General features: G+C 34.1%; 4 protein-coding genes and 1 pseudogene across 5 annotated transcripts; 3 read left to right on the top strand and 2 right to left on the bottom strand.

The window, feature by feature from the left end:
- Positions 1-22,897: 22,897 nt before the first annotated feature.
- LOC143534685 (fumarylacetoacetase-like) lies at positions 22,898-26,899 on the top strand (annotated as a pseudogene). The gene is made up of 14 exons (XR_013135589.1): positions 22,898-23,086; positions 23,179-23,257; positions 23,336-23,420; positions 23,516-23,590; positions 24,473-24,548; positions 24,631-24,730; positions 24,849-24,908; positions 24,985-25,055; positions 25,135-25,197; positions 25,271-25,335; positions 25,468-25,564; positions 26,387-26,512; positions 26,590-26,671; positions 26,760-26,899. The product of XR_013135589.1 is annotated as a fumarylacetoacetase-like (transcript).
- A 6,264-nt stretch (positions 26,900-33,163) lies between these two features.
- On the top strand, positions 33,164-33,706 carry LOC143534677 (uncharacterized). Its single transcript, XM_077029116.1, has one exon. The coding sequence runs from the start codon at positions 33,164-33,166 to the stop codon at positions 33,704-33,706; it is 543 nt and encodes a 180-aa protein (XP_076885231.1).
- Positions 33,707-34,799: 1,093 nt separating this feature from the next.
- LOC143534667 (putative mitochondrial protein AtMg00820) lies at positions 34,800-35,159 on the top strand. The gene has a single exon (XM_077029105.1). The coding sequence runs from the start codon at positions 34,800-34,802 to the stop codon at positions 35,157-35,159; it is 360 nt and encodes a 119-aa protein (XP_076885220.1).
- A 1,294-nt stretch (positions 35,160-36,453) lies between these two features.
- Positions 36,454-38,883, bottom strand: LOC143534169 (GCN5-related N-acetyltransferase 7, chloroplastic-like). The gene is made up of 5 exons (XM_077028734.1): positions 38,618-38,883; positions 37,862-38,014; positions 37,666-37,761; positions 37,478-37,598; positions 36,454-36,707 (listed from the first exon to the last, which is right to left on the bottom strand). Exons 1-5 carry the CDS (start codon positions 38,870-38,872, stop codon positions 36,535-36,537), a joined length of 798 nt encoding a protein of 265 aa, XP_076884849.1. The 5' UTR covers positions 38,873-38,883; the 3' UTR covers positions 36,454-36,534.
- Positions 38,884-42,784: 3,901 nt separating this feature from the next.
- LOC143534158 (E3 ubiquitin-protein ligase XBAT32-like) lies at positions 42,785-46,177 on the bottom strand. The gene is made up of 10 exons (XM_077028731.1): positions 45,896-46,177; positions 45,744-45,803; positions 45,568-45,639; positions 45,314-45,489; positions 45,049-45,212; positions 44,519-44,577; positions 44,338-44,384; positions 44,059-44,199; positions 43,517-43,605; positions 42,785-43,233 (listed from the first exon to the last, which is right to left on the bottom strand). Exons 1-10 carry the CDS (start codon positions 46,088-46,090, stop codon positions 42,785-42,787), a joined length of 1,452 nt encoding a protein of 483 aa, XP_076884846.1. The 5' UTR covers positions 46,091-46,177.
- Positions 46,178-72,089: the final 25,912 nt, after the last annotated feature.

Genomic DNA, 72,089 nt, shown 5'->3' with positions numbered 1-72,089 from the left:
TTGTCAACACAAGGTTGAGTGAGATAATCACAATTTTTTCATGATATAATAATATACGATAAATAAGCAAACAAAATAATGCAAGTAATAATCAATCAAACCATGAGCAAATAATGTGTCTGGTGACAATTGCCATACGAATCGGGTGTTGGCTACTGTGACAGTCGTATGATTATACTATAATGCGATTATGATGGACCTCTCCGAATGCGATAAAATAAACACTTAAACAAGTAGCAATTAGCATTTAATTGCATACACACAATATTTACGTTTGCTAATTTGTGTGTGTGTATATATATATATAATATAAAAATATGAACTAAATACGTATATGCCCACAAAAGTTATTAAAAGTAAGTAAAATAAGAGGGGAATGATATCTCACCTTATTGCATTGGCGAGTGTGCGAAAAATAAGAATAAAAAGATATTAAAATAAGCAAATCATCCTTTAATGCGTCGTATGATAAAAACCGAATAGACCTGAAACTCTGAGATAAATAACTATAGTTAAAACCGAGAATATAGCTACTGGAATCGTTCCAAACAAATGTATAGAAATCGGTTATGAGATATTTAACGATTAAGCGACCAAAATCCGAACAGTGAGTCGGAAGTCGGGTTTTGGTCATTAGCCTTAAAATCTTGATACAAACATAAAAGTCTTCTAGACCGAAAGTCAGTTCCGACCAGAAGTGATAGAAAATGATTGGTCAAAGTTGTTGGCCGATAAGTCCTTAAACGGGTCAGAGTCAAATTGAACATGATTGAACATATTGAATTCCCCATTAAACATCTCTTTTATGCTTTTCCTCATGTCTAAGTTTCCCTCAAACTTCTCAACCAAGGCATCCCAATGTTGCTTGACAGTTGTACATACTCTGATGCTTTGAGTGATCTTGGTGGCTATACACATACTGAGGTAACCATAAGCTTTTTGATCTTCAAGCATCTTTTGGAGATCATCTTGTGTAATAGCTATGATGGGAACATCAACTTCAATACCATTTGTCGCAACTATTCTTTTGTGAGGTCCATTCTCAATATATCTTATAATCCCATAGTCATTTGTTATAGCACAGTTCTTAAACCTCCACCTCCCATCTTCAAAATTTTCAAAACTTAATAGACGCGGTGGTTTGCTAGCACTTCCAGATTCATTTTCAAGCATTATGTAACTATTCAACATCATCTCAGAGTCAGAAGTCATCTTTAAAATATTAAGAAATCGATTTTGAATCAAGTAGAAAATTCTAAGTATGGTGAATCACAATCGTAATGAACAGTGTTGCGATTGCTAGATTAACAGTAATGCGATTCTGAAAGTTTGCAAATCTGACGGTTTTGATTTTGATGGATTGCAATCGCGACTGGGATGCGATTGCAATCTGTGAGCGATTCTGTATGCGATTGCGATCTGGATGCAAATGCGATACCATATGTGAGTGCGATAATGACCCAACTGCGATTGCAATTGTGCCCCAATAGCAATTGCGATTGAGTTGATGATACAGATTCGCAAAGAACGTTGTTTAAACTCGTAATCTTCACAAAAACACCCTTCATACATTAAACGCACTCGTGAACCACTAAAACAAAACCAAAATCCAAGGTCGTCTCCCAAGAAACACAACTCGTTGAGTCGAAGCTATGATACCAATTGTAGGTCCTATATTAACGAATCGCACAACTATTCTTTGATCAATCTGTGTTGTTAGCTAGCGAAATCACTAACAACACAAAGGATCTCGGATCTTGTTTGTGTTTGATTATTTACTATATATGATAAGTAGGAAGAGATAAGGTAGAGAGAGAAAGTAGAGTTGGTATGAAGTTTCAAAAGTTGGTATGTGTATGCCATTCTTCCACTATTTATAGTGCTAGCATGTGCATATGCATTCCATTTATTACAGCTTAATGTGATTTCATACAAAAAGGCCTTGGGCCCAAACAACAACGAACTAAATGGAAACGTAAATATTGCATGAGATAATTAGGCTAATAAATAAAAAAGACTTAACAACAAAAACGCGCTCTACAGTTCCTTTGTTTTAACGTTTTTTTTCGTCCAAAAACCAGCACCCCTACCACCACTAACCACTTGCTGTCGCCTCCATCCACCACCACTACTACCACTCACCACCTGCCTCCTCCTTCTGTAACTCCAATTAAAAACCCTAAATCTACAATAGTCATCATAATTAAAAAATCAACAACCCTAACTGTAGCCCTAATCCATTTCCACCCGGCTCTGTCTTGCCGTTACATATATAGTCGGCCACTATCTAGCCATGACCACCACCACATTGCTGGTAACCATTAATACTATCGCTGGTGATGTAACACCCCAACCTTAGGCGGAAATGTCTGGGTGCGAACCATGGTTCACAGCTTACAAGATACTATCATACAATATAAAATATGGCAATATCTAACTAATTTATTTATTTCAAATTTCAAATAAAGTGCACAAGTTTCAAATATAACAATAATAATCCTAAACTAAATAATAGAGCAAATATTGTTTATTTTATTTTCTAATGTCTTTCTATGCGTTCTTCACCTTAGCTTCGAATCAACTGTTAACCTGCATATTTGTAGAAAATAAAGAGATTTGTCAACAAAACATGTTGAGATGATTACTAGTTTTCATGTATAATAATAATATATATGTAATATATAATAAATGATAAATGCACAAACAAAATAATGTGAGTAGTAGTCAATCAAACCATAATCAAATAATGTGATTGTCGGTTGACCATGGCTCACGAACACGGGCTATGGCTACTATGACGACGTATGATCATACTGACATGCTAGACTTCTGATGGACCTCTCCGAATATGATAGAATATAAACACTTAAACAAGTAGCAATTAGCATTTAATTGAATTACACACAATAATTATGTTTGCGACTTTTTGTATACATATGATGTAAAATATGAAATAGATACGCATATGTCCCCAAAACGTTTAAAAATAGTAAAATAAAAGGGGAATGATATCTTACCTTATTGCTTAGGTGAGTGTGCGAAAAATAGACTGAAAACATAGTTAAACGAACGAACCGTCCTTTAACGTACTAATTGAGATAAACTAAACAGACCTAAAACTTAGTTATAGTAACCTATGATTAAAATCAAGAACATAGCCGCTGGAATCGATCCAAACGGATGTCTAGAACTCCGGTTATGAGAAGTAAACGTTTGAGTAAGCTGGTAGTGATCAGAATCCGAACAGCGGGTCGGAAGTTGGGTTTTTGTTAGTAGCCTTAAAATATCAAGATAAAAATAAAAGTCTTCTGGACCGAAAGTTGGTTGCGACCAGAAGTGTGAGAAATTGATTAGTCAAAGTTTTGACCAATGTGGCTTTAAACGGGTTAGAGTTAAATTGACCCGTCAATACCCATCAATCTCTAAAATTGATTGAGGGTTATTAACAAGTCAGGTATAATGAATAATTCATCAGTTGACAACTTACCCGAATAATGCTTAAGTTGGCGGGAAATCGAGGTCAAATATCAGAAAAGAGTCAAAGTCAAACTGCATTTTCAATTCTTTGAGTAAACAAGCAAAAACGAGAGAGGAAACGTCGGCTTGAGGTAGATGACGGGTGGGAATGCAATGTTTCAGTAGTCTTTAGGGTTTGGAATGATGGTTCGTTTATATAGTTAGTATATCAACTTGTAGGACAAGAAATCGACTCGTTTAGGTAACCAAATAACATAATTATGACGAATCAAGCCTTAAAATCATTGATATATTGATCAAGATACAGAGAATGAACCTAGGCATTATTCCCTAGCAGATGCAATAATTTGTTGCTCAAATTACGTGATTTAAGGTCGTTTTGAGAAAGATTTAGCAGTAAACGAAGATTGAACACAAATTTGGCTGACATGACGCTCCTTCGCGTGGCGCTAAGAAAATCCTTCACGCGGAGCTAAGGACTCCTTTTACCAGAATTTGATATTTTTGGCATTTTTAGTCCTTGAAGTTCCAGAAATACATTTTTAAGCTATTTTAAGCCATTTTAAGAGATTTTAAGTGTTTTTAAGGACTATTTGGCATAAATGAAAGTTATAAAATTATAAACTAAATTAAAAACTTTTAATTACTAATAAATGCATAATTTTATTGATAAAAAAAATCCGAATGGATTCCCAAATCGGGTAAACAAATATGAATACGAAAAATCCAAAATATTACAGTCTCTCCTACTTTAGAGAATTTCATCCCGAAATTAAGGAAAACTAAAACATAATCGTGTTATAATTGATTAAAATTTTAAGGAAACTATTTTGAAGTAAAAATTTAAAAATTTATCGTAACATAGAACTTCTAATAGCCGGAGCAACGCTCCAAATGAAATCCAATTAGGGCGCTTATATATAGGATGTACCAGCGGTGTATCCACCATGTCCTTATCATCTTGTCATTTGTACCGTTACTCAAACTACTTTCAGTTCTAGATTATGAAACACAATTGTATGTATTATGATTTCCATGCGAGGACTTGGCTAATTATGTTCCGGACCATAATTACTTCTATCGTCGGATGGTCCGCATAATTTGTCCCATCGCGTGGGTTACAAAACGTTGCAAAACATAATTTTGAGAGAAAGCAAAATTTTTGATAAATTTAGATATAAAACCAGAAGACAATAAATGTACAAAACATTTCTAGTGAAATTTCTAAAACATCTTTTGTTTATAAAAGTTAAATCTTGAAAATTGAAAGAAAATGAATTTCTTGAAGCAGATATTGGATTGGATCTTGATGAGTGAGAGTAAGAAAATAAGATAGGAGTGTGGAAGCAAAAGCAATTAACCTTGATAAATAAAAGGAACTTGATTTATGAGATAAAATGCGCAAATGATAAATAATCCAAATTGAAATTATCCAAGACCCCAATTAAGTAAAGATTCGGTTTTTATTGGGGTCAGGTTTAGAGTCCTTTCGAGAGAGTGTTCCATCCCTAACATGATCATAAAAAAGTGAAGCAGCAAGAGCAATAGCTTCCTCGATGGAGAGAGGGTCTTGACTTACCACAGCATCACGAAAAATTGTTGGCAATCCACAGATATACTTTTGAATCCCACGAGACATAGGTGTTACGAGGAGGGGTACTATCAGGCTATGTTCCTTGAAACGGTTGGAATAAGTAGAGTTGTTACCACCAATTTGCTTGAGTTCCCAAAACTCAGTCTCGAGCCTTTGTAGTTCATGTTCAGGGCAAAATTCTTTCTTCATAGATTCTTTGAGTTCATCCCAAGGCATATTCATAGCAATCTCGATTACTTGAAGGGCTTTGAAAGTGTTCCACCAAGTGGAGAGCTCGCTCGTCCAAGATGCTCGAGGCAAACTTAGTCCGTTTTTCATCCGGACATTCACAATGGATGAATATATTCTCCATTCTCTCGAACCATCGGAGAAGTTTTGTGGCGTTCTCTTCTCCAAGGTACGGGGGCGGTTTAGCACTAGTAAAGTTCTTGTAGTGAAAGTTTCTCGGGGCAGCTAAAGTAGCAGAATCATTCAAATTGAGACTCTGTATTTGCGTCATAATAGTAGGCATAGCAGCAGCAAACTCCTTGGTGATTTTTAGAAGCAAAGGAACAACGTTGATTACGATGGTGATTTCTTAGGGAAGACATTCTACGAGGACCAAAAATGAAAATTTCTTATGAGATGATGGGTAAGTTGTGGAAATGAGTTGATGTGAGACAATTGGGAAATGTAATAAAATCGTGCTAGTGATTTATCTTGACTTAAAGATAAGTCAAAATTTAAAACAATGTGAATAATTTTGAGATATTTAATTAATTAAACAATGTTTATCTAAAAGTAAAGTCCAAAAATGAAATGTTATTGGGTTGGGCTTTCCATGGACTTTCCATGGTAGCTTGAGAACCCAAATTAAATAACGAAGCATATCAATGAGTTGGCCTCCCACGAGCTTTCCATGGTAATTTGAATGGCCCAACTAAATAGCGCAACATGAGTTCTTTGAATAGGGCCTCCCATTAGCGTTCCATGGCATTTTAGTGGCCCAATTAAAATAACAAGTTACAACGCAATTGAGTTGGTCGACCCATGAACGTTACATGGCATGTTAACCGACCCAACTAAATAACAAATTATCAAATCAATAGAGTTGGTCGGCCCATGAGCGTTACATGGCATTTTAACTAACCCAACTAAATATCAAATTAACGATTCCAAATATGAGTAGTTGGAGTATCTCGTGAATCACCACGGGTGATACTTCCAACCAAATATCAAATTAAAATGGGTTGAGAAATGGATAGTTGGAGTGTCCATGGATTGTCATGGATTTTTCACCCAACTAGGCATTTTAAAATAAATAAAAATAAAATATTGAAAGTTTTCCCGAATTTAGCCACGAATCACCGTGAATTCAGTTTTTTAAAAAGAATGTAACCGTTTAACCGGTCACGTTTGACCACTTAGGGTTCAGGTCGTTTGAGATCTTGTTCCGCTTTGGCCTATAAGATCGAGTACTGTGGTCAGGTTATCCTCCAGGTAAGAAATAGTGTCTTACCTTTGGTTCTCGGAACCGTTTTGCCAGGTCCCTATTCACAATTCTCTCCCCCTTCTAGTTACTTATAGGAACATGTCATACTCCCATTCCCTAAGGTGAGGGTGTAAAAACAAAATACGGGAATTCTTAAGGAATTTTCCAAAATAAAAAAGGCAATCTATTAAAAATAAAATGATTTAAAAATATTTTGAAGGTGAGGCATAGCCCCAGAATTGGTGTGTGTGCACAATAAATAAAAATAAAATAAAATAATTAACTTAAATAAGTTGTGTACGTTTAATAGGCACATAAGGCAGTCAGCTAAGAACGTATGGAGTCCTAAGCATATTTCTAGGACAATTTCTAACGACCTATCTTAAAACTTTTGGCTCTGATACCAATCTTTCACACCCCAACCTAAGGCGAAAATGCTGGGGTGCGAACCGTGGTTCACAGCTCATAAGGTACTATCATACAATATAAAATATGACAATATCTAATTAATTTATTTATTTCAAATTTCAACTAAAGTTCACAAGTTTCAAATATAACAATATTATCGCAAACTAAATATAGAGCAAATATTGTTTATTTTATTTCCTAAGGTCTTTCTATGCGTTCTTCACCTTAGCTTCGAATCAAATGTTAACCTGCAAATGCGTAGAAAATAAAGAGATTTGTCAACAAAACATGTTGAGTGAGATGATTACCAGTTTTCATGTACAATAATAATATACACGTAATATATAATAAATGATAAATGCGCAAACAAAATAATGTGAGTGGTAGTCAATCAAACCATAAACAAATAATGTGATTGTCGGTTGATCATGTCTCACAAACACGGGCTATGGCTACTAAGACGGCGTATGATAATATTAACATGCTAGACTTATGATGGACCTCTCTGAATATGATTGAATATAAACAGTTAAACAAGTAGCAATTAGCATTTAATTGAATTACACACAATAATTATGTTTGAGAGTTTGTGTATACATATGATATAAAATATGAATTAGGTACGCATATACCCCCAAAACGTTTAAAATAGTAAAATAAAAGGGGAATGATACCTCACCTTATTGCTTAGGCGAGCGTGCGAGAAATAGACTAAAAACAAAGTTAAACGAACGAAATGTCCTTTAACATACTGACTGAGATAAACCAAACAGACCTAAAAATTAGAGATAGTAATCTATGATTAAAACTGAGAATATATCCGTTAGAATTGATCCAAATAGATGTCTAGAACTCCGGTTATAAGAAATTAAACGTTTAAGCAATCTGGTACTGACCAGAATCCGAACAGTGATTCGGAAATCAGGTTTTGGTCAGTAGCCTAAAAATCTCGAGATAAAAATAAAAGTCTTCTGGACCGAAAGTTGATTGCGACTAGAAGTGTGAGAAATTGATTAGCCAAAGTTTATGACCAATTTGCCCTTAAACGAGTTTGAATTAAATTGACTCGTCAATACCCATCAATCTCAAAATTGATTGAGGTTTATTGACAAGTGAGGTATAATGAATAATGCATCAGTTGAAAACTTACCTGGATAATGCTTGAGTTGGCGGGAAATCGAGGTCAAAAATCAGGAAAGAGTCAAAGTCAAACTGCAGCTTCAATTCTTTGAGTAAACAAGCAAAAACGAGAGAGGAAACATCGGTTTTAGGTAGATGACGGCTGGGAATGCAATGCTTCAGTAGTCTCTAGGGTTTGGAATGATGGTTCGTTTATATAGTTAGTATATCAACTTGTAGGACAAGAAATCGACACGTTTAGGTAACCGAATAACATAATAATGATGAAATCGAGCCTTAAAATCTTCGATGTATTGATCAAAATACAGAGAATGAACCATTACATGGTGTGCCATTATCCATCATTTCTGATAGAGACAGTTGTTCCACCTCCAACTTTTGGAGAAGTTTTCAAAAGGAAATGGGCACGCGCTTGTACTTGAGTATGGCCTGTCACCCACAAACGGACGGACAAAGTGAAAGGATAATTCAAACACTGGAAGACATGCTTCGTGCTTGTGTCATAGATTTAGATGCTAGGTGGGATACTCACATATCTCTAATAGAATTTTCATACAATAACAGCGATCACACAAGTATTCAAATGGCATCATATGAAGCATTATACGAACGAAAATGTAGGACGCCCATATGTTGGTATGAGATTGGAGATAATCAACTATCAGGACCTGAAATTGTCCAAAGAACAACTGATCAGGTGATTCAAATTAGAGAAAGATTGAAAGCAGCACGAGATAGACAAAAGAGCTATGATGATATACGACGAAAACCGTTGGAATTTCAAGAAGGAGATAAAGTGTTGCTGAAAGTATCACCTTGGAAAGGTGTTGTCCGTTTTGGTAAAAATGGAAAATTAAGTCCACGTTTTGTCGGACCATTCAAAATTCTTGAAAGAATAGGTCCTGTAGCTTATCGGATAGAGCTATCAGAAGAAATGAAAGGAATTCATGACGTGTTTCACGTATCTAATCTACAAAAATGTTTACCCGATGAAACACTCGCAATACCTCTGAAAGACGTGCAAGTGAATGAGAAACTAAAGTTTGTAGAAGAACTAATACAAACCGAGGACAGTCAAACCAAGTTCCTCAAATGTAGAAGATTGAAATTGATGAAAGTTTGATGGAATTCCCGACGTGGTCTAGAATTTAAATGGGAACTAGAATCAAAATTGAAAAAGAAATACCCGCATCTGTTTATATAAATCTCGAGGACGAGATTTTTAAAGGTGGGAGGGATGTAACACCGTGAAAATACCCTATCTATTTTGGGCTAAAAATGACAATTCTGAAAGTTTAAGGGTCAAAAATGAAAATATGATCTTCGCGTGGTGTGAAGCTAAAGACTGAACTACTTCGCACTATGCGAAGTAGCTGGCACTGAAATCAAGGAAAAAGGAGTTTCGCGCTACGCGAAGTACTTGGCGCGACGCGAAACCTCGTTAAGTAATCTGATACACGTGTCCAGCTACGCGTCAACATGTGGCATGCTCTGGTAAGCTACGTGGCCTAACATGTCAGACCACTGCTTAGCGCGACACGAACGACGGAATTTATCCTTCGCGCGACTCAAAGAAGCTCAAAAATGTGTATAAATAGGGCAGCTACGGGTTTAAATCAACTCATTCCAAAACACCTCACATCTCACACACATAACCTAGGAATTCGTGTGTGAAGTTCCCAACGTTCCAACAGCTTGTTCTCGCGAGGTTTACGCAAGAAACAAGGTTCAGAAGCCTTGTTAAGAGTATTGTCGTTAAAATGCAAATGATTTCCAAACAGTGTTTTTACTAAAGTAATGACGTTACTTTCACTAGAAGTAATGTTATCAAACTATATATTTTGGCTGGCATGTACTAACTGGAAGGGGTATATCATTAGTAGACTCTTCTTGCCTAAGGTAACTAATTCGTACAAATCTCAATCAACCTTGAGACTTACCTAGAGAAGTTTGCTAGCGTGATAGAACCTATTAGGCCAAAGCATGCTATACCAAACGTCATATGTAAATACAAGTATATTTTCGTAAAACAACTATAACTCTATCAAGGTTAAAACAGACTTAAAGTCTGCTGAGTTAAATCAGACTTAAGGTCAGCTGAGTAATCAAGAAACACCATCAAGGTATTTATGCAAACCTATTACAAATATAGGTTAACAGCATACTGAAAGGAAAAGGTTCTGAACGACACCGAACTGACAACCACAAATGAATACGTTAAACCTTTTACCAACTGAACTGTTTTTACTCTTATAATAGATAGGTTGTTTATTGCAAAGAGTCTGATAAATGTTTGCATGAGATTACTTGTCTCTAAAATCATTATGATACAAAATAGATAATAAAAAGCAACTCAGACCAAATACACATGTGTCTGGATCCATACATAATTGTCAATTGGCATACAAAACTAAGTCAGTCACAACCGGTTCTCCAACAGGTCACATAGCCTAGGGGAAACATTGTCTCTGAACATGGGCTATGTGACTCGGAGAACCTTTGAATTGTGTGTGTAGGGCAGTGATACAAATCTCGGGAATGACAGGCGTTCATGCTGAGATTGTGAAACAGAAACTATGTTTGTATTTAACGAATATTATAAATTATTTTATCGAGTCAACGTTTCACCAGCACATAGCTGACGTATTCCAACCCTTGCAGGTAATTAAGAGCTGATAACAATAGACAAGGATTAGGAGTCATGAAGATAGAAGATCGATCTAGATGGCTCAATTTTAAATATAATCCTTATAAAGCCGAATACTCGGGTATTTAATTCCCGGGTAAATTTTCAATGTAAATTAATATTTTATAAAAGTCTTCCCCTAAAATAAACCGCTACTCTGATATATTTACAAAACAGGTACCAACTGGGAGTCACACCCTTAGGCCCTGGATCGGGGTGTGACACTAAGGACTCCTTTTACCATAATTTGATATTTTGGCAGTTTTAGCCCCTGAAGTTCTAGAAATGCATTTTTAAGCTATTTTAAGCGATTTTAAGAGTTTCTAAGGACTATTTGGAATAAGTAAACGTTATAAAATTATAAACTAAATTTAAAACATTTAATTACTAATAAATGCATAATTTTATTGATAAGAAAAATCCAAATACGTTCCCGAATCGGGTAAACAAATACGAATACGAATACGAATACGAAAAATCCGAGATGTTACAGGTGACCACCACCAACCCTCTCTTATCTCTCTGTCTACTCAAACCAACTTGGTTTTCATCTCCGGCTAGGGTCTACGCTCCATTTTAATCTTCTCCACCAAATCAATCAAGTTTTAGGTTGATTTAGATATATAGAAAGAAAGATTGACAGAAGGGAACTTCAAACCCCCGATGACTCGGTCCAGATTTAGGATTTAGGGTTTTCTTTAGAGAGAAATACTTGCAATTTGGGGTGTTTTAAGAGTGAGAGGGAGAGAAGCACCTGTGATTTGTGGTGGCAGTTTCCTTTGGAGGTTGGGTTGGAAATACGAGAACGGTGGTGGTGTCGAAGAATATAAAGACAGTGGCAGCGGTGGTACGTTTAGATTGGGGCGTATGTAACACCACGGCTAAAGAGGAAATGCCCGAGTGTGACGTACAGATTGTTCAAAACATATGTGACACTATTAAGTGACAATATTATCATTAATTCATTAATACTTTAAATACACAAGTTTATACAAGAAATACAAGGAAAATATATACAACAAAGCAATTTGTTTGTTTTCTTTGAATAACCTAACTCTAGTGTCTTCCCCGTGTATCACCTAGCAGTACCTGTAGCATATATATAAAATACGGTCAATTAAATGAATAGTTGGTGAGTTCACACAGTTTGATATGAGTACATAAAAATCGTGCAATTCCATGAAACTTGTGAAAATTATAACTACTTCGCATGCAATGTCCTTTCTAGTCAGTAACAACCAACGTACTCGGATCAGGGATCCCTTTTCCACTCATAACAAAATGGTTCTGAGTGCAAAGGGGGGGGGTGTTTGATCATACTTATTGAGGCAACCATGAGCTGAGTAAATAATCACATACGCATGTAAACACATAAGTCCACGATATGAATCGCAGTTTTGTAAGTGACTAGATAAATCATTGAATAGGTAGGATATATATGCTACCCCAAAATGTATAAAAGCATTAAAAATGAGGTGTGAGAAACTCACATTTGCAATCGATGATAAACGGGAAACGAAATCTGAAAATGCGTCAAAGAAAAAGAGAAACAATCCACACGAACTATAAAAATAAATACGAAAATTAAACATTAATTTAACGGGATTATTAAAGTTAATTATTTGGTTAACGGGTATTACATTATATATTTTATGGGATTAAGGCACTTGATATAATATTGGTTTAACGAAATATTTTAATATCATTTGATTAATAATCTATTATGAAGCACGAATTTTATCGAATTTTGTTTTGAAAAAGATTATTAAGTTAACGAAAAGGTAGTTAATGAAAGGTATTTGAATATTTTTAAATTTAACGGAGATCTAATGATTTGAATTATTTAATATTATAACTTTATTGCTATTATGAAATTTACGATAATTTCAAAGTTTGGATTTAAATAGAAATTTTATCTTGCGAAATAATTATGTTAAGGAGATTAAAGTTAATGGATTAAAACTACTTTAACGGTCTAACGATTTGTAAAGTTAAAGAATTAAAGTAACGGAAATATATATATTAATTTTAATGGTTTAATGAAATATGGAAATTGGGTTTTTAGTTGAAAACGATAAATTATACTTTATTGAAATTTTATTTAGTTTAAAAAAATAATTTTAATTAATTTTTTTGATTTTTAAATAATTTATTTGATTTATTATAGTAAAAAAATGGTTTAACAAAAATATAAGATATGATGCGCTGAACCAGGTTCAAACCCGGGTCTTATGAATCAAACCTTAATGTCTTAACCGTTGGCCCAGCCTAGTATTTTAATAGAAAATAAAAACAGAAATATAAATAAATAGGTTCAAGCTCATCTTCTACACAATCAAACCTAGGTTTTCAATTCATCATATCCGTTCCATGTTCGTCCAATTCAATTTAGGGGTTTTAATCATCACAAAAAAAACGTCCAAAACCATATAAGTATTACCTGGAAGGTTATGTTTTTGATGACGAACATGACTCGGCCAGACCCGAGTTTTAACACATTAATTCGTGATTACAGAGTATATAATCGTTTGATTTGAGGACTAGGATACGTTTAGACGAAGGTTAGGATCCTATTTATAGGTCTAATTGCAACGTATTGATTAATTGCTCGTTAAATGATACTCCCTCCGTCCCATTAGAAGTGTCCATATTTCCATTTTCAGTTGTCCCATTACAAATGTCCACTTTCAAAATTTATTAGTCAATATCCAAATTTACCCTTAAATATACATAACTAGCATTAATAATCAATGTTGATGGACCCAATTTTCAAGGGTAATATTGTCATTTTGAAAGTAAAAAAGGTAATCATTTAATCTTCTTTTAACTTTGTGTTTTTCAAACCATGACACTTTTAATGGGACGGAGGGAGTAATTGACATATTTTCCGGCGGTTTCGCGATGTTCATGGATCAAATTAGTTGATTTTAGGATGTTAATATGAAATTAAAGTGTTTATTAAGGATTGACGTTGAATGCTTAAGTCGTTACATAATTTACACGAGTTAAAAAAAATGATATTTTGGGGTGTTCGAGGTTTCGCCGGCGCCGGAATGGTTGTCAGGAAAACGGGCTAAGGGTGTGGGCTGGGTAATTTTTTTTGTATATTACTAGGTTATTGACCTGTGTATTACATGAGCAGAAATATAAAAAACTGTCCAAATAAACGTATATATAATTTCAAACGACAACATTTTTTTAATATGTATTTTGAGATAGTAATATAATTTATAATTGTAAGTCGTATTCAAACGAAAACGTAATATTAAAAGACATGGACTTACAAAAAATGACATTACATAGTAGAATGTTTATAAACAAAATTTTAAACTTTAAAACATAAAGTTCAAAAGCCACAAATTTTTACTTATAAACAATATTTTTTTTGCTTTGTTTGCAACTTTCTCTTGCTTATCTAAAATAAGTATTTATTTTTTGTTCGTCTGTACTCTTCACTCTTGATAAATCTACATAAAGTTGGCCATGTGTAAAATGGGTCTTTTAAGTATGCCAACTCTTACTATAGACTGGCCTAGACTTTTATTGATGATCATTGCAAAACCAAACTATAACTGGAAACTGCCTTCTCTAAAATTTAAATAGAAGCTTTCTTATCTGAAGGTGTCAATTGGATATATATACATATATATATATATGCTTATATATTTGAACAATGTAGATTTTGTATTTATGACAAATAATTTTAAATAAATGTTACATTTGTCCTTAACTCACATATAAATATGCATTTTAATAATCACAAAATTAATAATTCATCTTGGTGAACATAGCACCATCTGCCAAAAAAAACTATATAAAATGGCTCCTTATTTTGTTTCATTCACTTAAACATTTTCAAATTTTCATAAAATAGATTAAATAATCCTATATATTTATTTAATTTTGCGTGATACAACAATATTCATAAATTATATCGTTTTACCTCGAATAATTAATTTGTTGTAAAAACTAATCTTATATACTTTATTTAATTTAGTGTGTCACACAATATGTGTTAAAAATTCATTTTATGGAATTATAAATTTTTTAAACTAATTTCTGTTAAAACCATCATAAATATATTATGCCAAATAAATGTGGCTATTTTATATATTTAATATTAATGTTAGTGTAATTTGGAAGAGATGATGGTTATAGTGGCCCAAACTTTTTTACTAAAAGAAATAGACATATTAGATTTTGACCAACTTAAGAAAATGTAAACAAAAAATGATACACAATAAAATTATCATATATTATTAATAGAACTACGTTTTATATTACAATGCTACTTAAAATTGCATATTACATGGAAAAAGTAATCAACACATTATAAGTAGTAGCATGCACAAAATTGTCACCTCTACGACAAAGGATAACCAACTTGCAGCCATGTTGTCAAATATTATCCCTGAAGATTTATGTATATCCACAAAATCTTGTCGCATTAACTAATCAGAAAAGAAAGATGAAACTACAATATTATTATAATGGCGTACGATTCAAAAAACCCCAATTACAAATAGCTATCTGAAAGGATCAACTTAAAGAAATTATTAATAGTTCAATTGCAATATGTCTTTTCTTGTAATTAAATTCTCAATAGTATTATGAAACAATCACCTAATCCAAATCAGTGGATACAACAACATAGCCAAGCGCATTACTAGTTATCTTTGACACATATGGTGTCTCAAATTCGTAATTTCTAATATGAGCCTTACCTGATAGAAAGCCCGATTGTAAACAACATGTGTTACGACTTCTATACCCTTGGTCTATATTATGTAATTGATAAACACCAAGACCGACCCATCATATCCTACTCATTAACATATTCTGCTTTAATAGTTTTTTAAACAAGTTGTTTCGACCTGAACTCATTATGATCATTATTATCCATTTTGACCAGAATATAATTTGGCCTGTTACACCATCCAACCCAACCCGCTTGTTTAAAATAACATAAAAATTAAGAATGCATCATTAATGAATTTGCCTTTTAAGTTTATACTACAATATAAAACAACTAGTTTTGACCCAAACTCGTTATCTTGGGAATTTCCGTCCATGGGAATTCTTAATTTGCCATTTACTGTATATTCTTTTAATTTTGATCTCCAAATTTTAAATTTGATTTTGCAACATAGGTGTGTGTGTTTAGTGTATGATAAGTTACTAACAAAAGGAGCAAGAATAGAACAATTTATGGGAGCATAAGCGACTCACCAGTGGAGAATAGCAATTTATCATTTCTGCATCTAAAGCTTCAATTGCGAAGCAAAATTAGCAAATGATAAGAAAAGTAGTTCAATTTTAATTTAAAATTCATTTGCAAATGCAGTTAATTCAATATGTGCAGATACCAAACAAAAATGTTATTGACAGAAAAGGTCAAACTTTAGGCAAAATTAATGCAAAAGTATATAGAGAGGAAAGATTATGATAACCTTCGGATAAGAAACAATAACTTCTGCTTATATTAGTCCAACCAGTGATTCCAATTTGTTGGTTCTAAATTCTTCAAAAACGCCAAGAACTTGATAGCATTGTAGACACAAAGCATGTTAAATTGAGGGAAAGATACATATTCAACTAAGATAATTTAAAAATGGTGTGATTCGCAAACAGTGAGTTGGAGAGAAAGGAATGAAAATTAGGGTTATGAAACGTATACGGGTCCATAATTGGTTGTCTAGGAGAAAACGCATTCAATTAAATGATTATTATGATTTTAATTTTGAATTATTTTATTAGTAATAAATTCTATGAGGGCTTATTAGTTTTGGAATATAGTAAAATCAACCAGCCAAAAAGAATGTCTTTAATAATATTTATTATATAGATTAAATGATTATTATGATTTTAATTTTGAATTATTTTATTAGTAGCAAATTTTATGAGCGCTTATTATTTTTGAAATATAGTAAATCAACAAATAAGAATGAGCCAAAATGAATTTTTTTTAATAGTATATATAGATTAATAGAATTTGCATTCAGGTCCTTGAAGTTTAAAAAGGCCTTAAAACAGATTTAATTCAAATGTTACATTAAAGACCTTCAGGTTTCAATTTATATTAAGATCGAAATTGTATTAATATTAAAATAAAATCTACAAATTGAATCCCGGTCTTTTGAAGTTATTTGAAATGAAACAAAAGTTAATTTACTTGGATAATGCTCGAATAATTGATAATTTTGTTTAAATCTTTAAAGCTTTAAACTTTAAATACCAATGTTTCGTTTATTGAATAAAATGAAAAGAAAACAAGCGAACGATAAACGTAAATGATCGTGATAACAATATAATTGATGAATAATGAACAAGAATACATGAAATAAAAATCAGCTACTATAAAATACATTAAGCGACACTTGAGATGTGTGTGCGTGTATATATATAAACAAGAAAACCGAAAATTTCGAAAGGGGTCGGGTTTTTGGGTTTGAAAAGTAACAAATGTTACAGTGTAGGCGGTGGTTATGGTGATGTTTCTTTGAACATTTCATAATTCAGAGAAGGGGGGGGGGGGTATTTATTGTTAAATACATTAATGTTTTTATTTTTCAATTATTAAATAAACATGTAAATTTACAAAACTACCCTCATTTGCCTTGCACGTGATCGGATTTAACGAGAAACGTTAACTAGGTTAGGGTCAAAGATATAACTTGACAGAGTTTTAATCATAAAGGATGTTTTCTGTCATTAAGTTTACTAAAGGACAGCCATTGAAAAAACATACAAAAAATAAAGAGCTACTTTCGCTATTATGTCTAATAAAATTGGTGGACACCTAAGACCCTGCGTACGTAGTGGGGCGCTTTCCCACCCAAAACACCCTAAAGCGCCGGAACACCCCCTGTCCACCAGGGGGGTTCCCACGTAGTGCCGGTTGAGGTTGTTGTTGATTATTGGGTCAAACTAGCCGCTTGACAACGACTTTATTAAAAAAACAAGTTTTTTATTTAAAAATTTATATCCTATAAAACCCCGCTTATAATTTTTTTTTAAAACAAAACTCCTTGATTGTTCTCTTAAAAATAAAGATACACACTAAACTTCTATAAATATGCATCCATTCAACCGTTCGATGCTCGGTTTTAGGCAATATGCATCCACTCAACTCCCGAACACCAACCAACCAACTCAACCGAACACCACCCAACCGACACATCCAAACTTCCCGGTTAGTAATTTCGACCCAACACGGTATCATACATGTAATTTTTAGGTATGTCAAACTTCCCGGCTGGTGTTTTTAACCAACCCACTCAATTGAGCTTCCGGGTCGATTGTGGCTCGTTTATGCCGGAGACACAACCCGATCCGTTTACACACGACGAGTTAGTGACACGCCCGGTTCGAGCAAGGGTAAAAAGTCAGTTCGACCAAGGGTTAAAAAGGGCGCTCACACAAAAAGAAAAACGGTCCGAACCTCGGTTTAATATATATATTTTTTATTTACTAATGTTTTCTAAGAAAAAATATTAACGATAACTAATATATTTTCTAACTAATTATTTTTAGCCAACTATCAATGTTTAGGCATATCTAGGACAAAGTTTAGGAATTTTTTTTTAACTTACAAGGAAAGGGGATGATTACCGACCAAAGGACTCTATATGGGAAAATGGACCAATATAGAAAATGCCAACGCTTCCAAGGGATTTACAACCGAATTTTTAACGGGTGGGGTAGCGGTAAAATGATGCAACATCATTTTGTCGGCTTTGGTGAGTACCAACAACAAAAGGGGAACTTCATGTATTTTTAACTGTTGAGCATCTTTATGATCACCCTAAGTGGAGCATCTTTATGATCACCCTAAGTGGAATGTCGTAACTCTAGGGACTAAAACTACCAAAATAGACACTTGAAGGACCCATTTGTAGTTTGTGCTTTCTTGGGTCTATAACCAACCCATTTTCATGAAACACCCTTTATGAAAGACCCATTCAACTTACCCTATATATACACACCCATCTTCTTCATTTGTGCTTGCTCATTTCTTCATTTCTCTCTCAAATTTTTAAATTCTAAGGTTGTTCTTCATAAGCTAATCTTTTATTTTAACTAACTTCTCAATACTTAAAGCTTGATGTTACAACATATATATAATATACACTCCTTGTTTACCTTCGCTCTATCATTTCTCCGGTCTCGGCCGGTTGAAATGTCGGGCTAGTAAGGCAAAGTTACATGGTGGACTTTGTAGTCCTTAGTTATATATTTAACAAATCTAACCATATAACTTGTTATACCTGCTTAACTTCTACATATTTTAGTTTATTGTTCATATTTGTCAAGTTCCATGGTATTGGGTATGTGGTGACTAGCCTCGGTTTCATCCCGAGTTGAGAACCGAACCAAAAACCGAACTTTTGTTTAAAAGCATTATTGTTAACTTTTTGAATGTAAAACTTGAGTATTATTATTTATAAGTTATTTTACAAGTTCCATGGTAATTGGGTATGTGGTAACCATCCTTGGTCTTATTCCGAGTCAAGGACCGAACCAAAAACTGAACTTTTATTTAAAAGCTTTATTGTTAACTTTTTGAATATAAAACTTGAGTATTATTATTTATAAGTTATTTTACAAGTTCCATGGTAATTGGGTATGTGGTAACCATCCTCGGTCTTATTCCGAGTCAAGGACCGAACCAAAAACCGAACTAAACCGAGTTCACTCGCTTAAGACACACAAGTGTGTTTTTAGCCACCAAAACTCAGATTTTTCTTCAAGATTATATTTTAAATCAATTTTAGTTAATTTCTAAACATACTTGGCATGTCGGTAACCAACTTGATCTTATAACAAGTTCGAACCGATAAGGTCGTATACTCGCTTAACGAACGTTAAGGTTCTTCACAATAGAACTACATACTTGGTTAAGTCTATTTTGATTTTATTGAGTTATCTCATAACATTTATTATTTTGGGAAGTTAACTGTGAGCTTGGTCAATTATCAAGTCTCGAACCGACAAACCCGAACACTCGTTTAAACCTCGTTTTGGTATTCTTATAACCAAGGGTTTTGCAATATAGCATTTTAACCCACATTATTACTTAACATAGGTTGAGTAAAAAAAGAAAAGAACTAATGAATAGAATACCGAGACTCGGTTTCGAGTAAACTTATTTTACAAAACTCGTTTCTTTAATTTCTCAAGTATTTACATTTTAAATCCTAAACTTTATTTATTTACTTTATTTGTCATGTATTTTATTTTAAACCCTTCCAAGACTACCTACTAACACGAGACCCGTTTAATATAGGTCTTGCTCGTTAAACCGATCTCTCCGATTATTCACGACACTATCTTTCAAGTTACTTGTTAATGTGAGTACTTTTTCATTCCCCGTTTTCCATCTTTCGTTTTGGGGGTGGCATTGTATACTTATTCAAATTCAAATGATTTATACTTGAGTCTTAAACCACAACACGTATTGTATATGTTTACTTAAATAAATGCTCTATTTGGTGTTATATGCTTTACATGATTATGTGCAAATTCTTGAATGCTAAGGCGGGTAGCCTCTTGAATGCTAAGGCGGGTAGCCTCATCAAAGTATGATCATACGTTAATTCCGAGTATATATGGTATCCCCATATAGAAAGGTGTCGTTAATGTATTCTTATTGACGATTCCATTATTGTCGTCAATGTGTTCTTATTGACGGTTCGTCAATGTATTCTTATTGACGGTTTTATTATCTAAATTGTTGCTATTATTTATTGTTTTCATATACTAGTTGTGGATTTCATACTATATACTTATTGTCCAAAACTATGAAAATTGCTCACCAACCTTCGTGTTGACAAACTCTATTTTATGCAATGTTACAGGTTTGATGTTAGCTTGATTGGATTACTTGAAGAAACTTATTATCTTGGCTTTAGGATATTAGAAAATAAAAGAACAAGTTATTTGTTTATCTATCTATTTGGCATTTTGTATGAACAATTGTTGTGTTATTTATGATGATATGGATTTAAATGAGTTGTTTAAATATTGTAACTTTATAGTGTCATTGTGCAATGAGCAATCATGTCGCGCCTCGACGTTTCCGCCTTCATTGGTCGGGGTGTGACATGAGGCGTATCGATTGGTTGAAAGGCCTGAAAGAAAACGTTGTTCTGGGGGGTAGCGGCTTCAAAACACCGTCAAGCGAACCTAACAGCTTTCCTAACAACATTGCTTTTGAACTAAAAAAAGAATCTATTATAGGGGGAAATGAAAGATATTTTGTTATATCATAGAAAATTATTTGATTCTTGCATTTCTTTAAAGAATTTCCATGATACACAAGAAAAATCATTTTTTTAATTACTTTTAGATACCTAAGAACATATTCACCCCTTTCTTTTATCTTTTAAAAGGATCTGCTGGCTTTTAGGTGCAGTCATTTTATTTGGTAATAGTAATAAAAAAATAACAAATAGAAAAGAATAACGGCTTATTTCTTGCGTGTACCAATTGAAGTATTTTAATTTGAAGTTATTTTACCGAGAAATGAATGCTTTCTCAGCAGGAGGGCAAAAATGCAAGAATCCTCTTTTTTCTATAACATAACTTAATTGATGTTTCTTCGGAATTTTAATTCGAGTTAAAGCAGACTATATGGAACAAGTATAACAAAAACTCTTTGGGGTAAAATTCTCATCAGTACGAGTCAATGGAATGGCTCCCTGGCCTCTTATATCCATATAAAGGGCACGTCGAGTATAAATACCCTCTTTAACTTCTATTCTGACAGATTGAATATCTTTTATAGGAAATCAGAGGAAGACCCGACGATTTTTTCCAGGAAATCCCCAACGAAAGATACACACTATTCCGTCTTTTATATCAAACGATCATAACCACTACCTACATTCCATGAAATTGTGCACCACAAATAGAAGCTAATAAAAAGACCCGTGATCCCATAGAAAGACATCACAGTTCCTTGTGAAAAAAAAAACGATTTGCTGAGACGGAAAGAAAGATATCAAATTTCTACTAAGATAACCCGAGGTTCCAACCAACAAGAATCCTAATGAACTTAAAAAAAGGATAATAGCGCAACATATTTTACTTATTTTTCGAGCCCCCTTTATAGGTTCTATCCATATATGTTCTGATCGACAACTCATACTTGATCCCGTTGCTTTTTCGGAATTGAGAGAATACCCCAAATGAATTTGACTTTAGTCTGTTTGTTTCCGAAGTAACTCGCATCAACTAACACTAGTTTGAACTAGTTTGATGTGGACCTTTAGAAGTAATTCATTAAATTGGTTAGATCTAAACTAATAACATACCCTTCCTATGACTCACTAAAGATAGCCACATACGGTCCGGAAATAGGCCACGGGCCAAAAGGTCCAAAACCTCATCCTCGGCTAATCCAGAAATGCCGCAATCCAATGCTCGAAATATCAACTTAAACAATGATGAAGTCGGTGATAATGAAAAAAGAAAATAAGATTTGAGTAAAGAAAACAACATATGTTTTATATATAATGTTCATATGATGATGACGTGGCGTCACATAACACACACAGACGACATAAGAGCATCATTCACTACCCACGGTCTAAATGGCATTAACTTCTTTATCCAAAATAAAATAATAATGCTGTGTTCCTGAGTTCATTTAAGAAAAGAAGGAGAAGGAAAATAAAATTTTCTCTTCTTATCTTTTCTTTTGGCATCACCTCTTTCATTTTAAGTTTCTTTCCTTCCTAATCTTTCATTTTGGAAAGACACAATTTTTCTTATTTTACTCCTTACTTTCTTTCCGCTCCCCTCATTTTCTTTCCTTTAATGAAACTCGGGAACACCCTTTTTATATTTTTCTTCCCTTTCCTTTCTTAAATGAAACTCGGGAACACAAGAAACCTTTCCCATCTCTCATTTTTCTTTTCTTTCCTTCTTTAAATGAAGCTCGGGAACTTATTTTTTAAATGAAGCTCGGGAACAAAGTGTAAATGAAACTCGGGAACACTGTAAAAGTCGGTGAGATGCTTGGTTTGCCATTTGTCACGTTTACTGATTGACAGACACTCATTGAAGCAACTTCCGTGCTGGTCTTGATATCATCGATCGGTGAAGTCATCAAATCAAGTATGGCGTTGAAGAGCTTTGTTGAAGTTAAACCGGAATCGCACTTCTCGATACATAACCTTCCCTACGGTGTTTTCAAGCCTTATCCTGCCTCTGCTCCCTGGCCTGGGGTTGCAATCGGTGATTACGTTCTCGCTCATTTCCTCTGCCGGCTTGTTCCTTGCTTTCCGCTTCCGATTGTTTCCTTCAGGTTTCACTTGAGTTCAATCATGAAAGCCAAAATGTCCATTTAACTTGAGAATTGAAATACAAATAAAAAATGTATTTGTGCAATAATTGCAGCCAAATCTTAACAAGTTTCTGGCACTTGGAAGACCAGCATGGAAGGAAGCTCGCGCTACATTGCAAAAGCTACTATCATGTACCATAACACATCTTTATATCTGTTAACTTAGCATCCATATAAATCTTTAGTTATTTCTGTTATTTCCTGTTGTAGCTGATGAACCAGCTTTGCAAAACAATCCAAGCTTAAGGCAGGCGGCACTTTTACCTATGGTAAGTGGCATATGTTTTAGCTTTGTGTTTTACTAGAGCTTATTTAATGCATAATGATCCAGGATGAGGTACTTTGCTTATACTCATTCAGCTTAATGTTTTGAAATTGATGGCCTTTCAGGTTCCATCTCCCTATTGCTTATCATGGAAGAGCATCATCTGTTGTTATATCTGGTACTGATATTATTAGACCAAGGTAACACATATCTATTCAACCAAGAAGGTATAATTATCGTTGTGAGGTATTATTGTGCTATGTGTTAACCCAAATAAAAGAAAAGGCAAATCTAAATGTTGTTGTTACCTATCTAATAATGAGCATGTATATCATGTCACTCAACCGTTTGCCTATGCTATACTTTCTAAATAAACTGTACCAGATACTAAAATAACCAATCTTTGAATCATACAGAATCATCTTTGAATCATGCAGAATGCATAAATTCCCCTCAAAACTTGCAAAACTGTATATATAGACCCAAAACATGCATCAAGCACATTGTATGTTGTGCTCTGAAAACTTGTGTTTTGGATATATATGCAATTTTGCAAGTTTTGCAGGGGATAAATGCAATTCCCTCCTTTTTTATTGTTTGCATGTTTGCCTGCTAACATGATTGTTGGACCATATAGCATAGGTATATATGCCATTTTACAAGATTTGGAACTAGTTACACAGTTCAGTGTGCATTTTTTACACACCTAATCTGATTCTTATCTATGTTTTATTGGTATTTAATGTTTATATTCATCTTCATACTGTAAGCCTTTATCACCCAGTCTAAGGTCAAACCTTATCCACCTGCCAACCCATGTAGAATTACTGACAGTCTTCAACATTTACCACTCTGATTTTATATGACATGTAGTTGTGGAAAACATACTGTACATAGATTGTAGAAACACATGCAACTATGTTACGCCTTGAACTAGCCATGAAACTGGATGTCCTTATGTTTATGGTTCTTTTCTATGTGTTTATATTCCCTATAGTAAATCATCATTTTTTCAAGATTTAGGATGACTCATCATAAGGATTCATGATCTCTTCTTAAAACACATTTCATTTTTTCACCAGAGGTCAAGCTCATCCAAGTGCCAACTCTCCACCATACTTTGGACCTTCAAGAAAGCTGGACTTTGAGTTAGAAATGGTAATAATTTCCACACCATATCTATGAGTAATTCTTTTGTCATCATATTCTATTTAATATATCTATCGCATATTGCTTCAAGGCTGCTGTAGTTGGCCCGGGAAATGAACTAGGAAAGCCAATAGATGTTAATGAGGCTGCAGACCACATTTTTGGAGTGGTACTAATGAATGATTGGAGTGGTATGCATTTTTCTAACAAACTTCATTACCATTTGTTACCATATCTGATTATTGGTCAAAACATGTACTAAACATGATTATTGGTTAAAACATACACATTATACATTGTTTCATACAGCAAGAGATATTCAAGCATGGGAGTATGTACCTCTTGGTCCGTTTCTAGGAAAAAGTTTTGGTAAGAACTCGATTTTTGTTTGGGGAATATAATTTTCAATTACCCAAGTATACAACTTTTTATTGGTGTTTTGCAGGGACTACGATATCCCCATGGATTGTGACTCTAGATGCGCTTGAACCGTTTGCTTGTAATGCTCCCACTCAGGTAGCCCCCTGATCTCAACTCTACTTGACTTTTAAAGACTTTGCATTATTGCATGCTAATTTACCTTTTAAAACTGCAGAGCCCACAGCCTTTGCCATATCTTGCAGAAAAAGTATCTAAGAACTATGATATTTCTTTAGAGGTGTTGTTTATATGCTTTAACTTTCTATAATATCCAACTCCCAACTCAGTTCTAACTCATTTTTCACTTCAAGGTTCGGATTAAACCAGCTGGACAAGAAGAATCATTTACTGTCACAAAGACCAATTTCAACCACTTGTAAGAAAATGCAGTGGTTCAATACTTCAATATTATTGTTTTCTGATATGTTTCTGTTCACCAAATAAGTAGAATGGTGTTTAGATTGTTTAGTTTTTCACTTAAAAAAGTCAAAATCATTATTTTTATTAGGTACTGGACTCTGACTCAACAACTTGCGCACCATACTATCAACGGATGAAATTTGAGGCCCGGAGATCTCCTTGGAACTGGAACAATAAGTGGACCTGTAAGATGTTAGCTTTGTTCAGACAGATTTTTTTGATAATGCATGTTAAGTTAGGCGTAGGGGCTGTAACGTGTTGGGTTGGCGCGTTGACGTATTAACAAACAAGACTCATATATTTATTTGTGTAAAAGACATCAACTCTAACCCTGACACACTAAAAAATCATGCAACCCGTATATCTAATTGAGTGAAAAAGGGTTGTAAATGATTTGCAATCAAGTTGTAAACGGGTTGGCGGGCTGTAAATTGGTTGAACTAGGTGTAAACGGGTTGGCAAATTGACCTTATAAAATATAGAGAATATTAGACATATGATTCTTGTGGTTTGACCATATCGAAAGTTTGGTCTCCAGATTTTTAAAAATTGCAAACTTAGTCCAAATGTTTGTAAGAGGGTTGCACATTTAGTCCCCACAATTAATCCCAATAAGTTTTTTTAGGGCATGTTTGGGATTGAGTTTAAAAAATGCTTATTGGCTTATTGTCTTTTTCAAAAAGCCATTTTGAAAAGCCAGGATTTGGGGCTTTTGGAAAACTGCTTTTTAACCCTTTCATAAAGCCAAAATAGGAAAAAACACATTATTTACTGGCTTTTTGAAAACACCAATAAGCCAATAAGCATTTTTCAAACTCAGTCCCAAACATGCTCTTAATGGAAAAGTGATGTCATGTGTCATTCATGTGAGGGTAATTATTCTAATTTAAACAACTTGGCGGGTCAACCCAAACATGTTTAATTGAACGGGTTAAACATGCCAACCGTATTGTGTTATTAAACAGGTTAAGAGATGACAAGCCAAAGCCTAATTTTTTTTTTCAAAGGAATTTGAATCTTATGGATGCTTGTTAGAGCTAACATGGAATGGAACAAAAGAGTTGTCTGTTGGTAAAACAACTAGAAAATTTTTAGAAGATGGGGATGAAGTTATCATCAGTGGTTGCTGCAAAGTAACTTATCTTTTCAATTTAACTGCATTTTCTGTTTTTTCAAACTTTGTAATGCTGATTAAATGACTTTACTCCAGGGAAATGGTTACAATGTTGGATTTGGTACATGCTCAGGGAAGATCATACCATCTTTGCCATAATTATCCTATTAGTGGACAGGTAATTCTTCCATTCGGGTTGTGTTTTATCTATAATGGGTCAAATAAAATCTGTCTCGAAACTGAAGTGTAAATGCTTGATTAATCAGGGAGGTGGCGCATATTGCAGATGGCGAAACGAGGTATTGTTGACTAAATGTGTTCGGAAACTTTGATGGGTGACATCTGTATGTAGTAGTATGAATCAATAAACCATGTTATTTTCCTGTTATGAACCCCCCCCCCCCCCCCCTTTTGCGGGCTTTACAATACCATTGGGTAGATTTGGTGTCAAATCTCCATCTGTTTAGTATGCTATGGTTGATGGAATTTGCTCAAGATCGTTTTCAATTGTGTACCGTACATGTTTGCCATTTAAGTCAGAGCAAACCTAGTCCACGGTCTGGGGGTGGGGCCGACTTCGACTTGGGCTCCAGGCGCTTTCTTACTCTGCATTGCGTAAGAGTTGGAAGTTGTTTCCATGATTCGAACTGTGTTGTGTGACATATATGAGAGCTTTAGAATCACAAAGTATGGTTGGTCAGGGTTCTGCAATAATCTCAACTAAGTCTGGTTTCTTATGCTTGTTTTGAATGGTTTAGATTGGACCAACTCTCTTTTAACAGCTGGCTAAACATTGTCCACTAGACAACAGCCATAGCGATTAGGTTGTGTGTTGTGGGAATAAAAGTGGTGTTATCCATATTCCATGGTATGTAGGCTGGATGGTGCCTTGAACATCGGGCTGAGGCTCACCAAACGGCTCCATCCATTTAGCAGCCACCATGGGAATAACGGCTCTGTGCATCTTTGGTTTTTGCAAAATGTGGTCCCCTTCCCCGTTTCTAGCCGTTACACAAAGGCTTTAAAAAAAACCTTAATAATTATTTTAAACCATTATATAAACAAACATAATTTATACCTCATATCACACTTGTTTTACTCTTCAAATCACACCAAAAACTTGTCGTCAAAAAAAATCTAACAATACAACTGAACCAATGCCCGGTTTTCAATGTGTGGGACTTCATGAACCTGCTATGGAGAAGTATGACACCGTTGATCCGAACATGTATTTTTTGAACCAACGCATACAAGAGATAGAGTATCAGCCGATATTACCACCCGAGCTAACGCTCCCACCCCAACTAGTTCCTGAGTACCCGCCATTTTCTACTCAAGCACACGAGTCTCAACCGTCATCCACTCAAGTACCCGAATCCAAACCTTTGCCTACGCAAAACAAACCGACAACCTCCAAACGAAAACACACAAAAAAACCAAGATATTAACCAAAAGAACCTCGGCTCGAGGAGATGTGGACACCCGAGGAGTTGGCATTGGCGAAAGCGTGGCTTGAATCGTCGGAAAATTCCATCGAAAGTTATATATATATATATATATATATATATATATATATATATATATATATATATATATATATATATATATATATATATATATATATTATAATCTTTTTTGGCTCTGATATCATTTGTAACAGAGTAGACATGGATAAGTAAGTTTTACAAAGCCATAAACCGTCAATAAGTTTACCATTATTTTACAAAATAATAAACCGTCAAGATAGTTTGTAAGGAATGAAAAGATGTCCTAAAAACAAATTAAACATACGGACAAAGTTTCCTTACATACTAACTGCCAGTCTAATAATTTTAACTAAGCCCTTAAAGTATTGAATCATGGCATAATAACACCCCTTTAAGAAATGGTTCTAAAATTATCTAAGTAATCATTAAGTAAAGGTTAAAGCAATTTACTGGCTAAGTTAAAATTATAGACTGGCAGTTAGTATGTAAGGAAACTTTGTCCGTATGTTTAATTTGTTTTTAGGATGCCTTTTCATTCCTTACAAACTATCTTGACGATTTATTATTTTGTAAAATAATGGTAAACTTATTGACGGTTTATGGCTTTGTAAAACTTACTTATCCATGTCTACTCCCTGTTCATAATGGGAATCTCTGAGTGCTCTGATAAAGCTCTGACAAAAGAAGATAGTCTATAAATCATGATAAGATTCTCCGACATAGCACCATAATGGAGACTTTGGATGCCAATTTAAATGGCCCTGCTCTTATAGAGCATCTTTACTTTTCTATAACTTTTGTAATTTTAATTTATTTGTTTTGTACTTTTCCCGTGTGTTTTCCCTATAAAAGGGGAGTTAGATTTTAGATAGAGACACGCTAAGTTTTAGCACCTCTCTTCTTTCCTTTTAGTACTCTTGTATAATATCCAGCAAATTAATAAAAACTTCAAACTTTGAAGTCTTATTATTGGAGTGTTACTAGTCTGTCATTCTTATTTAAGTAAGAAGTTCTGATTCTATTATATTTGCATTACAAATTTATAAACTATATGATGGGCTAAGCCCTTAAAGTATTGAATCATCGCATAATAACACCCCTTTAAGAAATGGTTCTAAAATTATCTAAGTAATTATTAAGTAAAGGTTAAAGCAATTTACTGGCTAAGTTAAAATTATAGACTGGCATTTAGTATGTAAGGAAACTTTGTCCGTATGTTTAATTTGTTTTTAGGACGCCTTTTCATTCCTTACAAACTATCTTGACGGTTTATTATTTTGTAAAATAATGGTAAACTTATTGACGGTTTGTGGCTTTGTAAAACTTACTTATCCATGTCTACTCTGTTACAAATGGTATCTATCTATCTATCTATCTATCTATCTATATATATATATATAAGTAAAAAAAATATTTTTAATTTTTTTTACGGCCTTCTTATTTGTTGTTACTCTTCAATAGAAAAAAGTATAAAAATAAAAAAATAATAAAAAAAACTCATTATAGTGCACATGTGTAATACATCGACTTTTTTTTATTGCATATGTGCACTAGTGTGTATTTTGATATGTGCAATAGTGTTAAATAGTATATATGCAATTGTTTGTATTGTATACATGCAATAGTGTTATATTATATACAAAAATTTTAAAAAAAATCGATATAGTGCATATGTGCATTAGTGTTGTATTACGTATATGCGATAGTGTGTGTTGCGTACAATTATTAGTGTTGTATCTGCATATATTCACTAGTGTGTATTGTATAATACAATTGTGTTGTATTATATGTAACAAAACACTATTTTATATATGCAAAACACATTAGTGCACATATGCACTACATTGACTGTTTTTTTTATTTTTTTTTATTATTTTTTTAAGGATCATCTTATTAAAATGAGGAAAGAAAAAAAATTCATAAAATATTTTTTTTAAAAAGTTAAAAATAATTCTTTATTAGTTCTCTTTTTAAGAGGAGTTCCCTCTAGATCCCACCATTTTATATATATATATATATATATATATATATATATATATATATAGGGTTAGGTTAAAATAAAAACCCACTTGAGTTGTGAAAACTCTAGAAACCCATTTTCAACCACATGTTTTTAATTAAAGTTTAAATCTTGTGGTCCACAATTAAAGTTAATAAAAAATGTAAACATATATATAACATTTTCTCTCTCCTGAAAACATATATAAAAATTAGTAAAAAAATGTTAAAAAATAGCAAAAAAATGTTTTTTTGATTTTTCAATATTTTGTATTAAATGTAACAACACATATTACGTGTGTAACAAAAAAAAACAATGTTACATAGGGTTTTCACAACTCAAGTGGGTTTTTATTTTATATTTCCCCTATATATATATATATATGTATGTATGTATTATTTTTATATGTTATAGGTGCTAGTGTGAGCAAACGAAATTCCTCTCAAGCCATGTTGGATGCTCGTTCACATACTATAGACTTAAACAACGACCTTGAATTTGAAGAAGTCGAACGGGAGGAACCAGTTCACCCGACCGGGAGATGACACTAAGGAGGCCGCGAGAATACAAGGAGGATCATCTAGTAAAAGTTCAAGCACAATGGACCCACAAGTTAAGGCCTAATTTGATCGTTTGGACCTTAAACTTGAAGGAATTGTCTTGGTCAAAAAACATCGATATTGGAAAGAAAAAAATGCACAATGAGAGACAATAGCTACTAGAAGATCGAAAAAGGGCTCGTGCAAGAAAGGAGGCTTTGGATTTTATCAGGAGAGACTTCTTGCACTTATAGCCAGAGGGCCGAGCTTTAATGGAACAAGAGAAAGAAGTTTACCATGGAATGTTTCGTCATGGTGAATTTGATTTGTAGTTTTATGTTTTTATTCGAACTTTAGTTTGTATTTTTATTGTTTTCCTTTTGTTTAACTTTAATTTGTAACTTTTTTTATTTGAGCATTGGCATTTTCTTTTCATATTGTGTTAGTAATTTTATCTTTCTTAAAAATGTTAAATAAATAGAGAAAATTACTGTTTGCATCCCTGTGATTTTAGGGCGGAGACACAATGAGTCCCCGAAAATTTTTTTGAACTGGTTGAGTCCCCGCGATTTCAGAAACGAACAATTTGAGTCCCTGTGGTTTCAGAAACGAACAATTTGAGTCCCTGTGGTTTCAGTAAAATGAAAGTTTACCCTGAAAGTTAATTAACGGTAGAGACTCAAATGGTTTATTTTTGAAACCACATGGACTCAACCAGTTCAAAAAATTTTTCAATGACTCATTATGCCTTCGCCTTAAAACCATATGGACGCAAATGGTAATTTTCTCAAATAAATAACAATTATTATGTGGCATTTAACAAAGGGCATGATAACTAGTAAAATTGGGTTATTCCACAACGTATAAAACATGATATTGCCTCTTTGCCTACGTTAGAGTGACATGAAATGATAATTATCAAAACTAGGTTATCCCACAACACATAGCCTTATTGTATCCCATTGGCACACTTTTAGTCGGTCGGTTGGGTGCAAACTAATAGAAAGAAATTGAAAACTCATTTAAATGATCCAATCAAGTCGGTCTACAGACTGTGAGTCGGTTGGGACTTGAAGACCTCAATTCAGTCTATCTATACTATTAAAACAAGACCATTCTTTCATATGTCATTCAACTAGAGTAGCCAACTTGGGTGTCAACTAATACTATTACCATTTATAGAATTACTAACAAAGTTACAATGTTATTTGGTAGAATTTGGTGTCAAATATCCCCATCTGTTTATATTGTATGCTATGGTTAATGGAATATGTTCAGGATTCACAACTCATTTTCAGTTATGTACCGGTTGTTTGCCATTTCAGTCATGGCAAACCTGGTCCATGATTCGGGCCGAGTTGGGCCAGAGGCGCTTGCATTTCTGTAAGCGGTTGTTTTGATGATTCGAACTGTTACCTACAGGTCACATGGTAGCAAACCTTACCGTTGCTCCAAGATAAGCACTAGCAATTTAAGTCATGAAGTTCCCAATTTATAAGGAATACTTGAAATGGGTATGTTATTTAAGTCATGAGGTTTAGAATATATATATTGCCAATATATAACCAATTTAAGGTTTAAACATAGAGATTTTTATGTGATTATGTCCCTAAGTTGTACTTTACCCTCCACTAAAGACAACAGCCATAGCCAACATCATACATCCCTAATACCAACCCCATTGTTTACCAATTGTCTTGGCCGGTTCTGTAAAAAGTGAAAGACAAGGAAAAACCGAAAAATCAATATAAAATTCACTACCAGGTTGGTGCAACCACTTTTATTTATCAATGCCCAATTTTAAAGTCTATAAATTATACTATTTGTGCAATTCAAATCAAGATAATTCTTGAGGCGAACAGATTATGGGAAACGATTGAATCTACTGAAGCTACGCAACCAGATATTGGAAAGGACAAGACAACAATTACGTACCTGTATCAAGCGATACCGGAGGCTGTCATTTTGCAAGTGGCAAATTTCAAAACGGCAACGGAAGTGTAGGAAGCGTCGATGACAAGGCATCGGTGTTGAACCAGTACTGAAGGCACGCTTACATTCTTTAATGGTGGAGTTCCAAATGACGCAAATGAAGGAGGGCGAGTCAATAGACACATTTATGGAAAGGATTAACACATATACCACTAAGGCTAGTGAATTAGGAAAATCCTTGGATGAACCTATGTTTGTACGGAAACTCTTAGAATCTGTGCCATATCGGTTTATCCAGATTGTTGCATCTATAGAACAAAGTATCGATATAGATGACGTTTCAATCGACGAAGTTGTTGGGAACTTAAAGACTTATGAAGAGCGGATAAGGCTCAAGATAGGAAGCCCTGAAGATGGTCAAGATTGATCTTTGTACACACGCCACGACAGCAAATCAGGCGGAGATAAGCGATTTAGAAATCGAGGATGAGGAAAGTTTAATCCATCAAGAGAAAAATGGCTAGGCAAAATCCTAAGGAAATGGCTCGTCAAGCAAACCTATGATGAATAAGAATTGGAAGAAGTTCAACAAGAGCAAGGTCAAATGTCACAAATGTGAGAAGTTTGGACATTTTCAAAGGGAGTGTCCACAAAGGAACGTTAGATAAGCACAGTCAAACTCTATGCAAGAAGACAAAGAACCAACATTGTTAATGGCAATCATTGTGGATGATAGTGAAAAAGTCCTGTTGAATGAGGGTGAAGTCCAACCCAAGAAGCACATTTCAACAGAGGAAAGTCTATGGTATTTAGACAATGGTGTAAGTAATCACATGACCGGAGTGAGGAGTCACTTCAAGGAGATTAATGAAGCAATCAGTGGTCGTGTTCGATTTGGAGACGGGTCATATGTAGAGATCAAAGGAAGAGGATCTATATTGTTTGAATGTAAGAATCAAGAACAGATGATCATATTCGATGTGTACTGCATTTCAAATCTCAAGAACAATATGTTGAGTCTGGGGCAACTAACAGAGATTAGGTGTAAAGTGGTCATGGAAGGAAATCGTCTGTTAATATATAATCACAGGAGGAACCTGTTATTCAAGGTAGAAAGGTCTAAGAACATGTTGTACAACGTCAGACTAAAGATATCAACACCCGCATGTCTTCTAGCAAACATAGATGATGAAGCATGGATGTGGCACACAAGATTGGGTCATTTGAACTTTGATTCCATCAAAGACATGACTTGAAAGAATATGGTTCAAGGAATTCCAGAAGTTAAGCCCAAAGGACATATTTGTGATGCATGCGTAATAGGAAAACACAATAGAGATCCATTTCCAAATAAGGCTAAGTTCAGGTCTTTAAAACCTTTAGACTTGGTCTATGGAGATCTTTGTGGTCCTATATCCCCACCAACACATTCGGGAAAGAAATATATATTCCTATTTGTAGACGACTATACTCGTTACATGTGGATTTATTTCTTAATCAAACATTTAAGTTATTTAAAGAATTCAAGGAAAAGGTGGAGTTAGAATTATGAATTAAGTTAAGGATACTGGGGACTGATAGAGGAGGAAAATTCACGTCAAATGAATTCAATCAGTACGGCAAGGGAAACGGCACTACAAGGCAGTTAACAGCACCTTACTCGCCACAACAAAATGGGGTAGTTGAACAAAGAAACAGCATCATGTTATCTACTACTCTATGCATGCTTAAGGCAATGAAGATGCATCATAATTGCAGGGGAGAAGCAGTTAGGCACGCAATATTCGCACAAATAGAGTTCCTACAAAAGCTCTATTAGATAAAACACCGTACGAAGCACTAAATGGAAGGAAGCCAAATCTAGGAGACTTAAACGTTTTTGCTTGCACGGTATATGCCAAGGTAATATCATCTCGCTTGAAGAAATTATATGATAAGAGCACGCCTATGGTTTACTTAGGTGTGGAAGAAGGATCGAAGGCATATAGGTTATATGATCCAGCAAAAGATAGGATTCGTGAAAGTCGTGATGTTAAGTTTGTGGAGAAGAACTCTTGGAATTGGGAAATCTATATAAAAGGAACAAGTTTTGTCATTGAAGGGTTTAATGAAGTTCAGACAGTACTTGTAAATCCCGAGAGTCACGAAGACAATAACCATGAAGGACAAGTTGGTGATCAAAACTCTCCTATTACTCCTACAACATACTCTTATAAACCTATATCAGATAAAGAGGAAGAGGTTCATGAGATGACTAGAAGTTCACATCACGAGTTTGATCATACCCCTAAATGAGATTTTAGGAGGATATCGCAAGTGCAAGAGAATGCACCAGGAAGACGGTTAAACATGGAAAACTTGGAAGAGCTTATGATGGTGGAGGAAGTACCACGCAACTACAAGGAAGCGTCTACCGATGAAAGATGGATTGAAGCAATGAAGGATGAATTGGACTCAATCAACAAGAACAACACTTGGAAGTTAACTACTTTGCCAAGCGATCATAAGGCAATTGGTCTAAAATCGGTGTTCAAGATGAAGAAAGATGCTAAGAGAAACATTGTGAAATACAAGGCAAGGCTAGTAGAAAAAGGTTACGTTCGTGAACATGGAATAGATTTCGATGAAGTATTCGCACCAGTTGCACGCATCAAAACTGGTCGGTTAATCTTAGTGCTGGCAGCCTATCATGGCTGGGAAGTACATTAGCTGGATGTAAAGTCAACATTCTTAAATGGAGAATTGAAAGAAGAGGTATATGTCTCACAACCTGAGGGTTTCATAGAGCCTAAGAATACGGGAAAGGTATACAAGCTTACTAAAGCATTGTATGGACTAAGGCAAGCACCACGTGCTTGGAATGTGAAGTTGGATTAAACATTGAAGTCATTGAACTTCAAGAAATGCAATCTTGAACACCAGTGAATACCAAGAATACAAAGAATTGTACACTGGTCATTGGAGTTTATGTTGATGACTTGATAGTCATAGGCACTCCAAAGAAGAAAATTGACTTGTTCAAATCCCAAATGAAAGTTAAGTTTGAAATGAGCGATCTTGGATTGTTGGCATATCATCTAGGGATTGAAGTTACCCAAGTCGGGGGTGAGATTGCAATAAAGCAGACAAGATACATCAATAAAATCCTGGAGGTTAGTGATATGGTTAACAGAAGTTAAACCAAAATTCCCATGGATCCGGAAACAAAGTCAACCAAGACTGAGGGAGGCGCACCTGTAGACTGTACTCACTACAGAATCCTAATTGGGAGCCTAAGGTACTTATTATCAAATCAATTGTTAAAGATCATTGATTCGGCCAGCAGTGGTATTAGAGCATCAGATTTTGTGATTTGATTATCAGATTAAAGTTTCAATCATAGTTTGTTTTTTAATTCTTGTTCATCTCCTTATTATCAAATCAATTGCAAAGATTATCGATTGGGCCAATAGGAAGGTGGTGCCTGCTGCAAACGGGCTATTGCTGATCAATAAATGCATTCCGAAAGTCTGATGATGGGCTACATATGGATGTAGTACTGTAGTAGTATGAATCAATAAACCATGTTACTTTCTGTTATGAGGCCTCCATTTTACATTGCTATGGGTTACATAGGGGATGTCGGAACATGACATGCTTTCACATGAATTGTCATGAGGGTCAAATATAGAAAAATCTCGTAAAACCCAGTGCTGCTTCTCCCATTCCCAAGTTTTTATCGGCAAAGTTTATAAACTGCGCAGTTAATGGCCAAGACAACACCTTTTCTAGCCTTATATGGTTTTGCGTCACCTTAATAATAGCTCCAGTAGCTACTATCAATGACTTGATGAAAACGAGAGGACACTGTTAGGTTACTATATCATTCCTTACGCACAATTGAGGTCGGTATGTGGGTGTGTTTGCGGTTGTACCACTATACTTGGTCCTCACTTTGACCTTTTAGGTGCACCAAATTGTCTCCTTTAGAAATTAAAGATCTTTTAATTGTGAAAGAAAGAAAAAAGTTTAAAAGCACCAACTTTATACACAAAGAACTATATACCAACCGGAAAAAAACTTATGCTTAAACAATGGTAGTTGATCACCAATCATAATTATTGGGAATACCCATCCAGAGAAGTAGCCTTCGCGGACGATCAAGAAACCTTGCTTGCCACGCAGCTTCTTCACTCTCGTAAACGAAACCACATTTCATGTACAGATTCTTTGCCGGCTCATTGTCAACAGCAACGTGCACATATAAATCACTAATCCCTGAAAGTTCCCCAAATGCCCTCAATGGTTAAACTTACAACTTACAACCCCTTAAGAGGTCGAGTTTGTTTATTATGCGTTAATTGTCTAAGAGCTGAGCCTGAGCTCGGATCGTTTAACTTATTAGAGTTCGAGCTTGGCTTGTTTCGAGCTCTATTTCTAAAGCGAGAGCTCGGCTCGAGTGCGGTTTTTCAAGCTCGACTAGCTTGTTTATTATTAATTCATTGATTAATTTATATTCATTTTTTTAGTTTTATATATTTTTTAATTAGAACTTTTTGTATATAATATGGCATATGCTATTTATTTATGTTTCTCATAATTTTATATAATAATAATCTTCATAAAAATAAATATTTTATATACTAAATTACAGAAATAAAAGTCTCGTTTAGGCTTGCGAGCTAGGTTGAGCTTATTAAGTGAAGCTCATGGCCGGGCTCGTTTCTTGAGCATACTAATTTTTAGGCTCAAGCTCGTTTAGGCCCGGCTCGACTAGAACTTTCAGCGAGCTGATCTCGAGTAGCACACGAGCGGCTTGACTCGTTTAAAATCCCAATGTTTACTGATTAGTAATGTATTAATTACGATTACAAGGATCCAAATAGAATTTAAACTTCTAACAAAAAGTACTCAGAAGGTTGTATGCATTAAAAATGTATCGTGGGTGACTTTCCAATCATTTGTGACACGTCTGACAGGGAAAGATAATATTTCTAATTACCCGTTTGAAATAAAACACAACTTATATGAGTATTAAGAAATTTTACCCCAATTTTGAGCAACTAATTTTGATTTCTCGACGAGGAGAGAAGCAAGCCCGTTCCTTTGGCATTCGTGGGCGACACATACATTACTTAAATAAGCTCTTGCAAAATCTCCTCCAATTCCCTGTTCAATAAATATTTACTAACATGCATGTTTAATAATATGTTGGTAATGGAAATTATATTATTACCTTTGGCTTCATTCCTGTTATTTCATTTGGGAGGCTCAAACATTGATTAAGATCCAGAGTCCCTACAACGATTCGATCTTCTCCATCGTGTGAAAACTGCACAAGATTTTTATAGTCAAAATATGCTACAAAATTTTAAGAAATTTGAATAACATAAATTTTTTTTTTATAAAAAGTAAAAAAAAAATTATGGTACCTTACATGAAGAGCATAACTCCTCTGGAAAACTCTTTGTTTGTGATAACGGTAATGTGGCATTGATGCAAGACACTTTTTCCCGTTCTTTTGTGCCAGCAACGCGTTCTTTCAAAGCTTCAAACTCGCGCTCTGCCAAGTACTTTTTATGATCCTAAGGAAACTTAAAAAAGAGAAAAGAACATCAGTATTGTTACATCAAAAACCAACAAAAAGAATATGCATATGTACTATAACCTTTGTAAAATATCAAAAAATAAAGAGAATCCATAGGCATAGATTCATAAAATAATTCAAATTCAATAATAAAAAAAGAGTAATAAGAAGGGAGGCTAGCCCCATCCCATCCCCCCCCCCCCCACCACCACACACACAAAATGCTCCGCGCCTAGGTTCCTTTGTTGTCGCCACTTACACCTTGTGACTCATTCATTCAGTCGATCCCTATGTTGACACACTTAAATCACAAGTAGATGTCATCGTTGCAAACTGTATATACTCACCGTTAATTATAGTTATTATTATTTAATTTATCGATTATCATCAATTATATTATTATTATTATTATTATTATTGGTTAACAAAAACAAATTTCATGACAACATTAAATGAATATTGAACTTCCCGATAGTTACTAACTTTTTTAACTAAAATTTCAACTCTATTTGATCCAATCATAAGTTACTAAACTCAAATTCTTGTTCGATAAAACCGAGGCACAAACCAAACCGGGAAAACAAGGTAAAAGTCAACTCACTTGGATGCCAAACGTTGACTTGAAATCATAAAACGATCGAACTCGAAGAAGTGACGTGGCCCAAAGCTCTGAATCCGAACTTGCTTCTTCTGTCTTCAAAGCAGATTTATTAATCTTTATTCTCTCGAATTCAGTGCAGAGTTCTTGCTGCTGTGACGCCACCGTGCACAGCCGAAGACCACCGTTGTTGTGGCAGCGTGTACGGTTACTCCGGCCGTTGACCGATTGTAACGGAAGACATGTAAGCACCGCCATTATTATTCTATCCTCTGCGCGCCATTGGTAGTTGGATTGCTGGATATGTTATCTTCAAAGCTGCAGCAGCCTCAGCCTGTCAAATGGGCCAAGGCCCGTTATCTTTTTGGTATACCAACCAAACTAGACATGGACAAACAGGTTAACCGGTAAACAGCCGGGGAAAAAAACCGTTTTTTATTTTTTAATAATTAAAAACCTAAACCTTGTTTTGGGGCCAAAATAAAAAAATCGGTTACTAACCAGCAGTTTTTTCGGGTATAAACCGGTTAGAGTTACCGGTTAGAGAATCGAATACTAGCCAGGTATAAACCGGTTAGGCAGTGCATCTCTATACCAAACTAAAGTGACATTGAAAATTAACCCAAATTTTAGTATTTAAAGATAAACAAGTATCTCTACCCCGCGTTTTGGCATAGGGGATTAAATTATTATATGTTCAAAACTATCGTGTATTACGGCAGCTAAACGGCGGCAAGCCAAATATCGGTTGGATTCGTTATGGTAAAGTTTTGTGGCAAAAGTTGACATAGTTTTATAAGCATAATTGAGGGACCAAAAATTAAAGATGTAAGTTGAAAGAACAAAAGTTTTATTACGAAAGTTAAGGGCCAAAGGTAAATATGTAAAACTAAAGCTGATGGGCAAAAAAAAATGTATGTAAAACTTTTGTGATATATGATGAACTAAATTTTTGCAACTAAAGTTGAGAGACAAAAGTCTAATAAACTAAACTTCACACTTTACCTTTCAAGAATATATACAATTTAAATTTATATGCTTGCATAGTTGCATTATGTGTATATTGAAATACTAAATGGGTGTCCGCGCGATGAAGCGAGAAACACATCCTTTGATATCATGTAACAAATTTATGGGTGTTCATTATTCCATTTGAAACTGTAAGACCGTTTAATAGTTTGGTTTCACGGTTGAAACCAGAGGTGCCCGTACATATAAAAATGTTAATTATTTACTTATTTAGTATTAGATATATTTTAAAATATATATTAGATATAGTTAAATATAGTTAAACAAAGTTTAATTTAATATGAGTAAACTCGTCTACTACAACTTTAATTAACCCAATTTTCAATATGATTTTTTTTTTTGAAATCTTTGTTTTTGTTATGATTTCGCCTTCTATTTATTCTAATAAGGTTTATCATTTATGTGACCAAAGTTATCTTTGTTCATATTATGATTCTCTTAATTAACGTATTAGTTGGTGCTTAGTTTGAAGTGAAGGTATAGACAAATTAATAATTCTTATTTTAAACTCAATTTATTATCGAAGTACAAACTATATCGAAACCTAATCGTTAGTAATGGTTCAACTTAATTTTAAACAGTTTAGTTTCGGTTTTCGGCGACAAAAAAAAGTGTAAAGTTGGCTCATAGTTTAATTTAAAACCATCAAAATCGAACCGCAAATACTTCTGCATAATTTTTTTTTACTTCGTAAACTATAGCAATATCATACTCAAATTAAAGATAATAAAATGTTCATTTTTATGATGCCATTTATTTTAAAAAAATATTAACGTATGAAAAAGTTATAACTGTTTAAAAATCATGGGGGTAGTTGGGTTAAAAGTAAAAGATTAAGGACCAATTTTATAACTTTAAGGGAAGAAAATTGTAATTACTTTGAAGAAATTTAAAACGCACGTGAGTGTTAATACTACAATTACATTTTTGCTGATATTTAATGTTGTACCTCATGCATTGAATGTTGTAAATTACTTAAAATAAACGTCTTAATTTACCCATCAGTAGTATATTATATATAGTATAGCTATAACTTTTATTTCTTGTATATTGATATGTGTAGAGACATTTTAAAGAAATTTATGAATAAACGAGCAGTCTCGAAGTGACATGAGTTGCTTTGAACTTTTTACAACTAGAGCTCAAGCTCAAAATTTCCTTTTGTAAAGATAAATAAGTTCAAGCTGGCTCAGCTTGGTTTGTAAACATATCAGGCCTGAACCAAAACCTAACTTGACTCGTTTTAATTTGTTTAGAGCCAAAACTTTGAAGTGTTACGGCCCCACTCCAGATGGTTAATCATTTAGGTGTTCATTAAAGCCCCTCTACATTATCGTCATGTAGGAAACGAGGCTTCGAAACCCTTCTTCATAACGCCCCTTTCAAAGCCTCTTTACGGACCCATATATATATATATATATATATATATATATATATATATATATAACAGGAAGTATAGTTTTTGTAAAAAGGATAAGAAATAATCTTGTCCATTGATTTTGAGTACGGAGGGTTGAGATTAGTTTAGTGGAAAATCAAGTGTTAAAGAAGGGGGATGACATAAAAGGAATAACGCATTTGTTCTTTCTCTCTCCACATGCAAGGCACATGCCAAATCTCCCCATCATTTTAAAACGTCCATAACTTTTTTTTACTACGTTTTTATTGAAAACAAATTCACCATAATAACGAGTGTCTTTTTATCTTTAATATGAGTACCATATTGTAATACAAAAATTAAAAAAAAATTAGTGGGTTTTTTACAAATTGTGTTATACAATAGTATTTTTCATTGTGTTTTTCCATTGTACCTTTTAGATTGTGTCATACAATTGTGTTTTTTTTCATAGTGTTTTTTCTATTGTGTTTTTTGGATTTTTCCGGTGAGGTGGTGGCGGTGGGTGATGGGTGCGGTGGCGGTGGATGGTGGAGTGGTGGTGGATGTAGGAGATGAGTGAAGATGTAATTGGATTTTATGTAAGTAGGTTTTTGAAATTAATGTAAGTGGCTTTTAAGATTAAAGTAAGTGGGTTTTGATATAAAAGTGTTAAGACAAAAATACACTCCTTCCTAGTCTTCTTAGGAAAATCAAACTTCTTATTTGAACCTAACCCTTATATATATGTGTGTGTGTGAGGTCCCCCCTCCCCCCTAAGCGCCCATTCAAAGCCGTCCCTCGACGGTGTTACTTCCCAAAACTGCCCATGAGAGCCCCCGTTGAACGCCTAAAGCGACACGCCTTATCAAAAAGCATGAAGACATTTTATAAATAGTTTGAATTTTTTTATATCTTTTCTAGTATGGTTTATTAGAAGATCTTTTAATGAAATGATTTTTTTTTCCAAGACTGACTGTTTTATAAACAAATGGTTTACTTTATAAAATGTGTCTAACTAGTAGATTTCTTCCGTTCATTGCTGTTGAAAAGTGTCCATGTGTAATAAAAATATATATACCGAATTTGTCGTGGAAAAGTTGTCTGGTCTTTTATTAACGAAATTAAGATAATGCTAATGGACAAAATAATAACAATAATAGTAATTATAATAATAATGATAATGAACAAAATAATAACAATAATGGTAGTAATTATAATAAAAATATTAATGAGTGATACTAAGTATTCCATACTTTTTTTTAAGTTTTGAGTAGAAGAAAGACAACATATAATAAAAATAAATAAGTATTATTTAATACTTTTTTTTAAGTTTTGAGTAGAAGAAAGACAACATATAATAAAAATAAATAAGTATTATTTAATTGAAAACAGATAAATATGAAGAGTCAGATGTATTTTTATATGAACAAATTTTATAAATGAAGATGCTCTCTAATTAAACTATATGGATGAAAATATGGATCTCAATGTTAATGCTCTTAGTCCGAAGGTTACAATGACCAAATGTTTTAGTTTCGACATAAATATAAAACCAAACAGAATACTATAATGCTATACACGGCAACAAACTTGAAACAAAAAATCTTTGTTTTTTCAATCCTTTTAATATCTACAAAACAATAGATTGCCAAATTATACACATAAGCATCATTAGTTGATTAATCCAAAATCAAATGAAAAATATAAAAAACAATCTCAAAAGAGAATACCAATTTCATTGATTTCCCTGTATTTCATTCATGTCAATAATCACCAGGACTTTCCACAGATTGATTTGAAGCACATAACCAAGATCTTCTTCCTTTCACATGTGAACTAGACCACCCGATACTGGATCTCGGGTACCTCTTTACATGCGATCGCCTGATTATCGACGCAACTGTGTCCGTACCTCTTACACACAAATTATTCTCGAGTTTCAACGATGGAAACTTGCTGGATAATGGGATTGTTTCTTTAGTAACTGGAGTGTCAGTTTTGGGCATTGTAGAACACGAGCAGCATGACAGGGTTGAGCTATGTTTTAGTGGCTGAGCAAGTGGCTTTGTGGTTGTCAGCTTCTTGAATGAAACAATGCCGTGGCGGCAGAGAGGACATGCGATTGAACCTGGTGGCGAGTGGGGTGCACTTGACGTGTTGCTCGTGGAACATAGGTATAATGCACATCGAGTGCATAGTTCGTGTAAACAACCTGTTCTGAAAATGGTGAGTTAGGGTGAAAGGTTTATTGATTTATGATCATCAGGGCTGTTCCCGAGAATCCCTGAAAAGTTGGGAGGGGGGGGGGTCCCAGGCGAGTAAAAAATGATGGGCCTCTAAAATATTAAAAAAAAGTTTTTAGGGTATATAAAAAAATTTAAAATATATATAAATAATTATTTTTAAAAAATTTGGGACTCTCGAGAAAGTGGGCTTGGGACAGTCGTCTGCTTTGCCGCACCCCTGATGATCACGGATTTAGAAGGTTGGCGTACCTGATGCTGCAACTGTGCACTTATTTTCCAAGCAAACAGCACATGGATCGGCACAATTTGAAACTGAGTCACCGGTCCAACCACATTCTCTGGTAATGCAGAAACAAAAAGATTATGAAGGTTGACTTTTGATGTCAAAATAGGCAGGTTATTATAAAAGTGGAGGCCTAAGTTATTAATGAAAGTTTATTAAGCTGATATACTCATGAGCCATTCTGCATATTGGTGCAATCTTGAAGAAAACAATGTTTATATTCTGCGTCCAAGCAAAATAACTGTAGCTGTTGACTTTTAAAAGTCAAATTGTTTATTTCCAAACGTGGTCAAATATATATAAGTTGAATTGGATCAGTTCATGAACCTATTTGCATATTGGTAAGAATTTTGTAAAAATAAGTAATTCTAGAATGTTGACTTCTAAAGTCAAATAGAAAATTTTCAAAATTGCTTCAATTTTTGGAATAAAAGTTCCAAGTTCATATAAATATTTTGCTATTGTTACAAAAGCTTCAACAAATTAAGAAATTTAACTCAACACTTACCGTGCGATTTTGACCACACTCATAAGCGGAAGTGACAAATATGGAGAAGGAAGAATAATTGTTCGCTCTTGTTGACGCGCGCTTAAAATTTCCTCTAGCCATTCTCTATTCCATAAACGAGCAACCTCTAATGGACTCCATCTTTTACGATATTGAAAACACAAACATGACCAAAAAGTCAACTTTGAAACATAAAACAAGAAAAGTCAACAAACCGAGCGAGTTATAACTAGAAAAGATATTACAAAGAAAACGTAGGATTGGTATAGAAACACATACCCTTTTTCATTTTCTGCTGTTAGACTCGCACCCCTAGCGATTAGAATCTAAAACATATGGAAACAGACAACAATGCATCAGCCAAAGATCATTTAACAGCAAAAGAAAATAAATAAATAAATAAATAAAATAATAAATAAACACTTGGTTATTTATAGTTTTATTATAGTACAAACCATACTTGACAACAATGCGGATTTCCACCATATGCTGCATAATGGAGAGGTGTGCTTCCGGCTCCTGATAAGCGAGAACAGAAAAAGGTTTTTAGTTCTAAGCAGGTGTGTTCATTAATCGAAGCGGACTTGAGTAACCTGAAATTCGAACCGAACCAATTTGTATTCAAATTTCGCGTTATTCGAACTGAGTTTCTATTTTTCGAATTCGAAATTAAATATCTTGATTCAATTTGATTCAAATAACACGAATTCACAAGTATATAAGTTGTTTCCTATATTATTTTTATAATATATATGAGCTTTTCGGGCTCTGTCTAACTTTTTTTTATTGGCTAAAAAATAAGTCGACTAGTATATGTCAAAACAGGTTCAAGTTGAAACTGGTCAACGCAGGTTGAAGATAAACTTTGGATGATTCTCAACCCGTTTGACCCACTCCTCATTAAACCATTGTTTTGTTTTGACCCGTTTGAGATAAACCGCAATATTGTGACCTCTAGTTTTAGTGCATACAAAACGGGTCAGTAATTACCTATTAAATCAATAATAGTGCCATCTTCAATAGTGACCTCATTCACCGACGCCCCCAAATCAAGTAATAAACACAAACAATCAACATGCCCGTTTAATGCAGCCATATGAAGCGCGGTCACACCTCCATCAGCTGGTTTATTGATTACCTCAAAAAGTGAGGTTCTGCATATAAAGTTTCAGTTTTTATCAGACCCCATATTAAAAAGAATTCAGTAGATGATCACAAATCTTAATACATGATTTCAAGGTTTCTTGAAGCATACCCGTCATTCGATTCACACACAAATCCTCCAATTCTTGATCTTTTCTTTACAAGTTTATAAAATGTAGGAATACTAGGGATATAATCAGCCAGTAGGATCCGAATGCAACACGTGTGTCCATTGAGAGCAGCCAAGTGCAATGCAGTACCTCCGTTTTGACAATCGGTTCTATGTTTCTAAAACATTTTATGGTTAATCATTAACATAAATTTCATCAGTTGAAACACGAAACAGTCAAAAGTCAAAACACATACGTTGGCTTTGAAAAGAATGAGGGTCAACACAACTTCCCAATGACCATATTGACAAGCTTGCATCAGAGCAGTCTGTTCACATGAGAACATATGACATAACCTTAATATCTGCTAACATGGCAGCATGTTTCGAATGTAAGATGAACATGAGAGATTGAAAGTTACAAATTCCTAACCTGCCCGCGATAATTCTTGAGATTAATATCAACTCCTGACTCGATCAAAAGGGAAACAATCTAAAACATATGATGTGAATAACTTACAATTTAATTAGTTGATAAACATGATTAATAATACTATGAACAATAGATGGTATGCATTATGCAACCTCATGATGACCTCGAGCAGCAGAGTGATGAAGTGGTGAGTTTCGGCCCCCGAAAGTGGTATATTTAGCAAGCCTCGGGTTGTATTCCAATAAAGCTTTGGCTTCTAAAAAATCACCATCTCTAGCAGCCGAAACAAGCCGCTCACCGGAGGCTGAGCACCCGAATGCATTCCCAACAGCACTCAAAGATTCCATGACTATTCTTTTAATGTAACTATAAAAATCCCACAAAGGAACAATGAAAAGTGTGTGAATTTTAATGTGTTGTGTATATTTGGTAGAACAAGAGCAACTACCTACATCAAATCAAGATTCTTTGTTGAAGTTTCTTGAACTAATAGTGGTAAGCCAGACTAAAATATGGATGATGATGTTGATGCTGATGTAGTCATAGGTTTGAAGTGGTTGTTGCTTCTAATTGCACACAACTAACAAGTTGTTCTTGTTTTTACTAAACTAATAACAACCAATGAATCAATTACTTTCATTAATATAAAACAAGATAGATACATATTAAAAAATACTCAAAAATCTTGTTTAGACCTTCTAATGAAATTGACTGTATAACCATATATTCATAGAAGATTGTACTATTTAAATTTTGAACAAATTAAACTAAACCCAACTCAAAAATACCCTCAAAACCTTTATTTCAATTTGAACAAATTAACATAAACCCAACTCTAGAATTTTCCTCAAAACCCAGAAAGATTGAAACTTTTGACTCTAGATTCTGAAATAGTCAACACCCAAATTTCGTGGAAAACTAGGATGTTTTGAGACAGAAAAACAATAAAAGACAGATGTGTTCTTGAGGTATGACACAAAAAGAGGCTGTGATCATGAACATGAACATTAACATGATCTTGTTTTGGGATTGAAGAGCCAGAAAGAGAGTGATGAGTGTGTGTCAACTGTCTAGTGATGACCCACAAGATGTTCGATGAGGATCTTAAGGCTCCATAAAGTTGGGCGTGTATTGTGCAAGTTGATAGGTTGAACAGAACATAAAAAACAGTCCCTTAGTTATTTTAATATTACAGGTTATGTCCTTTGACTATGGTTTTGGGTTTAATTATTTTAGTTGCTCTTCATGAAAAAAAGAAAATAAAGTTTGTATAGTTTATATGCTAAAATTTCGCTCACCCTATGTAATATTTTGGTTAAGCCTCCTAATGACTATATACAAAAAAAAGAAAAAAAAAAGGGCATGCCATCAGATCCTCTTACATACAAATAATTGATCATTTGGATTGGTAGCCTTGAAATGGCCCAATGGTAGATAACTTTTTACAACTTGTTCGTTTTTTAAATAAAACTTAAGATACTCGTGCTTATTTAATTTATATAATAATATTTTTATAGAACTAGTCAACAGGCTAAGGTCACCAAAGTACAAAGCAGGTCATGGACGACCTAAGTATCTTACTCTGTCAATCATTATACAACTCTTAAGTCGACCTCAATCCTCATCACCAAGGAATAGTTTATTAACTTGAATTAATTAAACCCAAAACCATAGTCAAAGGACATAAGATAGAAATGTCTCAAAAGTTTTGGGTGATTTGGGTCCTGTATTCAAATCAAAGGGTCTAGTGGAGATATTTTCTTACTGTGGTAATGTCAACGGTCAGCGCAGGTCAAGCATGGCTTGCATGATTGGTACTCATTATTAGCCGATCAAGTCTGCTTCACTTTACCTATTTATAATTTGATTACTTTTGCTGGCATGCATGTTAACTATGATTAAATCGTGACTCATCTGTTTTATTTTTATTTTTCTTTTATAAAAGTTAAAACACTTTGACTTTAGATGCTGTTTATTTTTAAAACAAAAAATGTCTGTAATCTGATTTCATATCTGCAATTGAAGATGTGGTCTAAAGGTCTGTAATTTGAAAATATAATACTGTTTGTTTTATAAACTGGATATCGTCTGCAAAAATTAAAAATTAGTTGCCTATCATACATATCATAGTAAATAGAATTTATTTAACGCATGTACACTGTTAAAATAATTGATGGTTGTGTATGAATTGTGGAAGTGGGTGGTGGTGGACGATTGGTGGCAGACGATTGTGGTAGGTGGTGAACGGTGTTGGTGGACGATGGGTGGTGATAGACAGTTGTGGTGGGTGGTGGACGGTGGTGGTGGTATTGGACGGTGATGGTGTCCGACGGTGGGTGGTGGTGGCGGTGGCAGACGGTGGGTGGTGGATGATGGTGGTGGCGGTGGCGGACGGTGGGTGGTGGTGATGGACAGTTATGGTGGGCGGTGGACGATGGTGGTGGCGGACAGTGGGTGGCGGTAGTGGACGATGGTTGTGGTCGACGGTAGGTGGTAGCGGTGGTGGGTGGTGGTGGTGGACGGTGGTTGTGGCCGATGGTGGCGGGTGGCGGTGGTGGTGGACGGTTGTGGTGGTGACGGACGGTGGGTGGTGGTGGTGGACGGTGATAGTGGTGGCGCACGGTGGGTGGTGGTGGTGTTGGACATTAGGTGCTGATAGGATGTGAAGAAGTGTGAAGCAGTTGAATAATAGCTTATTTTTTAAGAATATAAAAGCATTTTTCAAATCTTTTTCTTCTAAAATAACAAACAGTTTTCAGAAGCTTATGTCTACGCACCCGCAAACGTAAGCCTCTTGCAGACCTTTTAAGCAAATTGTATAAGTTGAGAAGACTCCGATTAACCCGTTGTGTAATTTAGTAATCCTAGATAATTTTCTTGTGTGCTTTATAGAATACTAGGTTAGAGCTCATGTTTCATACGGGTAAAAAATATATAATAAAAATAAAAAAATTATTATATGTAATACATAAATTCAATTTTTTCGTATAATAATTTTTATTTATGACTTTTTTTATAAAGTTTTTAATATATTATGCACTATAAGTTTAAGTTAAAAACAAAATCTTGATGTTTGATTTATTTCAAATAAAACATTCATACCGATGCTATTATATTAATATTGTGTGTATAAAAATGATATTTATAACAAATGTTGTCAGAGACTTAAAAACTAAATTTACAATAACTAAGGTTTTATGTAAAAGAAAATAAATAAAAATATATTATATTTTAAAATAAAGAGAGAAACGATGAAATGATTGTATTAAAGAGATATGAGAAGGCAATGCCATATTGTAAATTATGAAAATGTTAACAATTAAATATAATTTTGGTTTTATGCTTGAAGAGAAATCATATTTATATATGTTAATTCAAAAAATTAAATACAATTACTACTTTAATGGAGTTGATAAGCACGTTTGGCTAGTAGATAGCTAGATACTTGAGATGGGTTATTTAATGTCATGACTCGAAACAGGAGATGAGCATGAGAAATGGTCAATTTTTTGGGTCGACTAGTATAGTACCACCCTACACATGACCCTTTAAAAAAGGGTTAACCCGAACACGATTTGTATAATATATGAGTTGACCGGTAAGTTCGAATGATTTTGCGAGTTTTAAAGTAGTTTGATTTTGAGAGGATTATTTAAATAATAAATAACTTCTAAAGTTTGATATTTTAGATTTTAATTTTTCATTAATTTGTTTATTTGTTTATAAAAGTTAATTTCTCTTGTAACCATCCCAAAGACTTAATTCTTCTGTTATGATGGATTCAACTATGATAAAAAGATATATCTTGGTTATATTTCTTCTTGAACTCCACGTTGAACAAAAAATAGAAAATCAAACCTTTTTTTTTCTTCTATAATCAAATAGGCAATCAAAGAATTTTAGTTAAACCCAATTAGGGACGCAAATGCGTCGAGCCGTGCCGAGCGTTTAGCTTACATAGAGCTCGAGCTCGGCTTGTTTCGAGCTCTATTTCCAAAGCTTGAGCTCGGCTCGTGAGTAGATTTTCAAGCTCGAGTTCAGCTCGGACTCGACTCGTTTACTATATATCTAACTATTTTTTATGTACTTATAATTATTTTTATATATTTTTTTCTATTATAACTCTATGTATAAAATAATATATATTATTTAGTTCTTTTTATTTATTTTTTCCTAATATTATATATATTAATTAATAATTATTAAATATATATTTTAAAAAAATATATATCTGATAGGCTCGTTTAGGCTCGCGAGCTGGCTCGAGCTCTATAAGTGAAGCTCGGCTCGTTTATTAAATGAGCTTATTTTTAGGCTCGAGCTCGGGCTCGGGCTCGATTAAGCTCGGCTCAATCGAGCCTTTTAACGAGTCAATCTCGAGTAGCTCGACTCATTTGCACCCCAAAACCCAATCTTATTGATCTAAAAACTGATTGTGTCCTTTTCGTTTAATAGCAGCACACAAGGAAACAAACAAATCTTGTTTTGCCTTAAATTAAATCTTGTTGTAGGTTCCAACGATTTCCAACTTGAAACCGATTGACAAGTAAACTGTTGCACGGACCCAAACGGTTTGAACAAACCTTCTTGTTCAATAAGGAATCAGAACTGGCGATGAGAACCCTGTGACGCGAGCGGCAACGGCAACAGCGACCCTGCGAACTTGATCGTCGGTCACGGTTAATTTGGCGTTAGCAGCAGCGGTCTTCTTCCCGCAGCGGTTGTGCCTGACTCTCACAACTGCAGCGGGCTCTTCTTCCGGGGGCGACGGAGTCGATTATCGATTTCTTGAACTTGGCTCTGATACTAATTCAAGTCCCGGATCAATAAATAAACTAGAACTAAACGAATAACTTTCGTTTATATTAATATAACTCAAAAACTGATTACAACCTAACTCGGTTTGACTCTTGATGAACCCTAACTTGGTTGCACCAACTTCATATTCTAACGTCTAACCATAACCCGGCTAATATAGATTAACCTAAATTGCTAATTAACACATTACTAAATATATTAAAACCCTAATAATTCTTGAGCTGGGCCCTATACTTGTGCAAAACAATAATTGTGCCAACACAAACTTGTTAACCGGGAATAAGAGATAATAGACGATTCTACATGTGTTTGAAAACATCTGGTATCTTTGACACAAATAAATAGTTATTAAAGACAAGTTTGGGTTCACCAGTTATAAAGTTTTTATGTTTAATGTTTTGTAATTTTAAGTTTATTAAAATTTACCGCTACACCTTTATCAAGTTATAATTATACATTTCTACATGTCAGCTCATACAAGAAAATAAAAAAGAGGAAAGCAAACAAGAAATTATGTTAAAATATATGGATTGTACTTTTTTTTTAACATTAATGAAGTGGAGTGGAAAATGTTTTAAGTGGTTATACATGCAATTAATTATAGTTAACTTCAAATATTTCAAATTTCTGATCATAGTTCAAACTACATTTGGATGGTGTCTGAGGATACGTAAAGCCCTAATGGCTAATAAAAGTTGTGTATTTGTGATTCATTGATAAAAGTGGTTTGAAAAATACTGGGACGCTAAGAGCTAAATCTGAGATTTATAATTTTAAATTGGGCTCATCTTTGGCTAAATTAAACTAAGGTACTAAAATATGAAAATCAAATTGGTTTTAAAAATAACTGGTAGGGTTGGCCCGTGAGATGTGACGGAGGTTTTAAAATAAATGGTATTTTGATTTTTTTTTTCTCAAAACATTTCTATATAAATCTTATCGAAATCGGAGTTTTATTTAAAATAATATACTTTTTGGTATCATAGACGACTGTTACCCATGCTTTGATATGTTAGATTGTAGTGCATTACGTGAAACATCTCTAGCTAATTTTCCAACAAAGTAGAGAGAAGCTTCGCAAAAGCATTCCCATATATCACTACTTTCTTGTATTTCCACAAATACTAAAACACTGAAAAGCCTTTTACTATCTTGGATGCGTGTGTCATTAATTTATTACAATATCTACTATCTCGTCTATTATAGCCTGAGAGGCACACAAGTTCTTTTAAAGGAGACTCGAGTGTTCTAAGGAGTCTACGTTAAATATGAAGTCGCATCCATCATTTAACTGACTTAGTTTGTTCAATGTCGTTTGGAAATCACTATCAAAGAACATCGTCGAAGACATAGGTTAGATCACTTTTACCTTTGTGTAATGCTTATTTATAATTCTTGTAATTTATTTATACATTTTTACCTATTTTTATGAGACTAAAAGGGGTATTTTATTATTATTTTATTATTAGTTTTTTTTCCCTAAGAAATTATATCAAATAGTAATCATGGGAATTGATACGTCCTCAGTCCCATTTCCATCACAGACTCACGTTTCGTTTAGCTTGCATGCATGTTTTGTCAATTCCATTTAGTACCCACGTTTAGTAGTATTAATTAATGAATGTAGTTGGTAGTTAATTGCAATTCCACTATGCCATTTTATCCTTTTAGTGTTGCATTGTAAGCCTATATAAGGCCTCTTTGTTTTATTGAATGGAAGCAGAAAATTATGAAGTAAAATGTCTAGTTCTCTCTATTATTTCTTTGAAGTCTAACCCGCTCAAAGGGTTATATCTTGAGAGACCGTCGATCTCGAATCCGGCTACTATCAGGAAGGCTTTAAAAACCCTCACCCCCCTTTTTCTCTCCGGTGAGACAGTCGTAGGTGAAAGCCTTAGGTCAAAGTCGTAGGTGAAAGCCTCAGGTTAGTTTGTTTCTTTTTCATATCATTCATTGAAAGATTTAGCTTTGTCACCAAAAACCACTCCGAGTTAGTCATTTGCTATGCATCATGTAACCTTCACCTTTCTTTCGTAATGAGTTGCAACAATATTTTATAAAATATTACAAGTGTATATTTCTTTTACTTTGTATTGTAAATACAATCATTTCACACCCACCCAATCCCGTCCGAAAACACCACTACACTTATATTTTTCAACATTTGGTTGAGCTAACACTTTAGAGCCTGACTACATGCTTCTATCATAACTTGTTGTCATAGAAAGACATAAAGTTGGAGATCTTCCCTTGGCGTGTGGTTTGCCATTTGTGCCATACGTCAACAATAACTGGTTCCCGTTGACTTTCATATTATTGAGATGCTATTTTTGGATACTATTTTGTTCCTGATTTATTTCTTTTGACCCACGATCTGCTCCATAATATGCTCCATAATTTCTTGTTATTTTCCTTTGGCTATACTTTAAACATGTATTTTATTTGGCCATCTGTATTGATGAAAAATAAGAAAAAGAAATACAAAAAATCCTTTAGTGCTATCTTATTTTAGATGGTATCAGAGCGCGTTCACGTACCGCTCTTTCATACAAAATCCTAATAGCCGCCTTGCTCTTACTTGCCATGGCAGGCGGCAGAGTCGATCCTAATCATTCCGACAATCACAACTCACCCTATTATCTTCACCCCTTAGATTACCCAAGACAATTACATGTCAACGACGTTCTGTCTGACAAAAACTATGCCGATTGGGTACAAGAAATGGAAAATTTTCTTTTCGCAAAAAACAAAATAGGTTTCGTTAATGGAACCATCAAGCAACCAGAAAAAACCCATGAGGATTACATGGCATGGGTGCGATGTGATGCTATGATCAAAGGATGGCTCACCACAGCCATGGAGAAAGAGACCAAAATTAGTGTGAAATATGCAATACCTCATCGGAAATCTGGCAAGACATTCATGAAAGGTTTGGAAAAGAAAGTGCTCCTAGAGCCTACGAATTGAAGAATCCGATCGTTGTTACGCAGCAAGACGGAGCCACTGTCTCGGCTTATTTCACAAAGTTGCGAGGTTTATGGGATGAGATCCAATATGTTCTCCCTACTCCTCAATGCACCTGCAACAAGTGTACTTGTAGTATGGGAAAAAGACTCGTTGACCACCAAGCAAAAGAAAGAATGTACGAGTTCTTAATGGGCCTCGACAGTGAATTCAACGTGATAAAAACATAGATTCTGGCTATGACACCAGTACCGAGCTTGAATTCAACGTACCACCTCGTGTACCAGGACGAACAACAATGAGCAATCACTGCTGAGAAGAAACCAACCACTGATGCAGCGGCATTCAAGGCCTTTTTTCCCAAACGAGAGAGTCTCGCAAACCAAAGGCGTGAAAAACCGGGACAGAAAGATTTCAAACGAAGTGATGTAGTTAAACACTGCACTCACTGTAACCGAGACGGACACTCTCAAGAAGGTTGTTTCAAAATAATAGGATATCCTGAATGGTGGTCGGGAAACCGAAAACAAGAAGAAAGGAAGCCCAAGGCAGCTTGTATTAACACCGCTTCGAGCCCGATTCCAGGTTTGACAAATGAACAATACAAACTTGTTTTGGACCACTTTTCAGAAGGTAGTGACTTAAACGAGGGTAGAGCCACACCTACAGCATACATGGCTACAAAAGGTAATAATAATGATGATTGGGTGATTGATTCCGGCTCGACCGAACATATCACCTATAAAGACGATATCCTCCAAAACAAAACCAAAAATCGATCTGAAAGACCGGTTATTATTCCTAACGGGAATGCTATACCCGTTGAAGGAAGAGGCGAATGCACCTTACCAGGAGGAACAAAAATAATAAATGTTTTACACATTCCTAAGTTCACTTGTAATCTTTTATCGGTTAGTCGTTTAAATAACGACCTTCAAACTGCCATAACCTTTTTTCCCGATTTTTGGGTTATGCAGAAACCCCGCACGAGGAACTTGATTGGTGCGGGTGAACTTCGGGATGGTCTATACCGGATGGGAATGGTTGACAATGATAGAAAAGCAATGGCGGCGAACATTGATGTTTGGCACAGAAGATTAGGACACGCTTCCGGTGAAAAGCTCTCACAAATTGATTTCCTTAGTAATTTTCATTTTAATAAAACGTGTGACTCTTGTTCTATAGCTAAACACACAAGAAAACCCTTTCCTATTGGTGGCATTGAAACTAAAGGTTGTTTTGAACTCATACATTGTGATATTTGGGGAAAATATCGTTTTCCTTCCCACTCGGGGGCAAGATATTTTTTAACGATCATTGATGATTTTAGTAGATCCGTTTGGGTGTTTTTATTAAAATTTAAGCATCAGGCAAGCAAATTGATCATTAACTTTCATAAAATGGTTCACACCCAATTTGGAAAGTTGATAAAGAGGGTTAGGTGTGATAATGGTGGGGAATTAACATCAAACGACATGCTAAAGTTTTATGGCGAACAAGGAATTCTCCTTGAAACAACTTGCCCACCACCCCACAGCAAAATGGGGTGGTGGAAAGAAAACATAGGCACACTATTGAAACCGCTCGCACCTTAAGATTTGAAGCCAAATTACCTAAAGTTTTTTTGAGAGAATGTGTGTTGACCGCCACTTATATCATTAACCGACTACCATCTACGGCAATTGGTAACAAAACTCCTTACGCAATTCTTTACAACCAAAAACCGGATTACAACATCATGAAAACCTTTGGTTGTTTGCTTTACTATAGCAGCAATGAGACCAAAGGCGACAAATTTGAGGAGAGGGGGAGACCCGGTATTTTCTTAGGATACCCGCAAGGGACCAAAGGATATAAAATATATGATATCTAAAGCAAAAAAAATACCATCTCTAGGCATGTCACTTTTCATGAAAATAATTTCTCTTCTTACAAAATAAACAGTGGGCAACAAGATGATAAAATTTTTGAACCAATTATTGATGAAGAGAACCCAAATGGAATTAATTTAGAACCGTCTGATCTCGGTCCCATTGACCAAGAGAATTCCCTTGAACCTGATCAAGATAACCAATTTGTTGAAAAGAGTCATGAACATGAAAACCCACTTGACCAAGAAAATCAAGTTGGGCCTGATCAAGGACCCATATTTGACAGGCCCGCACAGGCCACTGAAGCACCCCCTTTGGATGCACTTGGGCCAGACCATACCCAAAATATTGAGAAAATCAGCCCAGTACCTGATAGCCATCCTTTACCTATTAAAAAACCTATTGAGAACTCCACCATTCGTGAAAAACGCAACAAGATTCAACCAAACCGTTTTAAAGATTTTGTTGTGCATCTTCCCTCTTCGGTAGACCATACTCGATCCGCACCAACTCAGGCATCCTCCACGGTACACCCCTTAGTCAATTTTGTCTCATATAATAATTTCTCTAATGCTTATAAGGCTTTCTTAGCTGCCATCGACTCGATCGATGAGCCCAAATTTTTCATCAGGCTGTGAAAAGCGATAAATGGAAGGAAGCTATGCAAAAAGAAATCCTTGCCTTTGAAGAAAATGGAACGTGGACCCTGGAAAAATTACCCGAAGGAAAACGAGCCATTGATTCTAAATGGGTATACAAAGTGAAGTACAAACCAAATGGAGATGTCGAACGCTACAAAGCACGCCTTGTTGCCAAGGGTTTCACTCAAATGGAAGGGGTTGACTATCATGACACATTCGCCCCGGTCGCAAACTTGTCACGGTTCGAACTATTTTAGCCATCGCGGTAAAAAGGAACTGGTTCATACACCAACTTGATGTGTATAATGCCTTTTTGCACGGTGATCTAAATGAAGAGGTGTACATGAAGATCCCTCAAGGCTTTGCTAAAGAGGGTGAAACACGTGTTTGCTGGCTAAAGAAATCACTTTATGGGCTTAAACAAGCCTCTCGAAATTGGTACATAAAATTTATCAATGCTCTTCTTAGTCTCGGCTACACACAATCAAAGGCTGATCACTCTCTTTTCATCTATCGAAACGAGAACATATTCGTTGCAGCCCTTATCTATGTTGATGACGTCGTGATAGTTGGAAACGATGGTACCAAAATACAAGACACTAAAGACAAGCTTGACCAACGCTTTAGCATCAAAGATCTTGGAAATCTCAAATATTTCCTTGGTATTGAAGTGGCTCGTACCATAGAAGGACTTATATTAAGTCAACGAAAATGTGTCCTTGATATTCTTCAAGATAGTGGTTTACAAGGATGTCGGCCAAGCTCTTTCCCATTCGAGCAAAACCTTAAAATTGACAAGAGGGAAGACGAACCGAAAGTTGATGCCGGACAATATCGTCGATTGGTAGGAAGACTTCTTTACCTACAAGCTACTCGACCCGATATAGCCTACTCGGTTAACATTCTTAGTCAGTTCGTAGCCGACCCAAGACAATCACATTTAGACGCGCTTCATCGAGTCTTACGCTACCTCAAGGCCACACCCGGACAAGGAGTTCTTCTCCCACGTGAGGGAGGATTCAATCTCACGGCTTATTATGATTCCGATTGGCTTGGATGCTCGTACACACGAAGATCTCGAACGGGTTACTTACTTCTCTTAGGAGGTGCACCCATCTCTTGGAAAACAAAAAAACAGTCTGTTGTTTCCCGTTCCTCCGCCGAGGCAGAATATCGCTCAATGGCCTCCACAGTTAGTGAGATTCTGTGGGTTCGTTGGCTGTTAAAAGACCTCAATGTGGTCTTAACCAAACCAACCCCTCTCTTTTGTGACAATCAAGCGGTCCGCCATATTACCAACAACCCGGTTTTTCATGAACGCACCAAACACGTAGAGATGGATTGTTACTTTGTTCGGGAACGAGTCGATAGCCAAGAAATAGAACCACGAAATATTGATACAAAGATGCAAATCGCAGATCTTTTTACAAAGGGATTAGGAGCTCAACAGCTTCGATTTCTCCTCAGCAAGTTGGGCATTTGAAACTTACATGCTCCAACTAGAGGGGGAGTATTGAGATGCTATTTTTGGATACTATTTTGTTCCTGATTTATTTCTTTTGACCCACGATCTGCTCCATAATATGCCCCATGATATGCTCCCTAATTTTTTGTTATTTCCTTTTGGCTATACTTTAAACATGTATTTATTTGGTCCTCTGTGTTGATGAAAAATAAGAAAAAAAAATACAAAAAAATCCTTTGGTGCTATTTTATTTTAGACATATAACCACCTAACCATGTTTACTTTGACTTTCTATACTTTCAAGATTTTACCATCAGACCTCTCTTTTCCCTTTCCGGGTAAACCTACACTCCTTAACCAATAAAGTATATACAATTCAGAATAACTTTTCCATTTTCAACGTTTTACACGTGTGGGTGGGGTTTGTCATTTGTGCATTCTTACATGGACGTCAACAATAAAGTTCACATATTTCTACTTATGTATGTTATTGTATCATCATGTACTGTTTATTTATTTGGCATCAACAATAGTGGGTTTTTGGTAGCTTTTAAGGGTCATTTAGCTATTTGGTTGGTTTTAGTTTAGGGATGGTTGTTTTTGACGGATGGTGGCAGAAGAGGTTCCCTCTCTCGTTTTGTCATTTTCCTGGCCGATTGTCCTAAAAGCAAACAAATTTAGAACTAGTTTACCATGATTTACAAGAAAACAATCTACAATGGGTATTAATAAACTGTGTGAAAAATATATATAATTGTGTGCACATCAGTTGTTCATCTGCGAGAGCTGCATGGTTTTGAATATGTTTTGCACATCCAAGCAAATGCATATTTCCTTTGCCACCGGCGTAAGCCTTGGTTTCTCTAGCAGAAAAAGTGGATTCCGAAGCTGCCATATAAGCTTGAATGGTTAGTGAATCTCGGGCGATAGGATTGAAAATTGTGTTTCCTTTCAACCAAGCAAAGATATCAAAATTTGTGAAGCGCTCAGGACCCATAATGGAAAAAAAATTTGTTACGCTATGCCTTTCGAGATCGCTACTTGGAGTGTTACCTCGAGCACGTTAACTATTATATTTTCCTTAAATTTAGAATAAAATTACTCCAAGGGTTTCCGAACTAACCCCCCCCCCCCCCCCCCCCCCCCCCTTCTTTTCCACAATGGACGTTGATTCGTGGAAGCATATTTTGACAATTAAATCTCAAACAAATCTTAAAAGGTCCAGTTTAATGCGTTTTCAGCATATTTGCAAACAAGGATCATTATCACACAAACCTGAATCACCTGTTATGTTTTCTGTTGGCATTTCAACACTACTAACGCTTAGGCATGAGTTTGTTGCCGCGACACAACAAAAAAATTGGTTTCTTTTTTTAAAAAAGTCGCATTTATATTGAAACTTTTAAATTTGCCACGCATATATAGTTCAGCAAGTAACCCTCCCACCCCTCCCGTCCCTACGATAATTTTTCTGTTGCGGTTGTGCAAAAATTGAGCAAATCTGTTAAACGGTTAGCATATGACCAACTCTCAAGCGAAAACGAGTGTTGAGCTTGAACCCGACTGTGTTGAACAAGATTATCATGAAACATTTCTAATGTGTCTCATTGTTTTAAAGCGCTTCGAACATGCTAAATGTTGAACTCCACTGAGCAGTCATATCCCAATTTGGAACTAAACAAATAGCATTTATTTCTTGAAAAAATTATCGATAACTTGTGTACATTGAGATCTATTTTTTTAAATGTCACTTTAACATTCTTCTAAAAGCGGTGGTTAATTTTAAAACTAATTTAAAACGTGGTCAGTCTTTAGTAAGTCTTGGATAACCAAATTAATAATCTGTACAACACATCTGGTTTGGAAAAGAACACCATCACAAATCGGGTTTTTTTATTTTATTTTTATTTTTTCAATCGTGGTTGTGTTAATCAAGGCATTGTCAAAAGACGCTGAAAATACTTTGTAATTTGTTATTACATAATCCAAAATATGAAATAAGTTAGCTCTTGTGTGAGAGTATTCAAATATTTCATAATTAATCGTACGTTTCAACATTTGCCATTTACCGGGATCTACCCAATGCGTAGTAACACAAATGTATGATTCCGGTAACTTATGTGGAGCCGACCTAGCGTTAGTAGTCAAGTTCATACTGGTTTGTAAATTCTCAAATCATAAAAATAAATCCTTTTTTTTTTCCTCTTTATTCCATAAATGTAAACAATGACGTCTAAGAGTTGAACGAAGACTTACGTGATTGTAAAGCGATTGGAAAGTTTCTTGAATAGTCTTGTCAAACACAGTTGTCGAAGTGGTCGAGCGACAAGTCCGCATGAATCATGAACTTTGGTAAACGATCCTTAACCTTATTAACGTCAAAAATTCCAAAGATTTCCAACGCACGATATTGATGATTGACCATGAGTGGGAGTGATTTTCAATGTCGTACAAATATTTTTCTACATGATTTTTCTGGTTGAGTTTGAATTCCGGTTTGAAAAATATACCACATTTCTTGCATCGAGTACGTCTTGAACCGTTTGACATCTTGCATAAATTGAAATGTTCGAAAAGGTTGAGGGTTCGTTTGTTGGTATGTTATTCACTACTTGAAGATCAGTTGAGGAGCACCGACATTGATGGAAGGTTGGGATTGCACGGTTCCCATTATAGAGATTAGAGAGTATGTAAGCGAGTGCGGTGTTTTTGAGTCTGTTTTGTGTTTTTTAATTGTTGGACTAACCAAAACAACCAATACCTATTTACACTAACATGTGGGGTAAATTGGTCAAAAAAAAAATGCTAAAATTGATCTCTAAGCGGTCATATAATAGCTAGAAATCAATTCATAAACACTATATTTATCTATAACGGTTCAATCCGGTTCCTGGCGAATCGATTTGTGAATCATCGGTTCCTAATCTAGAACCACAAATAGGTTCCGAACATATAGTTTCAATCGCTTTCAAACCGTTCCTATACAATCGGTTTCAAACCGCCTTGGTTTCGTTTTAGATTCTTTATTGGTTCGGTTAACTGGTTTATTTGTGTACCTCCAGTACTATATGACATTTTGCTAGTCTTGATTTATTTTTTGAATATAATTATTAAAAAAAATTATAACAGTAAGGGGGTGTTTGGCTAAGCTTTTGAAAATTGTGTTACACCCCAACCTACGACGGATTATACGTCAGGGCGTGAGCGATTGTTCATACGTATTGCACTATTAAAATTTGCAATATATTTATTTAACCAAGTACTTATGCAATCGAACATGTTTTTCAATTTTTTCAATCATGCAATTCACTCTGTGCAATTTATTTATTTATTTTATACCAGTTGCTTTTTTTTCATGTTGTTATTCAAGCAATTAATCTAGCGTGAATCATAAACTTAACAAGACATTGGTAACGATGATAGGGGTATGATTACTCCACAAAATATGAAAGTGGTAGAGAATTAGATTAAGGCAAATTGTAATAAGCGAAGCGGAGAAACGCGACAATTTATCCTAAAAATATATAATTACGCTAGAAAAAATAACAATTCTAAATGAAACGAGATACGCAACGGATTCGGGATGTCTAGGATTCGTTTAGGGATTCGGGGTTTTGATGACCTTGTATAAACAACTTAATTCTTTCAATCATGTAATTCATTCTATGTTGCCATGTTGAAATTCAAATAATCAAGATAGAGTGAATCATTAACTCAACAAGCCATTGGTAATAGAGGCATGAAATATGAAAGTGATAAGAGAATTGGACTAAGGCAAATTGAAATAAGCAAAGTGGAGAAGCGTGACGGTTTATCCTATATATATATATATATATATATATATATATATATATATATAAGATTAGGTTCATTTCAGAAGTGTTTTTATAGCGAGAAGTGTGAGAAGTCATTACAACCAATCATAATTTTTCATCAATTCTTATTTTATTTTAATAGATTGGAGTATTTTAGTATAAGTTTTTTTCCCATGTATGGAAAGTAACAGATCTTTGAGATAAGTTACATATATTTTTGTTTTTAATCTAAATACTTTTATAATATAGTTCTATGTATCATAAAAAAAAGTTTGACCAGTTCAAAAATATAACTAATAATTAAATTGTTTGTTTTTTTATTTTTAATTTATGATTAATTCCTTTGTCATAACTTTTTTAAGTTAACAAAATCTAGGAAGATTTCAATTTTATACCGAATTCGTAAAACCACCTACACGGTATGCAATTGATCTTACACACAATAAAATTTACACATACACAATTCAAAATACCGCATACAAATATACTAACACAAGATAAAATTTACACGTATACAATTCGAAATATCACCTACACTGTACATATATGAAACTACACACGATAAAATTTACATATACAAATTTCGAAATACCACCTATACAGTACATATATGAACCTACAAATAATAAAATTTAAACATACACAATTTGAAATACCACATATATAAACTTACAGAGATCACAATGTTAACCTACATATACAAAACTACTTCATGTTATAGCCTACCTATATGTATTTAACTACACATATTACAATATTAACATACACAAACAAAAGTTGTACATACAATTAATAGTATTAAATTAAACTTGTAAAATATTTTCAATGTATGAAAAAAAATCACGTTTTTTATTTTTAACTATTTTTTAATAAATCTTGTTATGTGTAGGCGAATACGAGTTATGTGTAGGTAAATATGAGTTATGTGTAGGTAAATATTAGTTCCGTGTTGGTGCAAATAAAAGAAATCAAAAATCTATGTAGGTGAAAATAAGTTATGTGTTGGTGAACACAAGTTACGTGTAGATGAATATAAATTAACTAACCATTTGTATAATTGAGCATGAGTTATGTGTAGATTATTATGTTACTTGTGTAGATAAAATTATTGTCATTTACTTGCATATACATTGTTTTTCATATGCATATAAAAAATAATTTAAATGAATATTATGAAACTGTGAATGTAAAAAAATTGATCATGAAGATATTCATTAAAATTTTTCTTAGAATATGTGTTTTATGTAAAAGCCAATTTATTTTTTCTAAAAATTTGTAACATTTTAAGATAATTAATGAGGAGAAGAATTTAGGAGTTAAGAAATTAATGCTTTAAAACAACTAGAAGAGAGACCAAATTACCCTTTTATCATAAATTTGTGGTATATTATTTTTCTCTTAATTACAAATTTGCCATTATCATTATGCACCATTGATTTGTTTAATCAATGGTTGAGATCGACTTCTTGCACTTCTCACTATAATATTACTTATCGCATGATCCATCCCACACACACACACACACACACACACACACACACTAGTAGAAGCCCGCACGATGCGGCGGCGTCAACAAGTTTGCAATGTGATACTCGTGTTACGTTAGTTTATCAATCCCCTCGTTATATGTTGTATAACACGTCTTTTGGTTTTCTTACACGTGACATCAATGCAGAGAATTATTTGTTTTATTATTTATACTAAGCCACCTGTTTTGCCCCTTAGGGTCACGTAACCAGTTTCACATGAATAGTACACAATCCATAACATAACAAGATAACTCTTCATCTAATTTTGTAACTATCGAGATTCGAGAACTGTTGAACATTTTCAACTTTAGTTCAAAATATGCTAGAGTGGTTTTATATCAAATAATAAAATTTATTTTCTTATATACAATGGCCAAAATTTTGAAAGCAGTTGCATATAGTATCTTTGTTGTCACATACATGCAAAAATCATCTTGTTCCATGTTTGTTGTTCTGCACCTAGAAACAAATATACACAAGAAATGAATAAATAATGCACGAAATGATATATCTTGTTTGGGTCAACGGGCCATTTGAAAAAAAATGTTGACTTGTTTGGGTAAAAACAGGTTTGAACTAAATTAAATATGGGTCAAAACAGGCCACATAAAAAAGTTAATTGAAGTTTCAATCCATACTTGACCGGTAATCCACCCCGTACAACACAACGTTTTGTTATCTCTAAATGGTATACGGTAGAAATGAATATCCAGCGCATATATTTTAATACTAATACAAGTTTCTAATAAAAGTAAGAAAAAAATGGGAGCTTACAAATCAAGCTTTGAAGCAATTTCTGTTGCATAATTTGAAGCTGTTTATGGAAAACTTCTTTTGCGGATCTGTAGAGTTACAGGTTGAGTTTCCACCCATCAATCATCTCTTCATAAACTGGAAGAAAACAAAGAACCTGATTAGCGAACAGTTTATTTGTTTACAAATGAAGATTCTAGTAAGAACCCACGCGATGCGGCAGCGACAATTCAATTTAGGACATGATACTGGTATTGTTAATTTTTCAATCCTTTCACGATAGTGTAATAATGTTTGTTTTCTATTATGTAACATCTGTGTAGTTTTATATTTAAACGTGCCATATAGTGTCCTGTGTCAAATCGAGTTTTATACAAAACTAACAGACAAAAATGAAAAAGTAGGCTACGGTCTTTTATACACAAATGTTTTTATTCAAACAGTTGATTGCAGATCTTTTATAAATTTTTTAAATTGCATATCCAAACAATTTTAAATCACTTTCAAGTTTCTTGTTGTTTGAGCATTTAAAGAAATTGTTCATATTTTCAACACTTATTATAAATATTAACAGAAATTTGTTTTATATTATAAATATATAATATAATATAATATTTAATTCTAGTTCTTTTTTAAAAATTTGGTTATCAAATTTGACTATCTAAAAAGTTAAACTGCAGACTTATGTTTTATGTTGAAACTGCAGATTACGAGTGAAAGTAAAGGGGCAATTTGGGCATATTGAAATAAATTTCAGAAACTTAAACTGGTTTTTGCAGGGCCTAGATTTTTATGGCAAAATCAAATAACAAATCAATCTACTTGATTGAGTACCTTAGCTAATTGAAACCCCACTTCTAAATATTTCTAAGTTATATGATCACAAAGAAACAAAAACAATGGCATACTTATGAACAACTAAAGTCGGGTAAAAGCTCTTATGTGATCTTTCATTGTCATGCATGTTTGCCAAACCACATAAAACACCTTTAAGAAGTTTAATAATAAAATGTCTTTTCAGTTTAATATTCAATTCTGCTTCGAAAGGATTCCAAAATTTCTGTCATCCAAGAGCGCGGTTTCTTGAATTAATAAAATTATAACTTTGGCCTGTTTACTAAAATTACGATATTTTTGTTGCATTCACTAAAATTGGTATTTTTTTACTTGTTTAATAAAAAATGATAAGTTTGACAAGTGCACTATATATGATAAGGTTGACCTGAACATATTTTATTAGAATCATATTTGACGAAAAGTGTTATGGTCAACCCAACCTGTTTGGACCCACAAAGAAAGATTACGTGATTTGACCCATTTAGAGTCCGCCCATTTTGCCACCTCTAACATAACATAAAACATGCATCTGAAATATTTTTAAGCTCCTACATTGGCATACCTCTCCATACCTTCTTTAAATGAAGAGAGAAAAGGCTTCTCAAAATTTCCACCTCTTACCTGCAGTGCCACGTTACAAAATGAGAGATGAATACTATTTTTCAATGACAATAAGCATAAAGAGATGTATATATGTAAGGAAAGCGTGTAATACCAGAAACTAATAAGAGGAGCTCAAGCTCGGCTTGTTTACACCCCTAAATGGATACTTACATTTTTATTGGCCATTCTCTTGTCTTCTTGAGTAAACAAATAGAAGAATGTCAAAACTGTTTGATTATTAATGCATTATTTCAAGTTCCAGAGTTCTTGTTAGCTACAAGCTTTTACATAAACGACATTAAGTATGTCACATCTCATGAAGGTTTAGAAGTTTCTCATTTGTCAACTTCGCAGATGGCAATGCAAGCTCCATGGCTACAATCAAAAGTTACCAAATCGGTTGATTAATCAAATTTTACTAAACGATCAAATTAGAGATATATAGAGGTACAAAACTTACCATAAAACGCATCTCCTTTTTCTTCATGGTTAAACTCAATCAACGGCATTATAATTAACTTCCCACCTCGTTTGTTCTGAAAATTAAACAAAATTATAACGCTTTAACTCGTTTTTAATATAAATCAAATTAAAGCTCAACGTAGTACTCCGTTAATTTTTTAGCGTGTTCACTTTCTTCTCACGGGACTCCTTAACGAACCTATAAAGGTTAATGTGTTAAATATTATAAATGAACAAACCAGGTTATTATGAAAGAATGTGATTATACCTTTGCTTTCTCGAAGAATTACACAAAGTCATCATCAGCAAGATGACCAAGGCATTACTAAATGAATATGACATCATACCTTCCTGAATATTTCACACTGCCTCTGTTGTCATAAACTCTCATGTAAAGTGAAATATGAAATTACAAGCTCAAAACACAAAATAATAAGGTTTAAAATATTCACATGTGAAGCTTATTCATTATCTTTCGAATTGTGATGCAATGATGTATATCATTTGAATTTGGGTCTAAAGCTGGTTGAATATTTACAGTGCTGCTTTAACAACATTCAGATACCTGCAACTATGTACACCAAATCCACTCTAATTCTTGCAAGTAATTTTTTAGCAAATAAGACAAATACAGCATCAAATTTTGTTCCAATTTTGACTGATATGGAAGAATAAACGAACTTACCATAACAACTGCAACTCCTAATGAAACTTATGTCATCGGAAACACTTTTCCCATCCAAGATTGCATCAGAAACAACACTCTCAACTCCTGCAAATGTGAAATTAGGGAATTGTTCATATGCTAACTCATTGTAATTTCAATCCAAAATGAAATTGCGCATACCTCAAGCACTTGGACGCGAGATTACGCAGGAAGAGGGAAGAGGATGCAGTGGGATTACCGCTAGCAGTAGCCTCTGATTTTCAGAATTACTACTGCGTTATTGTTCTCCATTTGCAAACATGGCATCAAATGTTGCTGTATTTAGCTTCTGCAGAAAGAAATATCATATAATTGAAAAGAAATTAGCTCAGAATCGTCAAATCTTACCTGCTTGTCAGGAGGTTGTCTCCGCCAACAGCAGTTACCGGTGTTGTTTGAGTTCTCTAAGAACGTCTGGATATACCTTCAAACCAAAACGCTCTTCGGCTTGATTTAGGAGAGAGAGAGGACGGAACTTTAGTGAGATTTGAATTTCAAATCCCTGGTCATGAGTTTGAGAGATCTAGGGTTTTTTTCAATTTTGAATCATCCACTAAACATGGTATACACGGGACATGACCATGTGTATTACCAACTTATACATTACGCATCAAGAGTTGTACAACTCTTAAAATTAAGAGTTTTTTTTTGTTATATTACCTTTGTACCCTTCCTATATCTATTTTAATATAGTATATATATATATATTCTCATATAAGACTACTCAATTTAGCCACTTATCAATCTCATAGCCCTTCTCATCTTTTTTCAATCTATCTCAATATTTGGTCCCTTTTCCTTAAGTCATTTCAATATATGAATTCAAGTTTATCTTTATTAAAGGTAAATCATGATTGATTCATTCATTAACATTAATTGTGAAATAAGGAAATTTCAATATTAAAGTTGCAGGTCTGTTAGAATAAAATTTTTAAGTCGCAGGTAATTGCAAATTAAAGAAGATAAAGGCGCATCATGGTTGAAGAATTTGGATTTGTATGGTAATAAACTACAAATTGTTTTTAAACTAGGATTCAAGCAACAGTACAGAATATTTTATATAAGATTGGTTTCAGATTTGGATTTAAAATTTTCTCATATGCTTATGAACTCAGGAACATGTGTATTTTCTTAATTTTTTGCAAACATTTTGTATAAATATTGCAAACATGGAGAATACCCATTTCATAAATTTTGGTGTTTAGCTTTAATTAATTCATTGAAGTTTGAATATTATAATTACAATCCATATGTATAAAGATTTACTAAATGAACTATATGTCATTTATTTATTTGCTAAAACTCTTTATATTACACAAAAAGTCAAATAAACTCATCCCCAGGACGAAGACTCAACCCTAATCGGCGACCCTATGCATCATAGATGCGTCGGTCCCTTCGGTTATTTGCCACATGTAAACTGAGCAGAGTAACCTAAGTAAATTTGGATTATTTTTGGGTATTTTAACCTACATACTTTCAATTGTTTATGATTGGAATATAAATATAAAGAATTATTAGATTTTAATATTACCAACTCTTGCCTATTGGCCTGATTTAATTTAAAGTCTGGATATGTTTATAAAGAGTCCCAACTTTATGTTGGATATTTTAGTATAATAATCTAATCTATTATAATCTAACTATACTATTAAAGCAATAGAGTTTTTTAACACATGACATTTTCTTATTGGTCCGCTTTCATATATAACAAGCACTTCTTTGATTTTCTTCACAATTAAATAATTCAAAAAGAAAATAAATATCAAGTCTTTCTAGATTTTTTCACATTTAAATAATTTTAAATTTATGTTGAATGCCAACTTATATCATATGACCATTAGACATATTTTTAAATCATAGTCAATGCATTAACTATCTTAAAATGCATTACTATAGTCAATGTGGATCTTTAAAACATCATTTATGAACAATCTAAATTATAAGTAATTAAATTAAATTATTTTTAACACATAATTATTTTCTTACGCAACTGCTCAGAATCAAGTTCAGAAATAAATATATATATATATATATAAATATATATATATATATATATACATATATATAAGCAAGACCCTTTTTTGGCACATGGCCTTTTCTATTGGTTAACTTGACTATTTTCCATAAATAACTTGCAACCTTAAAATTTCTTACTATTAAAATAATTTTATATTAAATTAAAAAAACCTCCTACTAAATGCACCCCTTACTATATCTTATAGCCCATGACCCATTTAATCCGAATATTTCATGACCCGCTTGTTAGTTATACGAGATAATTGATAAAATTGATAAAGTATAATTCATGTCTTATTGTATGATTTTGTAAATTGTGACATTCGTCAATTTTTTAACCCGAAATCCGACCCATTCCGATTTTTGGAATACCCTAAAATTTAATGTTTTTATACGAGTATTTAGATAGTGAAACCGTTTTTCAAATTTTGTAAACTTAATATTTTTTTATGAGAGGCTATTTAAACTTGTGCTTATGACCTAATAATATAATATCTAGACTGTTAATAACGATTTAAATCATTATTCTTCTCAAATCCTAATAAATGGTTAAATAAGCTAATAATTAGAAAATGTACTTTTCAAATTTAACAATTTTATTATGCTAAATTCAATAATTTTTGTATTCTAAAACTTATTCGTAATATTGGATGATTATTATAGAGTAAGTGATTTATATCACTAAATGAAAATTCAAGTAAAGTTAAAACATAAAGTGGTTACGATTTATAGATAATTAAAGAAAGTTGAATTGTAATTGTAATAATTATTGCATTCATTTAAATTTAAATTTGAATGAACTAAATTGTCGGTTCACCATAAAAAGTTTTGAATATCTTATGAAATTGATTAATAATTGTCATTATTAGTTTTAAAACACATGTTTTCTTTAGACCCTTTTAAATACCGACTTATCCTTTTTTTCGAGCACACACCCCAACTGACAGATGCTTCCTTTCACCCAACCGTTTTCTATTTTGTATTTAGCTTCCCCCCCCCCCCCTCGCTGACATTATTCGAATCATGTGTCACTCAAGGTATTTAAACAATCAATTTGCTTGTATCTTTATTATGAATCAAAACCCTAAGTTTATTTTTATTTTCCAATAGTATGGCAATGAAAAAAAAATCAATTTTTGGTCATTCAGTTTGGGATCAGTTATGGGGTTTCAATAAAGATGACGACTTGTTTCTTTTATATTGTATTAATAATATTTCAATTCTGAACCACTTTTCTTTTTTATTAACTATTTATGAAATACATTATTTATATAGTGTAATAAAATATAATTTTACTAATAGTTATATTAATAATATAAATCAATCATTCATTCAAAATTTTGATTACTTAGAAACTGATTTTACTTATATATATGTAAATTTATCTGTTCATATTAATACAAATTTTTATATATCTTTAAATAAATAAACATATATGTTTACTTAACAATTTTACTAATTTCACCCGTATAGTATACGGGTTAATAACCTAGTTATAGTAATATAATTACTATTATTAAGTGTAACTCTATTTGAATGAGAAATCGATGAGTTGTAAGAGTTAATTGAGTTATTCAAGTCTCATAAATGTTGCATTCAAATTAGAACTTAACTCTTATAGTTAATAGTGTATTAACTCAATACATTTGGTTAGGACATGGCTCATGTATATATACTACCATAAGTTCTTGAATCAAGTTTTGAAGGAGAAAAATTGTTAATGCAGTCACACACACAACCTGAAGTATTTCCAGGCATTTTGATCTTGTGCGCTTTTGTTCCTGTTGCAGTTATTGTGCCTTGGGAGACAGGCAGGTTCACCTGGGTTGCCCAAACTCTGTTTTAAAGGACCTCTGTTTAACAGAAATTCTCAACCACCTCTGGTTTTGTTTATTTTTCTGTTTGATTTTCTTCTTCTCTTTTGTAACAATCTTCAAGGTTGTAATAGTTCTCTTTGTATTTCATTTCTTTATTTCCTTGTAATGTAATATGGAATATAGTAGAAAATTATCTTGTTTTATTTTGTGAACGGTTGTCCTACAAGCTTAAAACAGATTTCGAAACAACTGTATATATATTGTTAAAAAAAAGGATTTTTTTTCTCGGTCACCTTTGGCAAACACTAGAAGTTTGTTATGTGTTTTTGGTTCTTTTGATATTTAGTGAACCTATAGTTTTATCAAACCATTATTTCCTAACCGTAGCTGTTAGTCTTTATTTTATTTTCTTTGTTCCTATTGTGTTGCGTCCTTTTCTTCTATTATTCTAGTTGTTCTTTCTAGCTTTGAAGGCGTTCATGACATTTGGTGTTACAATATTATATTTGTAAGGAAGTATTATTTTTTACATTACATTCTGTTGGAGGAAAACTCTTTGTAAAAGTTTGTTATATGGTTTTTAGTAAACCGATGTTTCATTACTTCGGTTTTCAGTAAACCTAATCGTTTATCTCTTGTTTAAGAAATGACGAGTACTGTTGCTGCCTCCACTACTGTGTCTGTGAGATCCATTGTTATTGGATCAACTACTTCCACCATGGGACCATTGGTTGGTACCCATGCAGCCCAAACTGTTGCTACCCATGCTGAAAAACCAGGAAAATTTTATGGTGTAAACTTCAAAAGTTGGCAACCAAAGATGATGCTTTACTTAACCACTTTGAACCTTGTGAGGTTTTTGACCGAGTCTCCCCCTCAACTGGAGGAGGCTACGGGTGGTCAAAACATGAGTGCTCTTGATGCTTGGAAGCACTCTGAGTACTTGTGCTGCAACTATGTGTTGAATGGCCTCGTTGATGAATTGTACCACATGCATTGCAAAATACCGTCTGCCAAAGAATTATTGGAAACTTTGGAACGTAAGTACAAAGCTGAAGATTCAGGAACAAAGAAATATGCAGTGGCCCAGTTCTTGGACTTTAAGATGATTGATTCTAAAACTCTGATGAGTCAAGTTCAAGATTTGCAAATCTTAATTGGCGATATGATTTCTGAAGGAATGACCTTTAGTGAGACATTCCAAGTGGCTGCCATGATTGAAAAATTGACTCCAAATTGGGTAGACTTCAAAAATTATCTAAAACACAAGAAAAAAAAGATGACTGTTGAAGACTTAGTTGCCCGTCTTCAAATTGAAGACTATAGGGTGGCATTAAAAGGAACTCAAGTAGAATTTTCTGCAAAGGCAAACATGGTTGAACATGGTCATACGTCAAAGGGGTACAAAGGCACAAGAACTACAAACCGTATGGCAAGGGCAAGGGTAAGTTTAATCTTAGGCCTTTAAAGGGTGGTGTGAAGAAAAAGTTTTTGGTTTTCAAGGGAAAACGTTATAACTATGGAGAAGGCAAACATGATTAACGAAGCTGAGAAACTTATATCTAAGATCACTAACCTTACTTCTATGATGGATGAGGTTAACTTGGTGTTCAACCATCCCAAATGGTGGTGGGTCGATGTGACACCCTGCATTTTCAGGTTCACTCTGTCAACACATACTTTATTACCTTAGACATTCTTGCATAACATTTCACGAGTCGGTAACGAACCACACACAAGAGTCAGTCCGTACGTGTTGGTGATAAGTATCAATCCCGTAAATGAATGCATGTACGTGTTATGTGATTACTTGCTTTGCATGTTCATGCTTTGATTATATATATATATATAATAAAATAAAAAATAAAAAAAGCCTAAAGCACTCCAAGCCGCGCGTAGGATTTGGCTTGATCCCTCGCGCTGCGCGGGGGATTGCCAGATAGTGAAAACTTGTTTTAAATGATTATAAAAACCCTAGAGCTCGTATTATCGACCTTTGCCATTTTTGGACGAAACCCTAAAGATTTTGGGTCACTTAGGAAGCTT

This window comes from Bidens hawaiensis, unplaced genomic scaffold (genome assembly GCF_021521415.1).
Source record: "Bidens hawaiensis isolate Kalapana, Puna unplaced genomic scaffold, B.hawaiensis_p1.1 tig00000760_1, whole genome shotgun sequence".
Lineage (NCBI taxonomy): Eukaryota > Viridiplantae > Streptophyta > Magnoliopsida > Asterales > Asteraceae > Bidens > Bidens hawaiensis.
This window is presented reverse-complemented; position numbering and strand designations above follow the sequence as displayed.

Bases quoted from the DNA above. Each gene is read 5' to 3' on its own strand.
- LOC143534677 (XM_077029116.1), top strand. From the start codon at position 33,164: ATGGCAATCATTGTGGATGATAGTGAAAAAGTCCTGTTGAATGAGGGT.
- LOC143534667 (XM_077029105.1), top strand. From the start codon at position 34,800: ATGGAAAACTTGGAAGAGCTTATGATGGTGGAGGAAGTACCACGCAAC.
- LOC143534169 (XM_077028734.1), bottom strand. From the start codon at position 38,872: ATGGCGGTGCTTACATGTCTTCCGTTACAATCGGTCAACGGCCGGAGT. The intron at 38,015-38,617 runs GTGAGTTGACTT...AAGTTTCCTTAG, and splicing joins AGTCAACGTTTGGCATCCAA to GATCATAAAAAGTACTTGGC. The intron at 37,762-37,861 runs GTACCATAATTT...AATCTTGTGCAG, and splicing joins AGTTATGCTCTTCATGTAAG to TTTTCACACGATGGAGAAGA.
- LOC143534158 (XM_077028731.1), bottom strand. From the start codon at position 46,090: ATGGAATCTTTGAGTGCTGTTGGGAATGCATTCGGGTGCTCAGCCTCC. The intron at 44,578-45,048 runs GTAATTACTGAC...CTCGCTTATCAG, and splicing joins CACTATTATTGATTTAATAG to GAGCCGGAAGCACACCTCTC. The intron at 44,200-44,337 runs GTATGTGTTTCT...ATATCGTAAAAG, and splicing joins ACAGCAGAAAATGAAAAAGG to ATGGAGTCCATTAGAGGTTG.